The 72,089-nt window shown below is 38.8% G+C and overlaps 2 protein-coding genes across 2 annotated transcripts; one reads left to right on the forward strand and one right to left on the reverse strand.

Annotated features, from left to right (window-relative positions):
- Nucleotides 1–13,676: 13,676 nt before the first annotated feature.
- Nucleotides 13,677–15,270, reverse strand: LOC148017050 (uncharacterized). The gene is made up of 3 exons (XM_087662719.1): nucleotides 15,238–15,270; nucleotides 14,947–15,146; nucleotides 13,677–14,859 (listed from the first exon to the last, which is right to left on the reverse strand). Exons 1-3 carry the CDS (start codon nucleotides 15,268–15,270, stop codon nucleotides 13,677–13,679), a joined length of 1,416 nt encoding a protein of 471 aa, XP_087518845.1.
- Nucleotides 15,271–18,635: 3,365 nt separating this feature from the next.
- Nucleotides 18,636–21,220, forward strand: LOC148017051 (putative cullin-like protein 2). The gene is made up of 8 exons (XM_087663342.1): nucleotides 18,636–19,044; nucleotides 19,244–19,358; nucleotides 19,686–19,904; nucleotides 20,006–20,053; nucleotides 20,155–20,343; nucleotides 20,484–20,561; nucleotides 20,813–20,959; nucleotides 21,067–21,220. Exons 1-8 carry the CDS (start codon nucleotides 18,737–18,739, stop codon nucleotides 21,112–21,114), a joined length of 1,152 nt encoding a protein of 383 aa, XP_087519468.1. The 5' UTR covers nucleotides 18,636–18,736; the 3' UTR covers nucleotides 21,115–21,220.
- Nucleotides 21,221–72,089: the final 50,869 nt, after the last annotated feature.

The following is a 72,089-nucleotide window of genomic DNA, read 5'->3' on the forward strand; positions in this document are numbered from 1 at the left end:
TCTAAATGGAATACATGAAGACAAAGTTAGAGGTATCATGGACAAAATGGTAGGTCGTGGATAAGAAACATGCCATTTTGGAGATAAAATGGTAAAAGAAGGGAAAAATAGAGTTAATCTAGGTTAATAGTTCAATTACTTTTTAGGACAAGCTCTCTCTCTCTCCTATTTCCTTCAAGCTTTTGGTTGAAGCTTTCATGGTGGATAGTAAGAATTAGTAATCACTCTATCTTCTTCTCTAACCATGGATTAAAGACTCCAAACTTCCTGAGCAATAAGTAGAGTACCAGTTTGAAGGTATTGATTAGGTGAAAGACTCCAAGAGTAGGCTGATGATTTTTGGCGTAAAATGTGTTGCCTACACTAAGCTCCATAACAGTCATTAGCTATTGCCCATTTTTTTCCAACCTCTTTAGGCTTTAAGCAAGCAAATAACCTTTTTCTCCAAGTGATATTTAACCTCCTCCTTCATTCCTTTGATTAGAGATTTTTGAAACCCTAAAAAACCAGTAGGGTAGCCATATCCATAGATTTGAAGCTTTAATTTCTTCAATATTTGGCTCTTTTTTAATTCTAAAGCTTCTCCATTACTATTATCAAGCAAGGCAGACATGGGAGGATTTCATCATATTAAGCTTCTTGGAGTGCATAATGGAGCTACATTTTAAGGCTTTTGGTAAGGGAGATTAAGTATTTGGTATTCAAGTGTTCAGGAGGACTCAAGGCATTGATTCTTCAAGGATTTAATGTTCTTCAAGCATGTATGGGCTGAATTGAATGGATTTAAGCATGAAGCTCTTGGATTGATTTGGGCCAGTCTCTTGAATTAAAGGACCGAGGTTTGATTCTAAGTGAATGAATCATCTTCTTCAAGCTAAATAGATATATTTTACTTGCTTAATCTCTAAAAATATCTCTATATATTCTTTTTCAAGCTTTTTTACTTGTTGATGGGAGATTCTGGGTCAAATAAGTCTCTAAATTAATCAATAGATCATAGATTAATACTCCTTTTCATTTATTAGAGCCTATCATTGAATTTCACCATTTATTTTAGTATTATCCCATCATCATGATTACCATTTACAATATCTTAATGCTTAATCTTGATTTGATTTTGTGATTCTCTTGTACCCAAGAAAGAAATATTATAAAGAGTAAGTGCTTGCAATCAGTGAGTCATTAATTTGTAGTGATAAGACCTCAACCAACCTTCATTTCTTAATTCTATTTTCATCTATAAAATCTTTGTATATCATTGAAGGCCGAGAGAATTTTTTAGTTATGTAAAAATTACATGACGCAACAAATAGAATTGGAGTAAGAGATAAAGAGAGTACACGCATCAAATAAGAGGAGAACAAAAAATTTATTTAACTCCAAACAAGCAGATACGAGGATGACTTTGTCTACCCGTGTGCTTCCAATGTGAAGCTTAGATGGTGATCTAGATAAAAGATAGGTGAAGAGCTTAAGGCTAGCTCAAATAACCCTGATTAGGTGAAAGGATAGATCATGAAAGCTATGAAGCGGTCTACCTTTTATAGCTTGTGAAGGGGGTCATGATGGATGACATTCCATATGCACCTGTGTCTGTTGACCTTTCATGTGCACATGTGTGTATGGAGCTTTCAAATGCATGTATATGTTGACCTTCCATGTGCACCTCCACTAGTTGGCTAGGGAATAGTTGGCCAATGAATATTCTCTACCCCTAATCAAGTACTACCTCTGTGGCCCTTGGATCCAAAATAGGGGTCCTTGATAACTTCCTTACCCCGCAACTTGATGCGGTATGCCTTGAGTTGGTACCAGCTTTAACGACTGTGCCTAACTCAAAGGTAGACCCACAATAGTCACCTTTTGGCCATCCGATCACATAGACCTCATCTGACATACAAGTCACCAATGTCCATGCTCACACATGGCTCCTCCTCATAATGGGGCCCTTACAAATTTGATCATCATGGATCATTGGTGGCACCTTACGAGGGTAGGCATTGAGTATATCTAACACCCCCCCTTTCAATATCCACCTATAGCAAGTGAACTAACTCCTTGGCCCAATGTTGAGTCTTTGAAGATGAGCTTGAAGCAAATCCTTTGAGAGTGCTTTAGTGAAGACATCTGCTCTATTCTCCTCTATTGGATAGCAAACTAGCTCCATTATTCCATCCTCGATTAAATCATGCACATAGCGATATTAGATCTCTATATGTTTTGTGTGTGCATGAAACATTGGATTCTTGGCAATGGCGATGCAATTGTGATTGTCACACCTTAGCACAATTGGATCTTCATCCTACACTCCCATATGCCATAAGATCCTCTTTAACCGTACTATTTCACATGTAGCAAAACAAGTTGCCTTGTACTTTGCCAGTAGAAGACAATGCCATTGTTGGTTGCTTCTTACTAATGATCCAAGAGAAAATTCCTTAACCCAAAGAAAAACAATAACCGGAAGTTGAATTTATGGAATCACTATCTTGTGCCCAATCTGAGTCATAGTACCCACAAGACAAGTACTGAAACTATATATGATACCATTCCATTCAAGTATCTGAGCACTCACATCCCAATCTTCCAGTGATTCTCATGGGGTTTGTTTGAGAATGTGCTCAAAATTCCAATAACAAAACTAATATCTAGCCTAGTGTTGCACAAGTAGATCAACAACCTCCTATGCCTCTCAATGTTTGCCAGTGCCGATGTATCCTCAACACATAACTTTGCATTGGCCTCCATATGTGTAGCTATCTCCTTGCACTCAATCATACCAAATGATTTCAAGATCTCCCATGTATACTTCTTCTGAGAGATGAAGATGTTTCCTGGCTCTTGCCAGACTTCAATCCCCAAACAATAGTGTAATAAGCCCAAGTTTGTCATTTCAAACTTGGAGCTCAATGACTTTCAAGTTTGCTTGATCATATCTTTATAGTCACCTATAATAAGAAGGTCGTCCACATATAGAATAATAACTATAGACTTTTCACCATCCTTATAAACATCTAAGTTAACCTTTGAGGTATATTTTTTGAAGTTTAAGCTTAAAAAGAACTTATTTATCTGTTGTTAGTGCCATGCTCTAGGGGCTTGTTTCAGCCCATACAATGCCTTCTTCAGCTTACACACTTTGTTCTCAGAATGGGGGGCCTCAAACCCTATGGCTAAACCATGTACACCTCCTCCTTTTGCTGTCACCATTTAATAATGCTGATTTAACATCCATTTGGTAAACTAGTCATGTATTATGGATGGCCATTGCAAGTACTAATAGTAGTCATTTTGATAGTTGGAGAAAATGAAACTTGAAAATCAAACCCTTCAACATGTGAAAATCCCTATGCAACCAGTATGGCTTTGTACTTTTCTAAGGTTCCATCAGCCTTGTACTTGACTTTTCAAACCCACTTAGTGCCAATAATCTTTCTCTTTGGTGGCTGATCCACCAACTCCCAAGTGTCATTCTTCATTTTGGTATCATACTCGGCTTGCATACTGCCTTCCATGGTGGATCTACAAGTGCTTCTTCCAAGTTAGCTAGCTCCTTTACTTCTCTCATAATCTTAGCCATCAAGGCCATATTAACTATGTGAGCAAAAGTCCTTCTTTGCTCCGCTATTCTTTGAGACATCCTTCATCCATCTACTTCTTCCTCAACAGATGTGGGGATAGGATTATTTTGGTCATAGAGCCACTTTACCCATCATGGAAATGGATTTTCAATTGGTGTGATGTCAGATTAGTAAGCTTTCTCTTCATCATCTGAAGATGATTCTTCCTCCTTCTTAAGGATAGGGGTAGCTCTTAGGATAGGTTTATAATGGACTACTTCTTTGCTTGATGATAAAGTCGAAGAACTTGCCTTCTCCTCCTCCATTGTATGTAGCTGTTCCTTAAACACTACATCACAGCTCATTATGATCTTCTTTGCTTCTTGATCATACAATTTGTAAGTCTTTTGCTCATCACTATAATCCAAGAAGATATATTTTTCACTTTTTGATTTTAACTTATTTTTTTCTCATCGGAAACATGTGCATAGCATTCACATCCAAAAGTTTTGAAATGTAAGACGGATGCTTTCTTACTAGTGTAAGCCTCATGATGTGTTTTTTCCTTGAGAGCCTTCAATTGAGAATGTAGACTATAGTATTTACAACTTCAATCCAAAAATGATTTGGTAATCCCTTTCCTTTTAGCATGCACCTTGCCATCTCCATAATGGAGTGTCTTTCTCCTTTGCCAACAACTTTGCTAGCACTGTCAAGAATTTCTACACTTGTCTTGTTGAATCTCAACTTCATGACCAAGATCAATTATGACAGTAATATATTTCTCCTAATTTCTAGAATATATAGCACATTTGAAAGCTTTTTGACTTCCATTTGCAACAACAAAGGAAATAGTACCTATGCTCGTAGTAGGGCATTTTGTGTTGTTTCCAACCGTCACAGTGATGGATTCTTATAGAGGCTAGATAAAACTATATAAACCTTTCTTGTTGGTCATGTGGTGGGATGCACCACTATCCAACACCCATGAATAAGTGGTAGATTCTTCTTGTGCTTCCAAGAAACATATTTTCTCAATGGTTGCCATGAATAATTCTAGCTCTATTTCAGTCGTATTGGATGTCTCCTTTCCCTTACTTTAAAGGGTACCATTCTTTTCATCTACCTTCTTGTCATGACAATTTGCAATTGCATATCCTTTCTTCTTGTAGTAGAAACACTCTCCTTGAAATTTCTTCTTATCACCCTTTTTCTTTTTGTGACTGTCATTTTTGATGGAGGAGCCACCTTTGCCTTTGCCTTTTGCATTGGTGGAGAATGCAGCATCTCCACTATTGCTTCCTTCTCGGGCTTTCAACCTCAACTCATCCTCCATTAATAATGCACAAAACTCCTCAAAAATTAAAGCTTGAGGTCTCACTTGAATAGTAAGGGCAGTTACCAATCCTATTCAAACTTGACACCTCCGAGCTAGCTCTTCGCTAGTCTTTTGTATCCCAGTGCCAACCAATTGGTCCCATAAATTCTTAATCCGAGTGATGAATGCTTTAGTCGTCTCTCCTTTAGAAAACTTCTCTACTGCTAGTTGATTCTCGAGGTTTTGAATCCTTGTTTGATTTCGTGTTTCATAATGACTTCTCAGTACAATCCATGCTTTTGATACCTTGGTTGTATGCTGAATCAAAGTCAAAACACTATCAAAACAACTTGTAACTAAGGCACACATTGCATCTACGTTCCTTTGTTTTAAAGCTCATTGAAGATCTGCATTTGGAAGAATCATCACACTCAAATTTGACGGGTCGGGAGTCGGTTTCTGATTCTGGGTTAGTCCCAAGTACCGTCTCTAGGAACTCATAAGAATTAAGGATTGTAGTGATTTTAAACTTCTATAAAGTATATTTTATACCATCTAACTTGCATTTGCTGAAGGTTGGTGGATGAATCCTCAATGTTTGAATAGCCAATACAACAACATCGTCTCCAAAACTACTTCTTGATGTGCCAAACTGCTTGTGAAGGTCAATATTGCTCCTCCTTGCTATTGAAGCCTTTGCCTCTCGCATACTCTTCAATCCCTAGAGCACCCTAGGCTCTGATACCATATAAAAATTACATGGTGCAATGAATAGAATTTGAGAAAGAGATAGAGAAAGAGAGTATACATTAGATAAGAGGTGAATAAAGACTTTCTATAACTCTAAACAAGAGCTAATATAAAGATGGCTATGTCCACTCATGCACTTCTAATGTGAAGGTTAGATGGCAATCTAGACAGAAGATAGGTGAAGAGCTTAGGGCTAGCTGAAATAACTCTCATTGGATGAAAGGATAGATCATGAAAGCTTTGAAGGGGTCTACCTTTTATAGCTTGTGAAGAGGGTCATGATGGATGACCTTTCATATACACCAGTGTCTGTTGACCTTCCATGTGCACATATGTTCGTGGAACTTCCATATGTACATATGTTTGTTGACCTTCCATGTGCACATGTGTCTGTTAACCTTCCATGTGCATCTCCATTAGTTGGCCAAAAAATATTCTAAGTAATATTCCCTACCCCTAGTAAAGGGCTACTTTTGCAGCCCTTGGACCCAAAATAGAGGTCCTTTATAACTTCCTTACCCCGCAACTCAATGCAATATGTCTTGAGTTGCTACCTACTTTAATTACTTTGTCTAACCCAAAGGCTAGATCCACAATGGTCACCTTTTGGCCATCCGGTCACACAAACCTCATCTAATATACAAGTCAGGATCAAGGGGCCTTACAGCATTGAGCACCATGGATCAAGGGCGGAACCTTACGAGGATAGGGCATTGAGCATATCTAACAAGTTATGCATATCATCCTTGTTTGCTTAAATAGAATGCTCTTGCCATATTGATATTTCCACCGATGAAAAAGATGGATGCTGGGAGAGATAGTGGGACAATACAAAGGTGATCCTCCCCCATTAATTGAAGTTCCTGAAGGGGTGTAACCAATTGACCCATGGGAAACTCTGCCCACCTCTCAATGATTCAAAGCTCATGTAGGGATCTTGTCATGCCGTTGTGTCCCTCACCATAGGTACCACAAGTGGAGACATTGAAGACTCAAAGATTTCAACTAAGAAGCATTGATCAGGGCCTCATTGATTAGTTATAGGGATTATACAGGTCTAATGCAAGTGGATTATAGGATATTTCAATCAATTTATCCCTCATTAACAAGGTATAGGTTTATAAAGGAGAAACAAGGCACTTGGGTAGTAATTGGAACTAATATTTAGTCATTTGCAGGTGTTGTAGGATATTCCAAGCTGATTACAAGTATTTTAGTCAAACAATGAATTGGGGATCCATTTTGTGATCATTTACTTTTGGTTACACGTGTTGCAAAGTAATTCAAAAAAATTTCACGACCTATATAGGGTATTGCAAGTCATATTAAGTCTCTACAAGTCATATACAAGGTACCACAAGATTTGGAGACCTTAGTTTGGACCTTAGGGTGATGGATAGACCAAAAGAATGCTTTTGCAGACTGTAGAACTATTTTATATAGTAGAAAAAATATTCCATTTTAATTTTAAAGTGGAGTGCTCATCTTGAAGAGTTATTTGTTAGCTCATTTTTAATCAAAAAGTTCTTGATTGCATGGATTAGAAGGAGACGTGACCAAAAGCAGACTAGGTTGATTCCTTAGATTCGAAAGAGACGTGACTTAAGGTATGCTAGGTTATTTCCACCTTCTTTTTGAAGGTTACATGGGAAAGAATTTAGAAAATCCTCCTTATTTGAGAGTGATTGTGCTCATCAGTTGTAACTCCTGAAGCGCATTCTTTTGTAATCAATATCAATCTATCATATATAAAAAGCAAAGGTAATCATTCAATTAGATTGCATGTACATAAAACAATACATGAAGTAAAAAGAAATCACGATAACTCACCTCAATTAAGTAAGGATCTATACCTCCATCTATAGATCTTGCTCTTAGCACAGCCAATATTGACTATTTTGAAGCTATTTGCTCTCTCAACATGTCTCACATCATGGAACCCTCAAATTGTAGCGACTCCAATTGAGCTTTAGTATCCTCCATCTAAGTCTTCATTAGATCTATGGTTGCACTAAATTTTTTATGGTCGCCACTTTTGCATTTTCCAGTTTCTATTGATAGCCTTTCAAAGTTTGATTTGCCACCTATAGTTTCTTGTTAGCATCATCTATCAATAGTTTGATTTTTGCTATCTCGACTTGATTTGCACATGGTCCACATGTGCTAACTCCATTATGATATTGCTAGTCAAAGGTTCTCATGAATAAGGGTGGCCACATTATGCTCATGTATGCCTTTATCTTTCATGCCTCCCTCCAGAATTCCATTATTAACCTTCCACTTCATGAGGTAGCCATTGAAAATAGACACCTTTCTTGATGTCATTGTTATTGTCCTCTGCAAATATAGACCATGCAAATATTTCCTGCTCATTGCCTTTGGCTTGCCATGCTATATTAGAAACATGTTTTCTCTCTGGAATGGTGCCACCCATAAGCTTCAGTCCCATGTTCGAATACTAGTGGAGGAGTCATTGTAGTTGGGACTCACTGTTACCTAAGTTGTCGATGATGAAGTCTAAACCCCACTTTGTGTGACATCATGCCCTCATTAATAATTCACCTTTGATACCCCATTATGGAAGTGTAACAACAATTGATAGTACCTTATTAAAAAAGTACATTTCAAAATTTCAGAATATACCCAAAAAACCAACCATCTTTATACTACTTAATCCATGCTTTTGAAATCTACAAGTAAGTAAAGTAAATATATAAGGTTAACTTGCTTACATTCCTATGTCTTCTTTAAGTTAACCCTAGATCTAGAGACCTTAGGAAACAAGTATTGTAGGTCTATTGAAAACTCTTACAATGAATTGTTAATGTGCCTACATTGGGTTAGTGTTATCATGAGTAAACTTTTGGGTGGCTTCGATTCCATGCCTAGTGAAGGCAAAGCTTAGATCACACTAGAAGCAACCTTCTTATCAATAGCTCACAACAGAGGTTTAGTCAAAATCGCAAAGAGAAGAGGTGCAATAGGACATCCTTGGCTTTCTAATCTCCTTAAAAGGAAACCTTTAGACTTATCAAAAATTTGAGCAAGCACAACAAACTCCAAAGTTTTAGGATCGAGTTCATAACTACTCTCTCATCTACCTTATCAAAGTCCATATTGGTTACGATATACCTATTTCCTTTCATTAAGTAAAACCAATCTTAGGCAGGGTTTTAGGATGGCGTCTTGAATGCCCTCCCATCATGGACGATTAATCCATAGTCCATAGAGGTAGTATGTGAATCTTCTTACTAGAAAAAGTTAAGCAAGTTACGTAAGGTAGTACCATATGTCTCTAAAAAGGTCTCATAGAACTCCACATGCAAGTCATTGGGACTCCACAGTTTTCCTCTCTTCATCCTTTTAGCCACATGTTCAATTCCCTCTAGAGCAAAGGCTCCACTTTTATTTTGTATAACTCATTGTGAAAATTTGGTTTAAGAAAATATAAAGGCCCATGCTTTCATTAGTTACGTTCCTACCAATTTGGTAGGGGCACAGCCATACCCTTTCATGAGTTTCACAATGGCTCATATTGCTCTTGGTATACAACTAGAGAAGGAATGCATATGCAGCTATCCAACGTAGAGTTAGAGCTTGCTAGCTTCTCTCGGTATTGATCTTAATGATCAACACATTGTGAGGCTCCTTCAAACATTTTAAGATTACCTTAAGATGGAAGAAGGGAGGCAAGTTGCAGATTTATAGATTCAACTAAAGGGAGCAAGATTTATTGAAAGAGATGCCCCAACATCAATGTTCTACAAGTCCTTACAACAAAAATAGAAAAGAGAACATATTGCAATGATTGAAGATGAGGAGGGAAGAGCACACACAAATAATGTCTCAATAGACAAGGTATTTATGAAGCATATGGCAAGCATACTAGGAGATGAGCCAACACAAGAAGCAGATTGTGCAGACAAAATCCATCAATTCCTAAGGCCGATGGGGACAATGGTCATAAAGGAGACACCAACACTACTAGCCACCATGGCTTTCTCAACTAAGGAACTATTGCATGTGGTGAGAAGGATGAAAAGGGAAAAGTCCCCACGCCTGAATGGAGTCCTAGTCGAAGTCTTCCAAGAGATTTGGACAACATGTGGGAAAGACAAAATAGAATTTTCCAATGCATGCATGAGAAGGGGAACTATACCATAGGAGGTAAATCAAGGGAGAGTTAAACTCCTTCAAAAAGGAATAATCAAAAATACACCATCATAATGGAGGCCACTATCAATATTGAATATAACATATAAGATAACCTCTAAGGTCATAGCTATGCGGTTGAAGTATCTATTGGGAGAGATCCTCCACAAAGCACAATATGGGTTTGTCTATAGGCGGAAGATCTAGGATGCCATCTTGAACATACTTGTGGCAATAGAACATGCAGTGGAGAAAGGAGAAAACTTTGTTCTAATAAATATAGACCTAGATAAAGCTTATGATACACTAAGGTGGGGCTTCCTATTAGAAGTAATGGGCAAGCTAGGAGATGGCCTTTGCAAAATGATAGACTCTTTTTGTCAATGCATCAACAAGAATAGTGAGATAGGGTGTGCCACTAGTGCCACTACTATTTGCCATAGCCACGGACTCATCGCGGACCCTTGCTAAAAGCATTGTGGTACAAGGTGGAAAGAGGAAATACCATAGGTTTCCCATTGCCGAATGGTAAGCAAATGTGTGCACAACTATGTGCAGACAATAACTCAACCATCATGCAAGCAAAAGAAGGTATGTGGCCTATTATCAATACTCCCAAGTTTCAAGAGTAGTCATATAACCAAACCCAAGACAAACAACTTATTTTTGGGACTGTAAAATTAGCCAATTTGGTTGCAAAAGCTAGGGTGTAAATTGGTCAAGGTGGGGGGGGGGGGGGAGGGGGGGGAGGGGGGGGGCGGCTCCTAAGGTACCTTGGGGTGCCAATAGGTCTAGAAGTTTTGGGGAAGAGGAAGATGGATTGGTTGCTTACCAAGATGGAGCAAAAGGTCAAGAAGTACACCAACACTCTACTCACTATGGCAGGGAGGCTCATAGCAAAGGATAAGATATCAATGTTGGCAACCATGTTTGTCTCAGCTATTACCCCTTTCTTGGACATGTGGGGAGCATGAGAGATGGCACTCAATAGACTGGGGCATAGTAATAGAATCCTAGACACATGGAGGAGGGTTGGAGAAGGTCATGGAGAGGGGCAAATGACTAGCTTTCAAAACATTACTTAGAGTATAGAAAGAAGACCCATGGCTATAATCACTAGGGTAGTGATGAGTGTAGCCAAAGTGGGAGGAGGAAAAATGGGAATGTCTAACATGGGAGGATAAACTTTTGGCCACAAAATCCCAACTAAGCCTAAAAGGATACAAAACGATCAAATGTCTAGAATAGGCATGGAAGAAAGTCATTAGAAGATTAAATTGGGGAGAAGGAAACCCAAGATTAGGGGACTGTACACTATTGTACTATGTGTGGACCTTCCCACAAGCATACAAGGACAATAAGCCACCAATCAATTGAGATGTCAAGTTGGCAATCAAGCTAGTAAACAAAGTAATTATAAGATGGATTGATATGTGGGATGAGACTAAGGCAGAGTTGTTGAACATGGACACTATTAGAGCCAAGTTCAATTTGGAGAATGGAGAGGTCGTATGACTACAAGAAGTAATGCAAAGAAAGGCATGCTCGTGGCCACCCTCGATGAAAATTGGCCCCACAAAGGTGATGTGATCACTTTGCAATCATAAGGGGAAACCCTTGATGAAAATTGGCCCAACAAGGTAATGAGATCACTTTGCAATCATAAGGGGAAACCAGCATGCAAAATGTAATACAAGAGAGACTTTCAGGGGAGGAGAAGGGAGGCCTCAGAGAAGACGCACGCAAAGTGGAGAAGTGCCTTTCCCCACACCTCAAAGGGAGTATGGGAGAGGAGATTGAGCAAGACTTGGAAAGCTACACCAAGTCACCAACTGAACATGATGTTGTGGAGATAATAGCCCTAAAGCTCCCTACAAAGGACTAGGTGGGGAAAATATTGAGAGTTGATGCGAATAGTGCCCTGTGTGCATCAAGAGAGAAATAATGAAGCACCTATTCTAGGTGTGCAAAGATACCATGCTAATTTGGAAGAAATTGAAAGATTGGCTCACGAAAGCTAGACGGGGATAATATTGAGAGTCGATACGAATTGTGCCCTGTGTGCATCAAAAGAGAAACAGTGAAGCACCTATTCTAGATGTGCAGAGATACCATGCTAATTTGGAAGAAATTGAAAGATTGGCTCAGGAAAGCTGGACTAAGTGAGGAGATAAAGGCAAAAACATCCCTTTTTGGGAACCAAGCAAGATTAGATGAAGAAACCCTCAAGCTATGGAACATATTGAGGGAGTTCGTGGCTAAGCCTATTTGGAACAACAGAAATAGAGTGGTGATAAGGAAGGAAAACAAAGCGACAATGCAAGAGATCTTCCAAGCTGTAAGGAGGGATAGCTTAACAATTTTTAAGTCTCTTAGAAAGAAGGCCCATATTTTCAAAGTTGCATGTAAGAAAATGGAGTAGAAAAGGATAAAGCTTTAAGCCAGTTGTATGTTTCATCTACTTTGATTAATATATGTGTATATATCCATATGAGTTTAACCTTCCATATGTGAGGACGTGCCTCTTTTGTTTTGTGTAAAAGCTCATACAAAACCATAAAAGTAGGGCATGTATTTGTATATTGTTCAATGTTAACCCTTTCTCTCTCTCTGTCCCTCCCTCTCTCACATGGCGGAGGATATTTGTACTTATGGGCCCCACCAAAGGCGATAGGTTCATCCCGTTCTCGGTGATCAGGTAACTTGAGAATATAAAAACCCCTATAATGGAGCGGTTTGGGCTCACGTTAATTATCGGCCTCCTTGCCTGCGTGGCAAGGAGGCCCACCATCTTTTCTCTCTCTGAAGGGCCCGAGTGTTTCACCCTCTCCCGGTACTCTCACCACCGTTTTACCTCCTCGAGACGGAATGATGCTGGTCCCACCCCGCCTCATTCCTGCTCCGTTCGAGTATTCCCTTAGCAACATTGAATGCACCCCCTCCTCTCTCTCTCTCATCTGCCACATTTCCAAATAGTTTCTTTCGAGTCTTCCAAATAGTATATTCGGATGCAATTTGTAGTAGAAGGGTTTTAAAAAATATAGCACATCTAGTCTCTCTCTCCTCCAATCTCTCCAATACTTGCACCTCTCGTACAATAGCCTCTTGGGCACCTTCCCGACCTTTCTCGCTAATTCTTCTATCTTTCCCGCAAAATCTTGTTCCCGCAAAGACACATGTACTTTTAAACATGGAAATAGATGCATTGTAATACGGGAATTTTGGTCTAAGGTCTCAAAGTAAATGATTATCCGTACCTTCTAAAGTTTTATACACTACCTATAGGACATAACGAGATATGATTATGGGTGACTTAATCAATACACTAACATATTTTACAAGAAGTTTTAAGTATCAAGAACTAAACTTTGTGGTTAAGTTAGGAGTAGAACTTGTTAAGTCTGTTTTGCAACTGACATGATGTGTGACTTTGGGGGGAAGTAACTTATGGAACTTAGGCAAAGGGGGTAAATAAGGGAAAACCCAAGCACGGCATTTTTCGCAAACATTTTTGAGAGAGAGCGAAAGAGAGCGAGAGAGATCACGTCGCAAGCTCAATGAAAATGCTAGCATCAAATATTACTTTCATTCAATATTACTTTGTCTTACTCTCATTCACTCATTCTCTCACACTCAAAATTTCCTCCCCCTCTCTCACTCAATATTACTTTTTCTTACTCTCATTCACTCATTCTCTCACACTCAAAATCCCCCCCCCTCTCTCTCTCTCTCTTTTTAAGCTTACTTCACGCACACACACACGCACGCATGCACAACTATAATTCATTAAAACTTGATAGGGCTAATACACATGCTTAAAGGCATAGAGAATAAAAGCTCAAATATTTCACAATTTAATAAGAGTACCATAAGAATATAACAATGTAGCATTCCTCCTATCTAGAGGCATGGGCTTCTTCATCTTCTTTATCGGCTCTAGCATCAAGCTTCTCTTGCATTGAGGGCCGTTTGGTTTTGGGTGGAGCCATGAATAATGATGTTGTGGGTGATTCTACCAATCTAGAAACTCTTCTTTTAGTTAGCCATTTTTCAATGAAAGGCTTAGCTCGTTGTATGGTATTTCCAAATCCATCATTGGTGGGCACAAAAGCTTGTGTATTGCACATATCTTCTCTACGAGCTTTCAGAGCTCGAAGTTGGCTCAACATCTTCTTCATAGAAGAACACGCCTCAGAAATAAGCTCCATGTCACCCCCCACCAAATCCAATACATCGTGGCATAGATGTTGCAATGCTGTGGATGGGTGGGTGTCTTCATGGGAGATATTAATCATAGTTGTATCCATGTCTTGGAGATTATCCACATCCAACAGTGTGGTTGGCGTGTAAGGATCATGTGCAACCTCATCCTGTATCACATGAGAGTTACTTATAAGTCCTTTATATTTTCCTCTTGCTTCCACGCCTTTATATAAGTCCATACATTGTGCCACCACTGTAGTATTCGGTACCCCTAAAAGAAGTAGCACCTTGATTTGATGCTTACATATGTTCCCCAACTCTGCCCACTTGCATGTACAACATGCCCATTGACAATCCGCATTATAAACTATGTATTCAATAGTGTCTTTGGACATGCTTCTTACATACGCACATGAAGCCCTTGCACCATTCATTTCGAATCTAACATACTCGACTGGAATCTTCAAAGCCCTCTCATATGAGTTGGCCACTATCTTTTCAATGTTATTGTTTCTCACAAATCCACTTTCTTTCATAGCTTGCACATACCAATAATATGGAAGAGTTGAACTTGTCAATTTATGAAGGAGCCAATCCACTCGTCTGCCAGTCAATCTCTTTGAGCTACCTAAGAATTTGTACTTTAAAGTGCCATGGTATGCCTCTATAGCACCATTGGTGTCTTGACCGGAATGTGGAAGTGTACGTGTTGCACGTATCCACATACCTTGCAACACACACATAATACAACTATTTAAAATATGTATAAAAATCGCAGCTCTTTTTGGCCATTGTGGGACTTTTTTAATAAGATGCTTTAACCAACAACGACGGACATGCCATACGCACAAATAAATAGGCAAATTAAAGACAACCCTACACACAATACATTCGTAAAAAATGTAATGCTTTTAGTCCATGAATTAAATGTTTTCCAAAAGGACGCATGCATGTGAAATGTACCTTAAAGCATCTATCTCTCTTTCAGCATCATCCACCAAAAAAGCTGTTGGCTCCCATGATTTGTGAAAATCTAGCATGTGATCCCTAAACTTTGTGAGCCAAAATTTGTTTACCTCAAATGTTGCACTTGAGGTTAACACCCAAGCAATTGGGACACCATTTCGATGGGAGTCAAATACAAGGATTGTGTATAAATTGAACTGTCAAATGCAAGTTTCAAATATAAGCAAAAAGCATAAAATTTTGAGAAGTAAAAACTATAAGTACGCAAGAATAATATTAATAAATTACCTTATACTTGTTTGTACCAAATGTTGAATCCATTGCTAATAAGTTGCCATTTCCATATCTGTCACACATATCTCGTTGCCATGGTGTTTGAATCCCCAATATGAAATCCTTATTAGTAGAAAGATTTTGTTCCTGATACACAAATGTCATTTCCTTGTTTTCAATGCACCATCTCTTTGTGCTTTCAGCATCATTGTCATGTAATTGATATTGGTCAATGGCAAGCTTCCTAGATATATTCATAATATCTTGGATGGAGAGAAAGTCATCCCATAGGATGATTTGGATTGTTGCTTTGGCGCTGATGCACATATTGAATGTGACACTCCAATACTTGTTGCGGTGAAAAACCTTTGTATAACATACTGGACACCCATATTTTTTTCTCTAGTGATATCCATGGGGAAAATAAGGAATGTGAATAGACATTTAAATCCTCCATTGCAATGCCATGACAAATCATATATGCATCATCAGTATGATATGGATCGATAAATGAGATAAATGCCAAACTAGTGTCATGGGATAGGCGAGTCACTATAAAATGACACAAACAACCCTTGTTAAGTTGTCCCATTGTTTTGCGTGGTCGGCATTTTCTTGGTTGTCCTTGACTGGTCAAGATGTCATTGGGACATAAAACCTCCACATTTCGAGTGTCCTTAGGACCATAAGCACACCAAAATCTGTTTTTTTAGGAAATGAATGTTGTAGCTATAAGTGTGGACAAATAATAAGGAAATCAATATAAGTAGCAAAACAATTATATACACTTACGTGATCTTCTCTATCCATGTGTTGTCTAATGGTTTTTTCAATTCATTTGGTTGTCGTCGATGGTGAGAGTACTTTTTGAAAGTTGTAGGAAAATCATTATTTTTTCCTTCCCCTTGTGCAAAATCATTTACTCGACACCATGGAATAATTGCCCTTCTCAAAACCTTATATTTTGATTTCTCGTCATAAATGAGCTGCCATTGTAAATGCTTTGCGCTAAATATGCCGATAGGCAATGTCAGGGATTGTGGGCTTGCCATATTTAGCAGAAGAGAGTGAGAATATGGGCTATGTATCTACACAAAAGCAAAGTTATCCCATCAATATATTTTATTATATAGACTAAATCTTACTTTCCTCTAAAGTTGTTTGTTCTGTAAAGTATGATTAGTTTACATATTATTGTAATGTAAAAAAGGAATACATTAGTGCAAGCTCGACTCTCTCTCTCTCTCTCTCTCTCTCTCTCTCTCTCTCTCTCTCTCTCTCTCTCTCTCTCTCTCTCTCTCTCTCTCTCTCTCTCTCTCTCTCTCTCTCTCTCTCTCTCTCTCTCTCTCTCTCTCTCTCTCTCTCTCTCTCTCTCTTGTGTCATACATTAATAACTTTGAACTTCATGTTGTGCATCACTAATGATTTTGTGGTTACCTAATATAATACTTATAAAATACACATTCTTATATGAGCAAATACGAAATGTAATAGAGGAACTTTATTTCTTGTAGCATATACATTGATGTAGTTTAGCTACATATAGTGATGTATCTATTGCTCATAGTACATGATTTCATGCTTTGCATCATTAATAGTTATGTGCATACCTTTCACCATAGTAGCTTAAAATCAATGCAATCGAGTAGCATAAATTCCTATAGTACAAACATTTTTAATTGCATCCATTATGTGTTAGAGTAATGTTGATTCTTGTAATACATAGATTGATGTAGTTTAGCTACATATAGTGGTGTATCTATTGGTCATAGCTGATGACATGAAGTTAAAACTCGGTACACTTTATGCTATATATCTTTAATAGTTAAAACTTGGTACACTTTATGCTATATATCTTTAATAGTTTTGTGAGTACCTTATATGCATTCATTGCATACACTCTTATAGCTCACAATACATACACTTTTAAAGCTTATATTCAATGCAATTTATAGACTACAATACGTGCATTCTCAAGACACATAACAAATGTAATAGAGTAGGATAGAACTTACATTCTTATTTTTTGATTGCTCATAACAAATGTAATGGAGGAGCACAAACATACATTCTTATAGCTCAAAATCAATGTAAAAGACGGGAATAATGTTCTTGTAGTACGTACATTCTTATAGGTGATAATCGATCTACATAGCTAGAATAATCAATGGTACATCAATAGTGCAAAACATTATTTGCACTATAGTTGCATATAGCCCTAAATCTGATTTAATGGTGCCATATATTCAATATTCAAGGCGTTTTGGACTGAATAGTCATCTCCTTTATGCATCATAATCTGCCATATATTCTGCATATTCAATCGTAGGAAGTTATAGGGAATCAACACAATTGCTTACAGCAAAAGAAAACACGGCCTGATCTAGACTATAAGTACATTGACAAGAAAATTGACCAAGGGAACCTATACAAGCAGTCCTAGTAGCACGCTGACCTATACAGCCAACGTCCTTTGCTCTGTGGTGGTGGGCAGATGGACTCGAATGCAGCTCCAAACCTCTCGGTCATTTGTGAAAGGAAGAGGGGGACTGGGCTGGGAGACGCACATAAAAGATGGAGGCATAGGGATTGCGAGAGAATAGAGAGGGAGGGAAATCCAAACCTCTCGGTTGTTTGTGAGAGGAAGAGGGGGACTGGGCTGGGAGGCCCACATAAAAGATGGAGGCGTAGGGACTGCGAGAGAATAGAGAGGGAGGGAAATGCAACAGATGAAAGGGAGGGAGGGAGAGAGATGGAATATGGAGATTGTGGAATAAGTAGAGGGAAATGTGGCAGATGAGAGAGAGAGGAGGGAGGTGCATTCAATGTTGCTAACGGAATACTCAGACGGAGCAGGAGGTAAAACGCATGTTGCTAACGGAATACTCAGACGGAGTAAGAGGTAAAACGCAGGTGAGAGGGTGAAACACCTAGGCCCTTCCGGGTGGGCCTCCTTGCCACGTAGGCAAGGAGGCCGATTCTTAACGTGAGCCAGCGTTTTGCAGCTGCCATGCCTGATCTCTCTGGGTATCTATCCTACAACCTAATGTAGCACACTTAGCTATGCTTCCACTGTGCCCACATATGTCGTTGATGCAAGGATGTTTGTCTATAACTTTTTATTGCATGAAATGAAGAAAAAGCTACTGGCGCTTCTGATTGGAAAGACCTACACGTAAAGGGGCATGGCGGTGGGCCCCTTATGTATTATCTATCCTCAATTCCTCAGCCTTCTCACATTTGGAAATCTAAGAGCCACCTGCAAAATCCAATAAATCCGGAAGGCCAATCAACATCAATCTGACAAAGAAAAGAAGCGCTTCATAATTAACAACTCTCTTTGTCTTCGACCCCGTCAGACATTATAATTATTGATGCGCCCATCCAGCTATAAATTGGAGGTAATCACTCCAAAGCAGCCATTTCTGCGAACATTAAGACTGCTGTCATATCAGAATTGTTCGAAGGCTGGTTATACTTGATCGGTTATTACGATTTGATCAACTTCCATAAAATGGCGACGCAAGTGCATGATTTTTGTGGAAACACATCAGCGGCTCCTCTTTTTCACGACTACGATGAGGAGTGTGGAATTGATGCAGAAGAAGAAGGAGGAGGAAGTGTCGATTCAACGGAGGAGGAGGAAGAAGAAGAAGAAGAATGTATGACGGTGAGGTCGTTAATGAAGGAGATGCGGACATGGTCTGCCCTGGAGAGCACCCTCGATCACTTACTCTCACCGGACAATTATCACAGCGCCAGCAGTCCCCAGCTTCACAAGAAGCTCAAGCTGTCTTGTGACGACTACATGCAAGCTTACACGTTAAGTATCCCTTCATCAGCGTTTGCGACTTGGACCGTCATCTTTGTTGGCGGAATGCATTTATCTAGCTAACTAGCTAGCTGTTCCTGTTTCATGTTGTTCATAATAATATTTGTTTCATGATGATGACGACGACGACGACGACTTAAGAGGTCTATAGCCGTTTTCACAACATTAGTTTTGTTGGATTTTGCTCAGAGATGTCTACAGCCTTTTGTCTTCAACCGTCGATGCGGAGGTAGCATATGAGGAAGGGAAGAGACTCTACCAAAAGTACACAAAGTTGGTACAAGATTGTGTGGACTCTCTTGGGGTAACGATACAACGCTTCTTTCTTTCACTTCGTCCTCTCTCATTTCAAAGTTCAAACCATTAGCTAGCTAGACTAGAACGGATTTCCTGTTGTTTGTCATTAAGAGGCAATGTTGTTATGTGGCTAGAGATACATAATGAGATGGGTGATGATTGATGGACGTGAAACTTCTCTAGTTTAGCTCTATCTTGCTAGAAAACAAAGCGTGAAGAGTATTTATATTTAAAAAGCTACATTGTAGGTGGCAAGAAGTATTATATATCATCAAAAATGTAACTTGTGCGTAGAAGAGGAAATTAATGAATCGGGTGGGGTGGCGGCTTCCAGCGGAGTTACAAGAGTGCAGGGGCCGGTAGTTCCCTGGTGGTGGCGGAATTTGTGGAGCGTTGGGCGGCCACGGATGCTAAAGTGCAGATGGCATCTCGAATTGTCGACCATGTCAAGCGCTACCTCACTACCGGTGGCCTGATCGCTGATCGCCATCATCATCATCACTCTGCACCCCCAATCGGTGACCTTACCACATCCGATCATTTCAATAAGCGGGTATACTGCCCATATCACATCACATGGTGTGTCTTATTTATTTTGCCCTTTGCTGTGATTACAACACAATTGCTTCTCTTATAATGAATTCTTACTGATAGGTTTTCGAGAAAGTGAGGGGCGAGCTAAGGTTGGAGTTTATCGCCTTGGTATGTATTTTGCTACCCTCATTACTTCGTTCAAAGAAGCATCGTGCATGTCCTTTCTAACCACATTCTTGCTTCCTTCGCTGTGTGTCTTTGGCCCTTAGGCTAAGCGTCGACGTGAGGGAAAGCCCGTGAATGATGCTATGCTCAAGCACATAGTGACAATATTCGTAAACAATTCAAATGACATGGAGGCTTATGAAGACCTCGAAGCATTTCTAATGAAAGACGTTTCTCATTATTACTTCAAGCAAGCCACTGAATCATGGCAACAAGACCAATTTGCAATGAAGGTAAGTTGCCATTTAGTTGTTGGAAACCTTTCCTTTATATCTTATTCTATGATATGTACCATGCATGTTCATCATTTCTTAGTTGTGATGCGATTTCATTATCTTTTATGTGGTTTAATGAACATATATGTCATTGTTAGGCTAGTGAAGCCTTAAAATATGAGAAAGCATTCGCTCAAAAGTTGCTACCGACAAGAAGTGTGATGAAATTTGAGAAGGTGATTTCCTTTTTCTTTTTCACCCAAACAGTTATTACAAGAAATAATTAAAAAGTTGCAATTAGAATTTGTACTTTGGTTGAAATAGCAAATGATTGATAAACTATTTTCGCTCAAAAGCCGTGTAATACTACCTTACTACTAGCATGACGAGATAATCCTTCTGTTTACTATTTTCACTAAAAAACTATGTACTCCTACTTACTAGCATTGTTAGATAATCCTTGTTTTCTTGTGTTTCTTACAATTAGGTAGTAGATAAAACATTAGAGGAAGCTATTGAGAGTCGACTGGATAACAAGATGGATATTATTGCTACATTTGAAAACATGAAGGATCTTACATCCAACAAAATAGCTAAGCTACCCAAGAACTGTCTTACTCAACAAAAGTTGCTGGTAATGAGACTACACTTAGAGCCAATTCATCTTTGCATTGTACAAGAACTTCAAAAAACCCTTTTAACATTAGTTGATTGCTAAAGGCATCTTTGCCATGTTTACAGGATGGATCTTCAACTATGAATTTTTTTCATGTTGCAGACACAAATTGAAAGAATTCGTCAATGTGTACGTGCATATCCAAGTGATCTTTCCTATAACAGAAGGATGTCCCATCTTGTTCAGACAATTTTTATGTTGGATTTTGCAATAATTAAGTAGTCCCAATCCTTTGAGTTAATGTGAGATTGTCTTTTAACTTGACTATTCTTGATTTTTCTTTTAGTACTTTTAAAAACAACTTCTAGACTTAGTTCATGCAACCATAGGTTCTAGTATATGTAAAACAAATGTTTGAACTAGTTATGATGTGGGTTAAAGCATTTATGTAAATCATAATTCATGATAAAGTTGATGCTCAAGTGAGTGAGTTCATTAAGAGGTTGCACTTGTAAGGGTTACATTAATGAACACAAGCATGCTCTTATCTCTTATTATGCTTGGCATGTGTTTCTATGGTCAAAATTTTGTAGAATTTATCCTTGCTTGTTGTTATGCTTGCCATGTGTTTATTTGCTCAAAATTTCGTAGAATTTTATCATAGCACATCATACTTTGTTGTGAAAAATATGAAATTTTAGTGCAAGTTTTCATCATATCAATGCATAGCTCTTTAAAAAAGCATAGTTACGTGTTGAATATTTTTTTGTAGTTAATATTTCTAAAAAGGGATTGTATCAAAATCAAGATTGTTTTGTGTTGTGCATGCAAGCTAGTAGCCCTTTTAAGCTATAATGAGAAATCTTAGGAAGCTCTCATTAATGAACTTGCTTATGTATATTTATATGCTCGAGTATTTTTTAAGCTTATTTTATTAAATATGGGAAATACTTGTTTATGATCCTTTGTAAAGGGGGATATGTTTATCTGTATAAGTGTTCTCTAGTTGGTCTAGTCCACTAACCTCTCTTTGTGTGGTTGGAGTCATTACAAAGCTCACGAGGCTACGCCTCACCTGCTTCACATATTTGTGACTATAAGGAAGCAATTGTGCAATATAACATCCTCCATGCATAACAAACAATGCCTTTTATATAATGATATATTTTTCAAAACTAATTAGAGCTATGTTCTTGGATTGTGAATGCAAGACTTATGTGAGCCAAATAATTGATACTTTATATATTTATTTTTGTAAAAATTTGAAAAAATATATTCAGCATCACTTCATTGGCACCTCAAGTTTGGTAGAAATGTATCATTGCAAAGATCACGATGTCTTAGTAGCTTCACATTTTTAGGTAGTACCCATTATTCCCTTTGTTGGCAAAACATGAAGGGGGTGCACCTCATGTCGTGCTTCACTTATGTACAAGATTTAACAACTTGAGTTAAGATTTAGTTTCTTTATTGATAGACTTGTGCGTATACAGAGATATAGGCGCAATTGTTGTAAAGGGTTATGCACATAGTTTTGCTACAAATTTATATGTGTGTGGTATCCAAAATTTGTGTTTACAAAGGCGATGGCAAATGGTTGCTATGAATTCATAAATGGTAATTTAAAAATATCTTTTATTAAAGGTAACGACACTCTTGGGCTCATAACCATTCCACTTTTGTTTTGTTATAGTTCTATCTAGTATCTCAAAAGCATAACAATGCATTATCATTGCATCATCCCAAAGCATAAGACATGCTTCCCTTCGTGCTAGTAAGTAATTGTATGAATATACTTTCCCTAACCTAGTTGGACTATCCAAAAATAATACAATAGTATATGATGAGTTCATAACATCAAGCAAATCCAAATATGCCCTCCTTTAATAGTGATTCAAACTAGACTCCATTGAACATGTGGTATTATGTTGACATTTGACATCAACTTTCAACTCCTAGTTACAAATCAAAGGACTATCAAAAGTTGAAATCAACAATCAGTCTATGTTTTGTGTTCCCTCAAACCGATCCAAACTACATCCATGCTACCATAAGGTATTTTCCAATGCAATTGATGATACAAACTCATGTGTGCATACACACACACACACTTATAGCAATAAAGAATTATCAAAGCTCAAAACTTTTTAAAAGTTAAGGCCTTTGAAGAGACCTAAAGGAGACAAAGAAAGTCTCTCTCTTTCTATTTTTCTCTTCTCTCTTTATATGCCAACTTACTAGTGTAGACAAAAATACAAATATACATGTAACTTCTTATAAGATGTGTGTTGTATGCACTTCTTGTAAGATGTACAAATATTTTCGATATGCACTTCTTGCAAGCTATACTTCAAAGATGTGCTATATGAGTGTTAAAGGTGACCATGTGCTAGCTATAAGTAACTTGCCTCTATGTGTTCATGGAAATTGTAATATGTATATCTTGTGAGAACTTGTATGGATATCCTGTGAGACTTATTTCAAAATTGTGAGAGAATTAGTAATATAATCTTTATCCCTCTATTTCATGTGTTATTCTCTCTTGATATAGAAACCTAATGGCTTGTGTAGCAGTGAATAATAGTCCTATTAAGATGACTTTCTAACCTTATATGTTAACTACCTTGCACAAGTACCTTACATTATATTTTCATTCGTATGGATTAAACATGCTAGTGTAACAAAAACTATTTAAGCCTTGCCTATGAGTACATGAAGCTCACAGAAAGTCTAAGTTTATCTTTCTCAAATACTATTCATGCTTTATGTTCTTAACTACACACTAATTAAATATCACCACCTACATAATTGCGCCAAGTATACTAATCATAGAAGACACCTAGAGAGAGAGAGTGTGTGTGTGCGTGCGTGCGTGCGTGCGTGCGTGCGTGCGTGCGTGCGTGTGTGTGTGTGTGTGTGTGTGTGTGTGTGTGTGCGTGTGTGCGTGCATGCATGCGGTCACGTGAACAATCAATATATGCACAAGATATATATACATATATGCTAACACACTAATATAGCAAGGGATCAAACACAAATATAGAAATGGCTTAAATACATGGAAATGAGCACAAAGAAATAGAGGCTAAACTAAAAGAACTTTCATTATGATAGAAAAGAAAGAGGAATCATACTTTTCTTGACTCTCACGGACTCACTATCCTCTAAGTCAATTACAATGATGTCTCTTTTATAGGTTGATACAACTTACTCGCATACATCATGATGACCTCTTACATCAACTGCATAAGCAATGAGGTCACTAGCTAGATTCTCTTATCGTGCTCCTAGAGGCTATTTGCATAAGCCAATTGTCAAGACATATTTTAACAAACCCTCCTTGGGTCAAAACTAGCTAATGAAATAGATAATAAGATAAGATAGGTTGGAACTCTCTCTTCAAAATAGACATTTGTATAGAGTTTCATGTTTTATCTACCATCCGATAATAGGTGAGTCTCATTATTTCACCAATTTCTAAGGTTACGAACAAAACATAATGACTTTTAGAGTTTTGCTCCAAGATTCCAAAAAATAGAGGAGATACTATAATAAAATTATGCCATACAAAAGAAGCTCAAAATGCATAGTCAAATGCTTAAACATATGCTACTGTCTCCACTTTTTCCTCATTGGATTGCAAGGATTCTTCATGTAGCAAGATTCTATCTTATTATTAGTCTTCTTCCAATGCTCCAACTTCCTCATTTTGATTGCATAGGCTACACCTCAATACATTATAAGTGCCATGATTTTTTCTTCTTCTAGGAGAGAATTTATGGCATTCGCTCGGCTTGATACTAGCTCCTTTTCTTTGAGAATTTTGATTCTTTGGTCAAAATTAGGTGGCATAATTTTTAAAATTAAGGCAACTACATTTGAATCTTTTACTAGTTCTCCAACATTGTATAATTGGGTCTTCAAGCTCTTCATCTTGTTAACTACAATTGCTACACATACTCCAATTTCCATATTTAGTCCATAGAGATCAATCTTTGAACTTGTAATAGAGTGTTTACAATTGGTTCCAAATGTATGTAGCCTCTAGTGTATTCCCACCTTCATATTCTCTCTTTGCTCCAAATGTAGTTTCTAGTGTGTGCATGCCTTCATATTCACTCTTTGCTCCATCCACATGGTGAACAAGTTCATCTAGAAGATTGGTCACAATGATCCCAAGTACTTGCTCATCTCTCTCCTTTTGCTCAAGGGTTTGTTGTGCTACTTGTGCTTAAGTTATTGATCATATGGTTACTCTAGAAGATCTTTTTGAAGCTTAAGTTATTGATCTTGTGGTTACTCTAGAAGAACTTTTTGAAGCTTGTTGTAGTTGATTTTGAACTAAAGAAATGACATGTCATGGCTTCTTCCCCATGAGATAGCCCATCATCTTGGCTTACTAAGCAAAGAAGGAAATTCCATCAAATTTATTGATTTTGGAGTCCATTGTGAAACTTCAATAAACAAAATAAGATCATGAAGGGGATTAGGAAATATTCAAAAATGAATGTCAGTAAATCATGGCTAATTACGAAGTGATAAATAAAGAAAAGAAAGCTTTGGCTAATTTTGTCTATGGCTAATTGCAAGGATATTCTACTTGCAAAGGTCCTAGAGGACAATAGTAGTGGAATTTCTCCACAAATCTCAAGGTTTGAAGTGTTGGAGCATAATGTGAGGAATATGCCTACAAAAGGATATAAGAAATGGTGAAGAGAACCTAGAAATTTTAGTCCTCCAATGCAAGTGGATAGAGAGGGCTAAAGATAAAGAAGAGAAAGTAAGAGTGTAAAGGTAGAGAAGATGCTTGTTTTTTACTTTGCTCGAAAAAGGGAGTCTCCTAGACTTGATGAGGATGCAAATGGGGGTACTAAAATGCATGACCTAGCCTAGTGCTCTAATACCATGTTGGCAAATTGGGGTGCACTAAACTCATGCTAGCAACTATTGCTCAAGGTGGATCAAACACAAATATAGACATGACTAAATACATGAAAATGAGCACATAAAAATAGAGACTAAATTGAAGAACTTTCATTATGATTGAAAAGAAAGAGGACTCATACTCTTCTTGACTCTCATACATCTCTCACTCTCTTGGGCTGATGCAACTTGTTTGCATACATCATGAGTGACCTCATATGTCAATATATGAGTAGTGAGGTCACTAGCTAGATTCTCTTATCCTATATCTAGAGGTTATTTCTATGGGCTTCTAGAGGCAAATATTCCAACACTAAGTTAGTAAATTATCAAGATACAATGCTAATTGATTAAAAGAAATTGTTAGAGAGAGAGAGAGTATGTGTATGTAGGCTAGCTAAGATCCATCCTAATAACCCTACCAATATTTGAGTAGCTCAAGGTAAGGGATGGTGCATCAAGAGAGTACTGAAGTAGGGATAGTCTATCCATGCTAAAGCCATGTAACTCAAATCATAATGACACTTATGCATATCAAAACAAAGTATTACCCTCTGTGGCAAGCTATTGAGAGGACTAAATTCTAGCCATGGATATCTATGCCTGGGTAGATCCACATGTTGTGTACATCTATGATTGATTTGGTGAGGGTCTCTACTACAATCAATGTTGCCACTAACTCGCCTTTGATGACATCATGTGGGACCAAGGCCTTACATTAGAGCATCCTAGAAACTATGGATAGAAGTGGTCTCTCCATTGACCTCCATCCATCATACGTGCAACCTAATTGGTTGTGGAGATCAAAATTGGGACCCCCGAACATGTACTCCATAGAGTAATGTGGATATGAGACACGCACACAAATGTTTGTGCTCCAGCTCTCTAGGAGATCTTCACAAATGGCTCTATTAAACATATAAGCTAGGAACCTGCCACCAAGTCCCTCTTGGCCCCATGCACTTAGATGACCTTACCACGCCTTCGATCATCTCACACCACCCTCAACCCACTACTCGACTTTTTCCACATGGCCAATGTGGCCCTTTAGTAACTTAGCCACATCCACATGTCGCCACATCATGCACGACATCCAATTGAGTGGCCAACTTGGTGGAAAACTAGGTAGCCAATTGGACAATGTGGTCTTGGCACATAAGCCACCACTACTCGCCTTCTTCCACATGGCCAATGTGGCCCTTCAGTATCTTAGCCACATCCACATGCTGCCACATCATGCACGACATCCAATTGAGTGGCCAACTTCATGGCAAAGTAGGTAGCCAACTGGACAATGTGGTCTTGGCACACAAGCCACCAAGTCATCCCTTTGGCCATCACAAAAGGCCTCAACTAGCCTCATTGACCATGTCGCATTGGCAAAATTGTATCACATAGCCAACTCCAATTGCTAGTGTATGGTCGGCACAAAAGCTTCAACCCACAGCAAAAGACTATCTCCATTATGTTTATCAACAAGATTAGAAATAAGGAGCTGTACAAAGCATTATCTAGTAATTCAAGCTTGCAAAGAGATGCACTAACCAACGACTTTGAAGAAACCATATGGATCAATGCTTGAAGGAGAGGAGCATTAAAGCTATCAAAGGAGAGTAGGTTTTCCAAGTGTTAATGTGGCTTAGTAATATAGTAATAGCTAGGCTTTAAGTAAACATAGAGCATCAGAAGGTTTAAGCATGAGGGGTGAAAATTTTCTCACTAGACCAACTTCAACATTGATCTCCCTACCATTCAAATAGCTATTGAAACAAAACCATGCACTATGGGAAGCACTAAAGGCATATGGATAGAAGGACTAGTGCAACTAAAAATAGGACACATATACCAAGCCTAGCCCTAAACCCTATGTCAAGAACTCTATAAATCAATGCCTTTTGGGAAGGAATAGAAATCCTTATAGCCCTTCCAAGTGCAACATTAGGTGACACAACTAGGAAAGGAATAGTTGGCATTGGGGTAGTAGTTAATGTCCTTGGCCACATAGTTTTGCAAGCTTGGGATAGAGCCCACCTATTGAGATTGCTCACTTTAATGTCACATTAGCTAATGGAACAAATGTTAAGCCTTTCAGGATGCTAAAGGACTGGAAAATTAAGATGGTGGACATCCTTAGTAAAATTTATTATCATCAAGGAGGTTGATTACAATATCTTGTTGGGTAGGCCATGGATGAGGAATGCATGTATAATCAAGGAGTGGGGCAATGGCTTGGTGCTCTTTGGTAATCATATGGAGAAATTTTGAATTGATGGGGTTATGTGGAAGACTTCACCCTACTCACCTAGATGCAATCTTAGCCATGCTGAAATGTGATACTAAAACTTCACCCACTTATGGTCCACTCACAGAGTATATTTCTTGTCCCAATAATGAGTGAGAGTGAATATACATCCTTGCCACCATTGATTTTTCCCTTCTCTTAAATGATGAGGATGACTACAAATGAGAAGCTAATAGAGTGAGCAACTAAGGAAATAAAAACAAGGTGATGGATGCCTTGAGCAATGCCCTCCCCTTGATCCCAATTTGTATGTTGGCAAAAAGTACAAATATAACTCCTCACTTGAGCTATTAGGTGCCTGCCAATGAACTAGAATTGATGAAAATCCTAGAGTTTTTGAAGAGAGAATTACAAAAACAATCCTGATATAGACTTCAAACCTCTCAAAGGACTCTTGGATGCTCGAAGGTGGAAGTGGACCAAGGTGCATGAACTAAACCTTATTTATAATTGGTCCTTCTAGACAAGAGCAATACTCTAGACCATAATATGCCATTTTACAATGAATCTCTTAATAAAGGAGACATAGAAACTGTTTACATTGATTGCAAATTTGAGGAAAAAGCCTCAAGTAGTAAACTCGAAACAATTGACTATGATACTAATGGGCATATAGTGGAGGAGATCATCATTGACTCTAAACCTACAAAAGCACCTATGTTGCTTGTTTAGCATCTCAAAATGACTGGGACAAGAAGCTTGTAGTAACCTTATGGGCATATCAAATGACCTATAAGATGACAATTGGCCAAACCCCATTTAAAGAGAGGAAAGCTTGGTTTAACAAGTATGTCAAATAGCAAGACTTCGAGAATGGAAACCTTATGTCTCTCTACTCCATTAAGGGTCACAAATAGAAGATGAAACCTTACAAGCACAATGGAAAAGTGTCATCTATCAAATAATGACCAATATTGAACAACATTGCACTATCAAAAGTCACGAATACAACCCAACCTACATTACTCCTACCTCGATTTGGATACTTACCTTGACTTGTAATAGACCATTAGAGGAGAACATTATGCTGCATCCATAAACTGGATTCTTAGTGAGGAAGATTTTAATGTTGCAAGTTTCTATGATTTTTGAATAACTCATGTTATGGCCTACATAATGCATGTTGGCATATGCCCACATGATATGGATCATTATGCAACATTCAATGTAGCCCTCTTTTGTTTAAATTGGTTGTTGTAGTAGTAACTATGTATCATTTTGCTATGTACATAAATAAGTGCATATACACCTTGTAACAAAAAAAACCCACAACTTAAAATCATTCATCCACAAATCACCCCTCGTAACCCTAGGAATTATCACATTAAATTAAGAAGGGGGGAGGGACTTTAGACTCAAAACAAAAACCAAAAATCAAGTAACTCATCAAATCTGAAACCTAGTATTTAGTAGGAATCAAAAGCTAATTTTTTGTGTACATATTACTTTTTTAAATATTAATAGAGAATTTTCTTATCATTAAATATCATCTCACCATCATCTATTATATTAGGTTCTTAGAAGTGTTAGGAAAAGGAGAAAATTTTATGCAATAGAAATTTAGCAAACCCTAGCTACCATTCACAAAAGAAGACTAGGCAAAATACAACTTAAAATGAAAATTAGGTAGTGTCACCACTTCAATATTGTAAGATTCAAAACCTTGTCAAAGTAGTAGCCAAAGTTCTAGAAGCAAAGAGACTATGGAAAGATGCAAATTGAAGGAATACATGGAAAATTTTGAAGGGGAGGTGGACTACAACAATCGCACAAATTGAAGGAATACATGGAAAAGTTTGAAGGAGAGGTGCACTACAACAATCGCACAATTTGCCGATATTAGGTTGAGATACCACTATGGTCGAATGTGGTACATATGGCCTTGAACTTACCAGTGAAATAATAAAAGATACCAAGAAGTAAGATAGATATTTACACTAGTTTGGGATAAGTGGAGGGTAATGATGGTGTAAGCATAGTGGACATCCTGAACCCAGTTGTGAGGATCCATACAAAGCTTATACATGCACTAGTGAGAATGCTAGAAAGCTTCACAATAGAAAACATGTATAAGTGAAACTTCAATGCTTATGTCAGGGAAACCATCCATGTAATAGCCAACATCTAAGTGAACACTGGGTCTTAAAGAATCTAGTGGAGTCACACCAACAATAAGTAAAAGTTCAACAACAAAAGCTACATTCATGGGATTTGGGGGTATCTTGATGGTAATTATAGAGGAGGCTATCAAAAACTCGCAGGAAAGAATGGCACCATCATCACAAAGTCCTCCTAGTGTATTAATGCATGAAGTATCAACCATGTTAGAAGAAACATCAAGGAAAAAGTCTATAGAAAATCTAAGGGAGGAGAATGTGAGGAAATTACAGAAGGAGGTAGAAGAGGCTACAACAAGGCTCATAGAAACTCAACAAAATCTTAAAGCATGACAAGAGGCTACCAAGAAAACATAAAACCAGGCTTTTAAATGAATCCCAACTAGGAAAGATGAAGTGAACAATATGTAAAGCAACATAAACCTTGGAATTATAAGAACAAATATGCCTACTGGAGGAGACAAGGAAAAATGGCATCAAGCTCGAGATCAATGTGATGTTGGCATATTGTAGGGTCAATCTCTTTTAGGTCTTTGTACGACCCTCAAACACATCTAAGTTCTCCTTTAGTAAGTCTCGTAGGACCACTAGTTCTTCTTCTGCAAAATTGAGACCCACTTTTAGGTGACGTTCAGTACCGTCAATATCCAAGAACGTCACTTGACTTTCACCTTCCACTTCCGGATAAATGTCCCACGGATTGCTTCTAGATAGAGGTCTAACTCTTTCAAGGGAGTGGTGCCTTCGTCTGATGTTCCACTAGAACCAGTGTCCTCCTTCTGAACAAATGACTCATTTGTCTGTTGAGATTGCTGAAAGGGTATCAAAGCTTTATTTGCTTCTATGTGAGTGGTGATTTCTTTTAGACTTAGGGATTCATCTTCAGAGGATGCATCCAAGAATGTCACATAGCACGGACCTTCTAAAAGCCATGGCTCTGATGGCTCTAGCTTCTATTGACAAGGGGCATTATCATCATCTTTTCTCCAGAATGACTGGTCAGGGTGACAAGAGCCACTGGTAAACTTAATTTTTATTCCTTTGATCCATTGCTTATGTAGATTCTGCATACTTTGTGATCCATTAGTCAACCCAAATGGAACCATGGTCATTCCATCCAACACCCCGAGATCTTCAGCCTCTGAGATCTTTGTAGGGACATCAACAAGATCGTCCACTATCAGAGGAACTTCTTCATCTACACTTTCATAACCTGCTTCGTTTTCTTTCTCATCATTTTCATCCTCTTCTTCTAGAGGCTCTATTTCTGCTTCTGTAGAGGCTCTATAGGAGAAGAATAGGTCCTCCCCCTCTGTGTCTACTTCCGCTTCTGGCTCTGTCTATGCTTCTGCCATGTAACAAGGAGAACAGTACATCCATGCTTCTATTTCGCTGTCAGAGGTGATTTCAGAAGTCAATTTGGGTTGAGACAGGAGGTATTCTCCCATGGACAAAGACTTTGCTTCCTTCGGTAGTTGGCTTACAGTACCCACTGTTAGGGAATGTGCCTCTTTTTCTTGGGAAAGATCTGTTTAACAGCCTCTTCATCTCTTGATGTACCATCTGTTACTTCATTGGAGGAGTTGGTTATGACTTTGATGGATGTGGAACCATTGCCTTTTTGCGATCCATACAATTTCAACACCAGTTTATGGGGTCCCCTGCCTAGGGTTAGGGTTCCTTTGAACCAATCCCTCTTGGCTCTTACTTCAAAAAGCCAAGGTCTTTCCAACAGTAGAGGGTATGAGGTCCCATAAGAATTTGGTTTGACCACCAAATACGTTAGCCAATAGTCTCTTCCTACGAGGGTTGTTTTCATGTATGGGAGGATGCCCAACGGTTTAATTCTACTTTGGTCTGCCAATCTGATAAGCCACTGTGTAGGTTGAATTCCTTGCAAAGCTAAGTCCTTCATTGTCATCCGTCATTATGTTTATTGATGAGCCTCCATCAATCAATGCATTTGAAATAAAGTATCCTTCTATCCATACACATCTTTGGGGTTCCAGGATCTAGAAAGGTGTTAGCCACATCTACTTCTTTCACAGGTTCTGAGGCTCTGTTGGACTTTGTTGTTGTTGGGGAAGCAATCCTTAGTCCACGTCTTCTTGTCAAGATGATTTTGAATCTTTTCCGGCAACTGGGAGATAGCATCAGCAACTGTCGGAATGTTAAGTTTGGTTTAAAAGTATCTAGGTCTTTTACCAAGTCATATTCTTTGATAGGATCCATGGGCTTCTCCAGCCTGCTGGGGAATGGGGCTACACCAATTTTCATCTTTCCTTTTTCTTCTAGCAATGTTTCTGGAGGTTCTTCTGTATCGTCTATCTCCTGGATCTCTGGTTCTGTTTCTGGGACTGTCTCTGTGACTCTCTGTGGCATTGCAATGCTCTGTACTGCACTGTTGTGTCCTGTACTGCTATGTCCCTCTGTTGGCAGGTTGAGCTTCACAGTCTTGGCAGGGGAGTTGTTCTCTTTCTGGACAACTGGTTCCTTATTCTTGGCACGCGTGATAGTGGCAACTTCCAACTCTACCAAATTGGAGGTAGGCTCTTGTGCCTTCTACTAGCTATCAGTGGCATTGTCCTTGACAGGGACTAGACTTTTGCAGTGTGGCCTTCTCCTTTGCATCGGCTTCATAAGGGCTTATAATCCACAAATCTTCTAAGGTTTGGACAATTTCGTGAGATATGAGCCTTTTCTCCACATCTGTAACATTCCACCTCTAATCTCTGACCACTGCGAGATTGTCGTCCTCTGTAACTTTGAGAGGGAAACCTCCTTGGACCAAAATTAAGACCAAACTCTCTAGGCTTAGGTCCAATGTCCTGCGTTGTCATTTTGGATTCTAGCAAGTTGAATCTTGCATTTTCATCTTCTGTCTTTGTTCATGCATCTCTTTTAGAGAGTAGATATCCTCTGTATGGTTTTTCCTCAAACAGTATGAATAGAAGGCTCCAGGAATGGTTGGTCTTTGGGTACATTCAGTGGCTAAATGTCTCGCTTGATGGAACTTTTCGCACCATGTATTAGAATGTATCACATCTCTCCTAGCTTCCATAGGAGTGGATATATTGGCAGTATTCACCTTCAATGTCTGTAGTTGCTCTGTAATCACATCCATAAGCTCTTTCTTGATACTTGCAACTGAGTTGGTAGTCCTTCAAATTTTCACCTCCTGAAGTACTTGTAGTAGGATTTTGGGAAGCTTCTATAATTACTGCATATACAGGCTGGGTTGATCCAGAGGATCCTCTGTTCTGATTTTGATTCAGAGCTCCTGTTGAGACTTGGGGTTGTTGATTCCAATTGGTAGGGTTCCACTGTTGTTGAGTCACTATTGGAGGAACTATTTGAGGCCACTGTTGTTGTGGTTGAACCATCATTTAAGGCACTATCGTTTGCGATGACCACTACGGATTAGGTGCACTGTATTGTAGCACTGTTTGCATCTAGGAATAGGGGTAGGGAACTATCCCTGGGATTGCATTTGGTGGGTATACCATTCCTAGCATGGAAGGAGGTAAGACTCCTCTTCCTGGAGTCATTGACAGCCTTGCTTCAACTTCGTCATACAATCTTGCCTGCGTATTGACTGGTCTTCTCAATTCCATGAACTTGCAAACTTCTAGTTGTAGGCCTCTGAGGAAACTCCTTTCTGAATAGCTTTGTCCAAATGATGGTTAGTCCATCTCTTCAGGATGGATTCCATTCACGAGACATAAGCTTCTACTTTTTCTCCAGAGGACTGACTTAGGTTCATGAACTCCTCTTGCATCCGCTCTTCAAAACCTTTACGCTTGAATTTAGTGAGAAAGGCCAACTTCAGGTCATCCCATGTGCCAAAAGTTCATGCTGCTTGTCTTTATACCATTGAAATGCCGCGCCTTTGAAAGTGGCGGAGAATATTGCTAACCAATGCTTGGGGGTTCTGGCATTGTTAGCCACACATGCTACCATAAACTTGTTACATGAAGATCGGGGTCTTCATTGTACTCTCCCTTAGAAATTGGAAATGGGACTACATTTGCTGGCTTGTCATCAATATTTTCAAGACAAATCTAACTAGGAAGGGGACCTTGAGTTGCCATGGAGACTTCTGTAAAGAGTGCTTTTAGGGCGTCAAAGGAGGCTTCTACTGCAAGCTCGTTCTCAGCCTTGATTCTTGCCTTCTCTCTTCTCATGTACCTCTGGACTCGTTCTAACACTTGCCTCTTGATTGCGTTATTCATCAGGGGGTTGGCTCCAAACAGTTGGTCTCAACAGAATAGAATCAGAGAGGAACTTCAGTCTCTGGAGGATTCTCTTGCTAACATTTCTTCTACTTCCTTCTTTTCAACATCTCTGAATTCGACTTTCAAACCACTACAGAGGGGGAGATGTTCCACTGTGAAAGTATCAAAACTCATTCTTCTTAGGATAATTGTTATGCCATCATTATAATAATGCCAGCTTCTAAGGGTTTCAACAGTGTATGTTGTGAAAAACACTCTATCTACCAACTTCCAGTGGGTTGTTAATTGAATAAACAGGAGGTTGTCAGGTCACCAAGCATCCCATGTATCTTGCTGTTGAGCATCCATGAACAAATTCCAACTCTTTTCTTTCTTATTTTTATAAACCTCCACTGACCATGACTCCTCAAGCTTCTTCATGATCTTCCACTTAATGATATCTAGAAACTTCTCAATGAATGCTAAATCTTCCATGGATGGTCATTCTTTCTATTTCTGATCTTCAAACAATTTGCCACCAAGATGCAAGTTTCTACTGCTTCAAGACGAAGAGGAAATAGTCCTCCACATAGAGCAGCTTGCATCATGATAGTAATATGTTTCCGCCATTGTGGGATGAACTTTTTGTAGAAAGTGGCTTTGGCAATAAGAATCTTCAACTCTTCAGTGGAAGAAGGAACTTTGCGAGCATCCATTGAATTCTTCTCTTCTTGGGTAATGCCATTTCCTTCATTTTCAACCTCTTCTGATGCTTGTTGATGGCAAGTTTCCTCAGCTACGCACCAAAAACATGGAGCCTCAAGAGAAACACCAAGGGAAAGGGGTTTCTACTGCAATAAAATCTATCTTGCAACATCAACAAGTCTTTGTTTCATTCTTTTGATGACCACAACAAGGAAAACAACAAATCTTCACGCAACAACATAGTAGATATCTCCCACGGATTTGATAGAATCAACCATAATCTTCAATATCTTCATAGAATCCACCAATAGAATAAGGAACACAAAAGAATACACCATTTTTGAATGGAAATAAATCACATAGTATTCATCTTCAATGTCTTCATAGTTTTCTCTCTCAATCTCTCATAAACAAACACATTGGTTTTGATAGAATTGACTCTCTCTCTCTCTCTCTCTCTCTCTCTCTCTCTCTCTCTCTCTCTCTCTCTCTCTCTCTCTCTCTCTCTCTCTCTCTCTCTCTCTCTCTCAATAGTACATCATCTCCTTACTACAATGCTCAAGAATGGCACTTGATAATCCTTATTAGGTCATGGATGCACATCCCAAGAGGTATGGGAGGTATGAAAGGGCACCAGAGCCACTACAGTGTCTCTTCATAGCTCACTACTGTCACTGTCACTTCAGTCTTCACTTCAGTCTTCAGTAGCTACTTCTTTCATTTATTTTAGCTCTTTTGAACTTAGAATCATCATTTCCAAAAGTTAGAAAACTTTCCCAAAGTCACACATACATTCTACAAAACACTTACAGAAGATCTACAGAACAGAACAGAACAGGAACAGAGCAGAGACAGAGGCTCTATAGAAGGTCATCACAGAACATCAAATCCTCATAACTCATACTAAAACCATTCCAAACTATCAAAAACTATTCAATAAGCTTTCAAAAGACCTCAATCTTCATCAATCATTAATCCATGCTTCATAGAGAAGAAAATCAGAACAAAATAGAAGGTATTAGAACCAATCAAAATCTCAATAGAACCTATCAAAACATCACAGAGCTTCATATTTCCACTAAGAATTATCATGAGCTTCCAAAACATAATCAATATCATCCAAAACACTCTCAAACACTTCCAAAATAACCAAACATCACTCAAAATCTATCAAAAATCAACCATTCAGACCTCAAAAACAACAAAAATAAATCAAAAATTCAATTTTTTTCCACTCTCAACATAGAGAGAGTGGTTTCAATGGCTTTTTTGTGCAAGCTCTACTCATCATGTAACTTTTTAGGGCTTGCTGCTAGTGGTGTTGTTGGGAGGAAGAAATGGCAACAATTTGTAAACCTCACATTCATATGCTAGCAACTTGAGCTAGTAGCATTGTTACCCAAGGGAGTAGCCTTGCTATGGTATATTGACCAATTATTGCATTTAAGTCAAAAAAGAGTGTGTGCAAGTCCCCTCTGTTGCTCTCCTTTGGTTTAAAAATGTGAGGAGAAGTTATAAAAGTAGTTGCATGTACTAAAATAAATGCTAGAACAAGGCAATCTTAAATACTTGGCACAAGCCGCTTGAATGAGGGCACCAAATGTTTTTCTCAAACTTGAGGCTATCATCTTCCCTCTGGGCATTGCATTAAAGATAAGGGGAAAGTCACATTGCCCACATTTTTCAAGATCGTAATTGACCCCGTATCTTCATGGGTAGGGCATGTAGATAGGATCTCCTTATTCAAGGGTTAATGTGCTATAAAAAAGCTATCTAGGCCTCCATGCTAACATCCATAAGGTTTCTTCTCCATTTTGGTTCAGACTCATAGCCTCATTCATACTATCTTGGGCACTTTGAACATATTATCATGCCAATAATCAATTAGCTCCCACTATTATAACCCAAGTTCTTGGATCTTATACTCCAACCACCTTTTTCCTAACCATACACCTACTCTAATTATTTCTTGCACATCCCCAAGAGAGAATACTTTCAGGAGTTCCTTTGGAAAATATAAGGTAAATTACATAAGCAAATCCTAGGACTCCCACTAGCTCAACATGGAGATCTCACCATTTTAATTGATAGGGTTGGCTTGCCACCTTTGTGAAAAAGGCACATCTGGCACTTGTTGGAATCATGCAGTGAACTTTCTCTTAATTCTTTCCATTCTTTTCTACTTGGCTTATGTTATTGCTTCCAAGGAGGCGGGTTCTTTTATGTGTTAAGATCTTGTGGCATTAACACTATAGCATCCATTGTGTCCTATTCTTCTACCTCAAGTAATGGAGGAGGGTAGGGGTTCCCTCGTGGGCTAGAATTGGTAGGATGCCAATCATCCTCATGTCCTCTATGGAGAGCCCCACATCGCTTAACCATAGCACATAATCCTCCTTTGTCATTATGTACTCCAATAGGGTTATACTTGTTGTTAAGCTTTGTTTGAGTGCTCTTTTAGTGAGCTACAATTTTTTTCTAAGATTATTAACTATATCCCCTTCACTTTATTTTGTCACTTCTTCTAACATGGTTTTGGCAGCACTTTGCTATTAAATTTGCATAATCTCTTCCATTACTTGAGCTCTTTCTTTTCCCAAGTCTCACTCACACTTTGATTGTGCCGATTTCATGGCTAGGTCAAGCATGGAGGCCACATCAGTGAGACAGAGACAGAGGCGTATGAATCCCAATTATTCAGCTCTTGTAAAGGCTGAATTATTGAAGCTTCTTGAAGCAGAGTTCATTTATCACGTGGCTAACAGTGAATGGGTTTCGCCCATTGTGGTTGTACCCAAGAAGAACGGGAAACTTCGAATATGTGTGGACTTTCATAAGTTGAACTCGAAGACGAAGAAGGATCATTTCCCTATCCCTTTCACATACCAACTGTTGGACACAATGGTAGGCCATGAGCTCTATTCCCTCTTGGATGGATTCAACGGATATAACCAATTCCAAATTGCAGAAGAGGACCAATCCAAAACAACCTTCACCACAGAATGGGGGACCTATGCCTACAGAGTAAAGTCGTTACAGAGTAAAGTCATTTTGGGCTCTGTAATGCTCCTACCACCTTCCAACGAGTAATAATGGCTGCCTTTCAGAATCATCTGCATGATTTCATTGACGTATATCTCGATGACTTTTGTGTCTATAGCTTAATCCGTGAGCATTGGGGACACCTAAAGCAATGCTTTGACAGATGCCAAGAGTATGGGATTTCTCTCAACCCCGACAAATGTGTCTTTGGCATCTCATTAGAGTTCTTTTGGGTCATATTGTCTCTGCACAAGGGATTGCAATAGACCCAGCGAAGATTGAAAAGATTGATGCCTTGACAGCACCAAGAAACCTCAAGCAACTGAGAGGATTTCTTGGCCATGTGGGCTACTACAGAAGATTTATTGCACATTTTGCAACCAAGGCAGCCCCTCTACACAAGCTCCTAAGCAAAGATGCAAATTTCCTTTGGATTGATGATTGCGAAGAAGCCTTTAATACCCTAAAACAGTGCCTCATCCAAGCACCTATCTTGCAGCCTCCTGATTGGATGAAGGAGTTTCATGTGCACACAGATGCATCAGTTGAAGGGCTAGGTACTATCCTATGTCAAAAGGGCCCCTCTAAATTAGATCAACCAATATATTATGCAAGGTGAAAGGTCACTAATAGAGAACGGAACTACACAGTGACAGAGCTTGAGTGCTTAGCAATAGTGTTTGCGCTGGAGATGTTTCGACACTATCTATTATCAATGCATTTCAAGTTCTACATGGATCATGAAGCCCTGTCATTCCTTATGAACAAAGTAGATATTAAAGGACAACTGATGAGATGGTTGCTCCTGTTCCAAGAGTTCGATTTTGAAGTGGTCACTAAGCATGGTCGGTCCCATGTCCTAGCCGATCATCTGTCACAGATCCCTCAAACTGCACAAGAGAAACAGGATGATCCAGACCTTCCTGATGCTTTCTTGTTTCTAGTCGAAATAGTTACTCCATGGTATGTAGACATAGCCAACCTCCTGGCAACTCAGCAGTATCCTCCTGGCATCTCAATCTGTGAGAAGAAGAAGCTTTTATTAGAATCAGCCCCCTACACCTTGTTAGGCAGTGCACTATATAAGAGAGGCAAAGATGAAGTATTGCGAAGATGTGTTACAGTAGACGAACCATGTGGTGGACACTTCGCAGGAGAAGCAACAGCTAGGAAGGCTCTCTTAGCGGGATACTGATGGCCGACCCTCCACAAAGATGCATATGACTACTGCAAGAGATGCGATGCTTGTCACAGTGAATGGAGAAACCCACCAAAACAAGTGCCATGCCACTGCAACCTATTCTTCCCCTAAAGTCGTTCGAGAAGTGGGGGATTGATTTTGTGGGTCCCATTGATCTGCCTACCAAATGGAAGCAGAACAAATACATCCTGGTATGTATGGATTATGTCACAAAGTGGTGTGAAGCTAAAGCTTTGAAGCGAGACGATGGTAACAGCATAGCCCTGTTCATGTACGAGAATATTATCACCCGTTTTGGCAGTCCCCTCGAGCTGGTAAGTGACAGAGGTACTCATTTCCTTAACAAAATCATGGAAGAGCTGACAAATTTGTATAAGATCCGCCATCGCAAGTCCACTACTTACTATCCCAGAGCCAATGGCCAAGTTGAAGTCACCAACTACATCCTCTGCTCAATCTTGACAAGAACGATTGCCACACATCATCGCGACTGGGACGATCGACTTATAGAGGCCCTCTGGGCGTACAGAATCTCCCATAAGGTAGCTACAGGATAGACCCCTTTCCAGCTAGTGTATGGTACCAGAGTCATCTTCCCTGTTGAACTAGAATCGCCTCTTTGCGAGTGGCAGTTAAAGAATGCTTGAGATATGATGAGTCTCTGCAACTCCACCTCCTGCACTTAGAATGTTTGGATGAGATTCGATGGATGGCCCTACAGTGCACAGAAACCACTCAAGCACAATGCAAGGCCTATCATGACAGCTTCATCAAGCACAAGGAGTTCAAAGAAGGTGATCTCGTCCTGGTTTATGATTCCCAATTTGGCAAGTTTTCAGGCAAGCTTCAACAACATTGGATGGGTCCCTACAAGCTACTTGCTATCAACCCAAATGGCTCTGTCCAAGTGCAAGATGTCGACGCTTTTGAGGATCCCTTTTTGATAAATGGCTATTGTCTGAAGAAGTACTTCCCTCCTTGGGGATCCTAACAATCACAGTCGATGCACCCTTTTTCTTGTGGGCGTCGCACTGTCCTTCTCCTTGTGCTTCTGATAGCCCTTATGATCTTCCTCATGAGGTGGTCTTGTTCTGCTAACCCCTCCCAAATACCTCCCATCCTTACTCTGTTCTCCTCTCGTCTGATCCAGTAGTGGTAATGTGGATGGTTCTGCTACATGGTATTTCTACCATTCTCTTTATTAAAAGAAAAGAAAGAAAGAAAGAAAGAAAAATAACAAAACAAACAAATTGTTATGGGAGAAAATGAAGAAATTCCTTGTCATAGCAGGCCTCGTTCCAAGAAAAGGTGGAAACACCCTTGGGTAGAAAGGTGACTGTGGAAAAGATGGTAACACCCCGCAATTCAGGATAGTTGATTTATCGACAGAATCTTTTCAGAAGCGATTTGAAGCCACCTCCCTTGGTGCACTATCTTTGCAATATTAGTCAGTCTACCCTCCTTAACAAATGATCTTTCATATAAGTTATTGAAGTACAAGACGTGTCAACTACCTTCCTAGGTATGCATCATCTTCAATACTCTGGTGACAACAACAACCAATGTGATCTTCATCACCAACCCCTTGAGTGATGCGAGCTTTCATCCTAACCGGATGGGGACGTGAGTATGGGCTGCCCTCTATATATATCAAAAGAGTGTGAGACAGAGAGTGGGGTGAGTGACCAGTCTTTCCCTTCAAATCAAATGAGAGGCGACATGTGTGAATGGAGTGTTGCACGCATGGGTTGGGCCTCTCAATGGACAACACACAATCTGTTCTAGTGCATTGCACCATAAGGCTCCCTAGCCTTCCTTCTTACACTGTTTGCCAACACAAGACGGGATGCATTGTCGCACCATTAAATGCGCACAAGGCATACAATCTTTGCACAAGTGAATGTGAGGATTACATCAATGGGTTTCAGGAACGGGCTGGCCTCTGTATCTTTCAACAGAGTGTGAGACAAAGGGTGGGCTGAGTGTGATTGGTGTTTCTCCTCAATCAATTCCAAGAGGTGAGATTGAGGGACGTTACGACAATTGGAGTCAGGTATGTTTTTGTTTCCCTATGCTCACACGGGACGGGTCTCTGCCATTGGCACAACGCATGTCACCCTGTTCTATACACTGCACTACAAGGCTTCCTAGCCTTCCTCCTTGCACCTATGCCAGGTGGATGGAACACACGGATGTACCTTCAATTGTGCACACCAGTATACTCCCTCCCAATCACTTTTTCCTTGTTTAATTCTAAACTGGTCGTGAGTTATGGGGTTTCATGCTTATTCATTGAGCGATGTGCATCATGGGGTGAGCGACTGTTCTATCATCCTCTTCAGTGCCCATGAGCTTAGAGTTCTATTTTTCGTCATCGACACTTGACTCGACGGAATTTATCGACAAAGCTACCTCCCTGGGTGCTGTTGCATGGTCCCTGCCATGCTGGATGTGTTCTGTGGCGCGCCCTGATTCCTCCTGCCGCCCGACAATGACTTCAATCTTTCTGCATTAACAATGACGATTCTCTTCAACCATCTACGAAATGGGCCAAGTGATCCTAACCCTACTTTTCTAATTGCAAGTGTATGTTATCTTAAGTGTGGGGACACTAGCGTCCAATCGAAAGTTGTGGCCATGTCGATCAATCTACTCTAACCAGTAAGGTCTTAAGTGTAAGGACACGTCCCTATGCATCTAATGTGCATACCCCCTCCCCTACATATGTCATTATCCAATCATGCATGTCTACCCCGTACTACTTCTATTCTGATGGGGTCCCTTCCTCCCCCACCCACCCTTGTACCCCTGTCATCGAGGCCGTTTCCTTTGTGGTTGCTTTTATTGCCCAATTTTTTCATTTTCTACGTAAACATCCCCTACATTCACCAAACTCCCAATCCAACCTTATAGCCCAGTTTGTCCCTTCAAATGACACACTATTCCTTCTTACATCCCTTGTTCCAGTTTATAGTTTTTGCATTATTCTTTTTTGAAGTTTTTCTCCCACAATTGGATGTCTTTCCATGAGAATGCATCGTTATCGCTTCGGAACAATGATCTAACATACCAACCATGTCCTTTGCTTTCCCTTTGATATTTTTTCTTTTAATCACCTATCATTTTGACATACGGTTTGTCCGTAATTAATTTTTGTGTGGTTTCATGCATTTTTTGCATACTTTTTTACCTTTTTTCATGTGAACCTACCCTATTCTCCTCAAAATTAAATTCTGACTGGATAGCCTTGTCCGGCCACCCTTCTTGCCCAATTATCCTTATTCCTCCACCCTATTTTGTCCTCTCAATTTTTTGTTATTAATTTTTACTCGTGTTTTTTAGCTTAATTTTTTGGTTTTTTCCATGTGAACGCCTTCTAACCCCCTTTGAAATGCAATTTGATTTGACAAACCTGAAGATTCTATATGTTTTGATTTTTTTTTCTTTTTTTCGCCCTCCCTTTCGGTGCACGAATCATTCCGTATTAATTTTCGAATTCCATTTCGGATACGATTTTAAGATTTTCTTCATGCAAATGGGGTTTCTTTTGCTCGGCACTATGTTTTGATGTAATAAGATTGTTGGGCACACTTTTTTGCATATTTTTCCTTCTTCCCTCACTTTGTTCCGACTAATGGATTTTTTGATATTAATTCCCGTATGCGTTTTTGGGGTCAATTTTCACCTTTTTCTCATGCAAACCCCTCCTAATTCCCTCGGAATTGTGTATTGATGTGCTAGCCTTGTGAATCCCCTTCCTACGGACATTTTTTCTTTTTACTGCCCTTCGTTTTGATGACCATATCTTTTTCTATTAATTTTTATATCTCGTATCGGGGTCCATTTTTGGGCTTTTTCCATGTGAATGGGTCTTATCTTTGTTGGAACTGTGTCCTGACATGATAGGCCTGTCCAATATAACTTTTCTCACAATTTTCATTTTTCTCGTGTTTCATTTTGGCGAATGGATTCTTTGATATTAATTGTCGTATGGATTTTCGGGCCTATTTTTTACCTTTTTCCCATGGAAACGCCTTCGTTTGATCCCGAACATCCCGTTGTACTTTTCTATAGTCATCCCCTCACCTTCACGCCTAGTTTCCCTTTTTACCGCATTGTGTTCCGATGAACGGTTTGCAAGTTCTTAATTTTTTTTTGTTTTGTCGTGTCCTTGTGTGCCTCGCCCTGTGCGTAAACGCACATGTTTTTGTTTTTTTACGCATCTTGAGACGTCTCCGTGGCATCCCCAACTCCCCCGTCGCTGTCCTGGCCCGTCTGCTCCCACTGACACAAATTTTTTTACTCTCGCCTCACACCTATACGCAGGACGAGCGGGGTTCTCTTCTTTTTCTTTTTCTTTTTCTTATTTCTCTTTATTTTTTTATTTAACAACAAAAAAACACCATTTTGTTTGTTTTTTTTTTTACCATTTTAAAAAAACATGAAATTACCCCTCCCCGACGTTTCTCTCCTTCCCTCTCTCCTTTCTCCCTCTTCTTTCTCTCTATCTCTTCTTCTCTCTCCCCGCCTTCTTCCCCTTCTTCTTCTTCTTCTTCCTCCTCTTCTTCCTCCCTCTCCTCCTCCCCCCTTCTCCTCCCCTTCTTCTTTCCTCCCTTCCTTCTCCTCCCTCCCCTTCTTCTTCCTCCCTCTCCTACTCCTCCCCTTCTTCTTCCTCCTTCTCCTCCTCCTCCCCTTCTTCTTTCCTCCCCTCCTCCTCCTTCTCCCCTTCTTCTTCCTCCCTTCCCAATCGCCGTCGCCGCCACGTCTCTGTTGCCCGCGCCACCACCCGCACCCTGCACCACCCTCCTCCTCTTTACCCCCTCTCCTTCCCACCTTCCTCTTCTCCACCTCCTCCTCCTCCACCCTTCTTCTCCACCCCTCTCCTCCTTTGCAAACCCCCCCCCCCCCCAATTTGGCATTCCCACCAAATCTAACCCCCCCTAAAATTGGCACCCCCCATTTAACTCATGTTCCCATGCCCTTCCTAAGCCCCCCCCCCATCTTCCCTTTTCCGCCGCGGCCTCATAACCCCTATTTCCCCCGTCGGCTACATTCATGCAATCTCCACACGACATGCGGACTCGTCACATGGGGATGTCGAGGCGTGATCGCGTATTCGTGAGCTGCTAGCGAGTGTTCATGCGCGAGGATGCGCGTCTGGGCTTGTCTGTGCGGTGGTGTGTGCTCAGCCATTTCCACACAACTGTTCACATGTAGCCTCGGGTACCTATTTTTAGTTTCAAAATCCGATTAAAAACACGAGAAAACACCTAGAATCCTAAAAATTTCTTTTAAAAATATTTAAAAATCTATTTAGAAAAACAAAAAATAGCTGAAAAATCCTTTATCAAATTAGAAATTTTTTTGGTTTATTTTCCTAGTTAAAATGCAAAAAATAATTTGCAAAAAAATTACAAATATTAAACATCCTTTAAAATCCATTGAAAATTGAACAAAATTCATTTAAAAATCAATCAAAATCAGAAATAATTTCCAAAAAAAAATCAAAAAATTTACACCAACTCATCAGAATATCTTTAGAATGTTTCATATACTGAAAATGCTTTGCCAAATGGTCCAACTATTATTTTAAGGAAAAATTTCTAAATTCAATATCTAAATTGATGAAAATTTTATTTTCAATTCCAAAAATAAGCTGAAAAATATTGGATAAATCCAGAAACATTGTTGAAACTTGATGGTCTAGCTTTTACTCATGGTGGACTGCTGAAACCTCACCATAAAAATTTATAATATATTCATATGTCTCATTTATCTCATTTTAATCTTTTTATTTTAACAAACCAACAAACATTGGATATCACCTTTAAATTATATTTTTTTAAATTTAAAAAAACTAAAAATAAAAAAATAATAACCTAACAATACAATCAATAAAAACAAAAACAAAACAAATCGCGCACACCAAACAAATATACCTCCACTTAACGTGTCACATCATTTTCAGTTCGTGGTTTTTTTCCTTTTTGGAGTGTTGATTTGCATCTTGGGATTGAGCTGTGTGCATTCCATTTCATTGCATACACACATACCCACTTCCAAGTATTTTTCCTTTTTTCTTCCTATTTTTTATTTTTCACTACCCCAAAATTCACAATTAATTCTTAAAATGAATCCTAAACACCACCATGACATGCGGGCTCGTGCCAAACACACATTTTCTAATAAATTAAAATAAACCCGCTGTTCAATTTTCACACATTACGTATGCTTCAGAGGCACCTTAATTTTAAATAAAAAAGAACCAACCGTCACAAAAATGCACGCGCTGAAAAAGAAGAGCGCTTCAGACACATCAAATTTTAATCAATGAATATGCATTTAAAGAGCTGAGCCTGGGTATCGAAGTCCGGGATTCGTTAAAAGCATCGTTTCACATTAATAAATTGTAACTAACAATTTAAAAATAAACCGTAATTTTCTCATTAAGGTTTACAATCTAATAAAATTTCAACCATTGTTAATAATTTATTAAAACGAACCCTTCACTAAAATCATTCCCCTCACTGCACTTTTTCTCCTTTTCAATAAATATATTTCGTGGGATGGGCACGTGCATTCTTTTGAGTTGTCATTGCTTATAGAAGTTCCGGTTATGTCATGAGAATGTTATTGAGGTATTATGGTTTAATTGTATGATACGATTACGAGTGCGGTCTGTAGTTTTCTTTTCTGCCTGATACAGGATCTCGGGTGCATGTTTGTTGTATAGCATGAAGCTTTCGGTCGCATATGTACAGAGGTCATGTCGAATTTTTTCTAGGATGTGGATTGTTTGGGGTGGTCAGTCGGTTAGTCATGTTTGTACATGTACTTATTCTCATCGGTTTCTTTTTTTATAGATATTATGTCGTTTTGCAAGCATTCATTGTGATTGTCTATGTGTGTGGTGTGTGTGTATATTCCATCTAAATGGCTCCTCAAGCTCCTCTTCCTATTCAGTATGTCCCATTAATCAGTAGGGATTATTCTTCCCTACTGACTTTTGAGCATATTGCAAAAGTTGACCTTGCATCTTTTGTGGTTGCTTCACTCCTTTTGATTCCCGACGATCCAGCCCTTTGTGATGAGTTTCTCATGTCATACAGTAAGAAATCGAGCTTGGTTCGTGGTACTTCCATGGTCCTTGCACCTAGAGGATTAGGGAAGGCTTTGTCTCTTCCCTACAAAGGAGAACCCTTTGTCACAGCTAGACAGTTATGCTCAAATGAAGAGATCGTCAAGCTGTTACAGAAGCAAACTAAAGAGGTCCTCGATGTCAAGAAGGTGATTAACACTTTAGGAGTGTCTTTCTCAATGATCACTGATCCTTTTTGGAAGCTAGTCTGCCATTTTCTCCAGGACAGGTTCATGCTTGCCAAGACACCAACTTACTATTTATCCAAGGAGCTCTTCACAGCTTCCAGGATGGTTTTAAAAGGGGTTGCCATTGATTGAAGTACTTACCTCCTTACGAAGATTGACCAATATTTTTTCAAAGTGACTAGAGGGAATGTTACCAATGTAATCTATGGTTCATATTTATATGCTTTCCTGACATATTCAGGCCTTAAGAAGGGTGTTTTATCTCCTCCTCCATCTGATCCAATCCCTCCCCCTCCACCTTTAGAAGATTCTGAACCCATTAACATAGAGGATATTGACTCCCCTTCTCCGTTGGTCATTCAACGGAAGTCTTGAAGCGTGTAGCATAGACAATTCCACCAGTCATTCCTTCAGTGCCATTTCCTGCTACCTCTAGAAGTGACCTCCCTGCCTACCTCACATGCAACAACTTATTCAGGGCACATCGAGAGGGTTCTTTGGATATATCAGTTCCTTCACTAAATAGCTTAGTGACAAGGGATTCCATTCCTTTCCTTTGTAATGATATTCAAAGTTCTATTGAACTCTTAGTGATAGCTTCTGTTCAATAGTTATATGCTTCTTTCAATGAAGAATTGATGCAATCCAAAGACTAGATGCATAAGGCAACCACAGAGCTAGCCTCTGCTAAAGACACTCTTTCCGATCTGTTTAAGCAGATGGGGCAGCAGACACAAATGATTGAGACCCAGAGAGAAGAAATATCTTATTTGAAAACTCAGTTAGCAGAAGTTCAATCAAAGGTCACTAGAGTTTCGGAAGAGAAAGAGAAAATGTCTAAAGAAGCTCAAGAGTTTAAGACTCTTTTGGATACGAAATTGTCAGCTTTGCAGAGTGCTCACAATACAGTGGAATCCCAAGCTTCCCAGATTAAACAGTTGAAGGACCAATTGGCGCAATCATGATCCATCCCTCCAAGTCCCAGTGCCCCCATGATTCCTTCTATATATCAGCAGGACTTGGCAGTTCTCCAGAGACAAGCCACATTATGTCTGTTGTTTCAAGCTAAAGTGGAAAGATTGCAGTCCAGGATGGATTTATTATGGTCTACATTTGAGCAATTTCAAGAGTATGTTCCTCCTGACCATTCCTTTTTTATCCACTATCAGCTATGCAGAAGTTGGCCTTCTATATTAAGCAAACAACAATGGATCTCCCTCTTCCAGAGAATAGTTGGAGTGGAGCCTGGTCTTCTAATTTGCTGATGGAAGTTGTCCGTATGGTCTTTGAAGATTCTGTGACGATGAATACCATGTTGCTGTCTTATATGTATCTGCGAGGTGATCTATTAATTCTAGATCATGTAGGTCTAGCTTGGTATGTAGGGGATGTGGTCTTACAAGCCACCTTATATGTCAACCATTTGGAGTTGAGGATAGGTGAAATATTCTAGTGCTATTCTTCTAAAGTGAATGCTTGCCCTGACACTTTATGGCATTCCATGATTGATTCTATAGTCCTGAACCAACAACAGAATACAACCTCCACTCATGTGCAGAACACTAACCAACTGAGGGTGGATCTTTTAGCTTATCTTTCCAAGAACCATCAATTTGATTCATCATTCTTTGATACCTACTATCGATGATCTATTTTAGGTCCCTCTGTTCCTAGCTTATTGTATTATCAACAAATGGCCCATCGCTATGATGCTTATTTTTCCCTTTATCAAGCCAGATTAGTAGCCATCTTACCTCTCCTTTTCCAACCTCAGGGTTTTCCTCAAATTCCAATCTTTACCTATTGTTCTTTCATTGAAGATGGAGTCTTTTTCCCTCCTTTGCCTTGTCCTTCCCCATCTATCCATATACCTTCTACTTTTCCTACTTATCAATTAACACCTTTCATAACTGATTCACCTAAATTTTCAGCTAATCCTTCTGTAGCTTATTCCTTCTTTTACTCATTCCTCTTCTATCTCCTACCACTTCTATTTCTCAACCCCCTCAATTGGTTAGTGGGTATGAAGAATTTGATCAAAAGATTCCAAGAAGAAAAGGATGGAGCTCAATTGATTCTCTCATGCAAATTAATTGGCCATTAATTCTAGGAGACTGGACAACTACTAGTTAAGCATACCAAAATGATCTCCATTTTTTCCAACAACATTCACAATCTCTTGATTCTTTAGTGAGATTGACAGCCCATTTTGCTCGGTACCTAGCATATATGCATAGGCATTCCCATAACGATCAAAAGGCCATTCCCAAGCTTTGTATGAATGTCAATGTGAACATTGATTCTCAACAATTGGATGTCCTCTATTTTCATGCCCTTTGTTTACCTAGCAGATACCTTGTTTTGCTAGAATGGATGTGTTGCCTTCAATTCTTTCAAAACCCTCCAAAATCTTTTGTAGATGAGTCTTTATCCATGGATCGCTTTCGTAATCATCAAGCTTTCAAGAGGGATCATCTTCACTGATACCCCTGAATGTATCTTCTATGCTTCTTAATTATATATTTTTTGAAGGTGCCATTCAGATGGTTGTTTTGTGTTTGTGATGTATTAATTTGTATGTGATGAGTTCGTGCTTGTCGAATAATTTGTTCGAGAGCTCTTTTTTCAACTATTGATGCTGATGGTGATGGTGGATGGCAAGCCTACAATGCAAAGCTAAGGAACCTCTTATATCCTTTACGAATTTGTTATGGCTTTCTATTATTTATAAGATGTGTTAATTAATAACGATGTTTTCCTTTAGTTGTATTCTTTCTTACAGGTGATAAGTTGGGGTCGTGTTTGGGTGATTATTGAAGATACTAAAGAAGATTGAATTGAGCTCTTTATTGAACTTACATTCTTCTTTTCCTTAGGTCACGAGGACGCTTCCTTTCTAAGTGTGGGGATATGTTGAGAGTGGAAAAAAACAATTTTTGATTGATTTTTGCTGTTTTTGAGGTCTGAGTGGTTGATTTTTTATGGATTTTGAGTGATGTTTGGTTGTTTTGAAAGTGTTTGAGAGTATTTTGGATTATATTGATTATGTTCTAGAAGCTCATGATGATTCTTAGTGGAAATATGAAGCTCTGTGATGTTTTGATAGGTTCTGTTGAGGTTCTGATTGGTTCTGATACCTTCTGTTTAGCTTCTGTTTTGTTCTGATTTTCGTCTTATGAAGCATGGATTAATGATTGATGAAGGTTGAGGTCTTTTAAAAGATTATTGAATATTTTTTAATAGTTTGGAATTGTTTTAGTATGAGTTATAAGGATTTGTTGTTCTGTGATGACCTTCTGTAGAGCCTTTATCTCTGATGTGTCTCTGCTCTATTCCTGTTCTGTTTTGTTCTGTAGATCTTCTGTAAGTGTTTTGTAGAATGTATGTGTGAATTTGGGAAAGTTTTATAACTTTTGGAAAGGATGATTCTAAGTTCAAAAGAGCTAAAATAAATAGAAGAAGTAGCTGCTGAAGACTGAAGTGACAGTGACAGTAGTGAGCTATGAAGAGACACTATAGTGGCTTTGGTGCCCTTTCATACCTCCCATACCTCTTGGGAGGTGCATCCATGATCTAATAAGGATTATTAAGTGCCATTCTTGAGCATTGTAGTAAGGAGATGATGTACTATTGAGAGAGAGAGAGAGAGAGAGAGAGAGAGAGAGAGAGAGAGAGAGAGAGAGTCAGAGATAGTCAATTCTATCAAAACCAATGTGTTTATTTATGAGAGATTGAGAGAGAAAACTATGAAGACATTGAAGACAAATACTATGTTATTTATTTCCATTCAAAAATTGTATATTTTTTTGTGTTCCTTGATCTATTGATGGATTCTATAAAAATATTGAAGATTATGGTTAATTCTATCAAATCCATGGAGATATCTACTATGTTGCTGCGTGAAGATTTGTTGTTTTCCTTGTTTTGGTCATCAAAATAATGAAATAAAGGCTTGCTGATGTTACAAGATAGATTTTCTTGCAGTAGAAACCCATTTCCCTTGGTGTTCCTCTTGGGGCTCCACTCTAACAAAATAAGAGAGGGAAAAAGAAAAATTGAGAAAAGAAAAAGAAAAAACAAAAAAGAATAAAATAGAGTAAAGCTAGATGTAAAACAAATGCTCTCATGATCACATCACTCAAAGGCCTTAAAGTTGGGCATATCTTATGGCTTTGATTGTCAAGCTCCAGTCCTAACCCCCTAGCCCTTCTCCCACCACATTGTCTTAGGGCTCATCAATACAAAACACCCTAGAAACACACTACATCTTTCTTTGTACCAACAAGTGGTCCTCAAGTGTGAGGTAGCACTCTAAGCTTTTATTTGGAGTTCAACCCATCTTCCAATTACACTCACACTTGCACAAACATCACAACACAATAAGGCAAACACACCCCCTTAGGTTTTCCAATTACAAGTTCATGGCATGGTGCCGATAAGAAAACCCCCAATGACATCAATGCCCTCTCAGAACTCTACTTCCTTTCCTTCCATGAGCTAATGAGATTTGCCACCAAGAAGACCAATTCTCATTCCTTTTGCAAGAATGATAAGCCAAAATGCAACATTAGCCCCCTTTAATGCTCCTCTCCATACTCTACTATGATTGACTCGAGCACAACATTCCAACCAGGTTACGGAGTGCCATGGGACCGGCACTCATCAAAGAGGATGTTAATGCTAATCTCTTTTTAGAAACATGGACAAGAATACAAAAATTCTAGAAGTTAGAGAAACAAAGATACAAGCACTAGAATAAGGATATATTAATTGTTGAGCTATGCCAAAATTATTTTTGAGGTCAAGAATTGCAATATGTTTATTTTTTAGGTCAATAATTGCAATATGTTTATTTTTTAGTACTCATAATTTTTCAAATAACGTTATATTGTAATTATATTTTCAAAGAGAGCTGAACTCGCTCTCATGCAAATCATGAAATATTTTTTTAAAATAAGGACAACTGATTGTAATAGGCATGAGGTGTTGCAGCCATGGAGTTTCAATTCTCTTTAGATCGAGGAAGATTGATTAAACCAAGAGGTATGTACAAATCAAATGAGGCCTAATTTTAAAGCAAAAAGAGGTGTGGGTGTACAATCTACCCTTATGTATAAAATTCAGAAAATGAATGAATAAGTTCTCTTTATGGTGTGCAATCTTAAGAGAACTCTCCTTTTGCTTCTTGCTTCTTCTACCTTCTTGCTTCTGTGGAGAGAGTGAATAAGTGAGAGAAGGAGGCAAAGGGAGGGAGACGGAGGGACCAACATGTGAAGCTCTTCACCTCTTCTTTATTTTTCTTTTTCTTCCTCTTCATATAACAAGCTTGGAGAAATCAAAGCTTTAGAGATGGAGCACACGTGAGAGAATCACTTGATATCCTTTGCTGGTGTGTGATCTGAATCGCTCCTCCATTCACTCCCAAGGAAATGTAATATAAGTAGTACCAATAGATCCACTTTGCATATTCCATTCTATTAGGTTTTTCCATCACGCCTCCGCCGGCTAGAGATGCCTATGTGAGGGGTAGCCAATAGCTGCATTTCTCAAAGTACTTGAGAAAATAAGTTGTAGAATGCATCTATCTCTTGTTGATGGTCATCTTAAGTCATTTGAACAAACTATAAAGGCTATTTTACTTGGAGCTTTAGTTCTCTTGATTGAAGTTGAATACATAAGACGACAGTGACAAATCCTTCATCTTCATCATTTTACCTTCAAGTTTTGCTCTACTCTTGAGTATGGTCTCTAATCATTGTCAAGAGCCATATCAACCTTTATTTCTTGAAATTCAAGGCTTTATCTTCCTTATTCCACCATATTCAAGCTTTCTTGAACTAGTTCAAAATAGGGGAGCCATATTTTATTGGTTAAATCTTCAAGTCTTTTGGTCTTTTGAAGGGGCTTTTACTTCATAAAGCTTCAAGGAGTGTATCTACAGCCTTGCCAACCATTATTGGGCAAAGATTAAAGCAATCTTTCAAGGATGGGAACATTATTTCTCTCTTAAACTCCATGACATCATAGTAATATCAAAATCTCTCTTATTCTTGTGAAATTAATGGAGGTTTTAGCGTTTTTATGCTCCTAGGAGTGTGACCAAGGCCCAAAAGCACTTAGTTCACTAATGTTGGTTCATGTCATCAAGATTTGGAGCTTCCTTTTATTATGGATAACAATGGACATCACATAGCGTTCAAGAGTATTCAAAGAATCGGATATTTGATCAAAATAGAGGACAATCTTGGGAAGAGAGTATCACTACAACAAGCATTAAAGACTTGGATTCTTTGGAGAAGGAGAATTGATTGATTGGTTCTCCATCAACACTCTCCACTACTCATTAAGAGGTACATTTGAGTCTATTCTCTTAATCTCTATTTCCATCCATTTGTTTGGCCTATTCGAGTTGCTAAAATGAGGGATTAACTAGCATCCATCATCAAATTTCACATTGGATAGCATATAAGGCCTTTTCTAGGACTAATTTTGGTTATGCTTGCATTCCCCTATCTTGCTCTTTAATTTTAGTACTCTATTGATGCTCTAATTGTTTCATTGGCATCAATTTTATACCTAACATTGGTCTTTCTTAGTTTCTTTGATTTATTGATCACTAAGATTGAAAATAATTATGATGGTAAGTGGAAAATGTTGTAAATACTAAATCACTACTAAAGGATAATTCCCTATCCCCTTTTAATTCTATTTCAGCCCTTTCGCACCTATCAATCTTTGCATATTATTGAAGATAAAAAAGACTCTTTTAAGGCCTGCATTTCATACATGTTTGCTTAGACTTAGCAAGTATTTACAATGTATATTACTACGAGGAAAAGTGAATGCCAAGCAAGTCAATAAGCCAAAAGGGAGTTGACCCTTTCTTACTAATTATGACCTTGAATGAGCATGCCATCCTAGCCTAAGAAGAACTTTGCAAACCCTTAGTGATCCGTGAAAGGTAGAGCTCGAGTGGAAGCACACAAGTAGAAGCAAGAGCAAAGCAAGAGCTATGGTGGATGAAGCAAGAGAGTAAGAGAGACATCGTATTGTGGAAACTCCAACTGATGCCAAGAGGCATATTTCACAACGGATTCCGTGACCACGATGGATTCCGTAAAACTATTTATTTACCGAGGCTCATACACTAGGTGCACGTGGGTGATTCCATAGCGGGTGATTCCATAAAATACATATTAAATTAATGGATGTTTATGAGTTTAACTCGAATTAAATTAAGGTTAGGATAGAGTTCCAACCTATTTAATTATTTGGTAGGAGAAGTCTGCTAGGTATTCCCTTTGGTTGGGTTTTATTTAATTATTTTCTAACAATTGTGAATGCTTCAGTTGATGTGTAGAGCAGGCAGTGGTGGCATTGGATAGTAGCGAGTGATGGCATGAATCTAAATGCTTAGAAGAATTACTATTTTTGATGGGTGTGTGCCTTATCACTAAAGACGTGGCGCCAATATTTATTTAAGTGTGCTTATTTATTAAAGTGCTTGACAAAACTTTTATTATCTTGTATGCGCATATGTGTCGATTAAATATTTTATTATTATTTGATATTTGTATTATATACAGCCCGACTTTTGGACACCCAAACACCTTACTTTATATTTGGGCAAACGCAAACACAAAAGCAAAAGCATGCTATTTGTAAAGTGGGCTATTTTTTAGCTTGAAGATAAATAAATCTATAAATACATGCCTTGTGAAATGCTCACGCAAAGGCATGGGGGGAGATCGCACCCAATTTGTCTCTTTTGTCTTATGTCGGGCAAATTTACTTTTGCTTTGTACTTGAAATTATGAAGGTTTGTAGAGTTCTTTGTTCTTGGGGACCTTCCGGCATTCACTACGCATGCGTCTAGCATCCAATCTGCGCACCAGTGGTATCAGACTAGAGCTGAGATCAAAAGCTTCCAATCGCTTGCCATCTCATGCGAAGACAAAGCTCATGGAACGAACATGCTCTACATGCTCTGTCTCGTAGCGAATTAACAACGCAGGCGTGTTCCTGGCGGTGAAGAACCCCATGTTGTACCCTCTAATCACAAATGACCTCTCGCAATAGGAGAAGGACCACTCAAGAAGTCTCTTTTTCAAGTCATTTTTTTTCAGAGAGGAGATAGAGAAAGCAATGTATGTTAATGGCAATGCTAAGCTTTATGTTTAAGCTTAGAGAGCTTAAGCTCTAACTCAATACATAGTTCTTCGGCATGTACTCTCACTGACGTCGACTCCAACAAATGCATGCCGTCGACTTGCGCTAATTCAGATGAATTACTTAAGATTTTTTTTAAAAGCTTAAGCTATTAAGCCTAACTTGAGTTTAAAGCTTAATTACTAACACTTTACATTGTGGTACTCCCGAATCGGTTCTACAGTTTCGGTAAGCCCCTTTTCCCACCTGCAACTTGGTTGAACGAATTCACAATAAGTAGGCTATCACGCATAGTCTATGCAGAAGACTATTTTGCTTAGAAGAATACCGTTTTCAATTGCGATACCCAAGAAAAGCAAGATCATAAAAGCAAAATCATATTAATAAATAAAGCAAGTTTGTGGTGGTCTTATTCACATGTGACTAGAGAATGAGTGACAGATCTTCAATCAAATCCAGGATGTCGGATCATAACATGGATGATTTTATGGGCAAAGGCAATTTGCCAAAGCCGACTATGGAACAAAAATTAGATCTAACCATGATGTAGCTTCAAGAAGAGCGAAGGGAACATCAAAACTTGCAAGCACAATTGATTGCACTTCAACAATCTGATGTCGAGCAAGACGGAGCGCAACCTAAAGATGTCATTCAACATACTATTGATGCGACGCTTGATGCATAGGCTCTTAGGAAAGAGGCCAAGATAAGTAAAAGAAATTTTAAATTTCACACTTTTAATGGGCAACATGATGGCAAAATTATTATTGCTTTCATTAGTCAGTTTGATGACTATTTTTATGAAGAGCAAGATGCTGAAAAATATAAACTCAAATGCGTCACTAACCATTTAGCAGACAAAGCATCATTATGGTGAATTGTTGTCTGCAAGAGTGTTGATTGTCCCTCTACTTGGGAAGTCTTTCAAAAGAAATTTTTGCAGAATTTCCTTCCGCCTCAATTCCATGAGAAAGCCATCAAATAGTGGGATCTCCTATAACAAAGAGATCATGAATCCATCCCGCAATACACTGAGTGTTTCTGAAGTGCCTTACTTCAACTTCGAATACTTGAAGATGTTCATGAAGGCGACCCACAAACATAAGTACATGTCTAGTTTTCTTGGTCACTTCTGTGTGAAAGTGAATATGTTCAAGCCAAAGACATTGGAGGATGCGATTTCTTTAGCGCATGATGCGGAGGATAAAATTCGTGGATGAGAAAAGTGACTGCAACAATTTTCGTTATATGGTAACTTTTGCACAAAGCAATTCAATTCTAATTTCTGAAAATTCAATCAAAATTTCTTTACTCCTTCTTTCTGTAAACCTTGGACTCGACCTCTTGCTTTACCATCAACTGCTAATTCAAACCCTAAGCCTTTCGTCCAGTCAAATCCCATTATACCCAAACTTCCAGCCCTTACCAGTAATGTCTCCAAAGCAAAGCTTATCATTTGCTACAAGGGTCATAACCCTAGACACTTAGCAGCTAAATGTCAGTCCTAGAAGCAAGCTATTCAAATCAATCACTTGGGAGCAACTGATGATGAGGACCATGAAGATATGCCAGACTTCACTAAAGATGATGATGACATCATGGATGCTTCAGATACTTTACTAGGTATACCAATTCCTCATTCGGTATTAACAATGAAATGTTTTATGCATGGTCAAGAAAAGATTGTTTTGCATGATGATGGAATCACACATGATTTTATTTCCGTGAAGTTGGTAAAATAATTGAATTTATCTATGGTTCCAACTCATTATTGAATAAATTTTGCATTCTTAGGCACTAGATACAATGGTACACAAGAAGTGCATGATTTAAGATTAAAATTGGTGATTATGTTAAGCACAAAAATTTCTTGGTTGTGCCCTTGCAAGCTAGTGATATTACTTTAGGAATGCCTTGACATCACAAATATAACCCTGACATAGACTATTCCACACATTCTATGAAAATTCATTTTAACAAAAACCAAATCACATTGCATGGATTGCACACCCTTGATAAATTTCCACTGCTTAGTCACACGCAAGCTAAACATGCATTGAGAAAATGTAGTAAATTATATTCACTATGGATGAATGAAATTGAAGCAAAGGAAAATAAGATGCATCCTAGGCATGCACAATTTTTTTCACAATTTAAAGATTGTTTTGCTGATGATTTACCACCTGGTTTACCACCTACACGTCCTGAAGACCATAAAATAGATTTAATCCCATGTTCTCAACCACCATGTAAAGCACCTTATAGACACAATCTAATTGCACAAAAAGAAATCCAAACACAAGTTGAGGAACTGTTTAATCGAGGACTCATTACGCCCAATAGTTCTCCTTTTGGTGCACATGTCCTATTAGTTATAAAGAAAATTAATACCTATAGGATGTGCATTGACTATCGTGCCCTAAACAAAATCACTGTTAAGAATAGATATCTGATCCCTAGGGTAGACGAACTCATGGATAAACTACAAGGGGCCACTATTTTTAGCAAGATAGATCTCAAGTCTGGATATCATCAAGTACGCATGGATACACTTGACATTTTTAAGACTGCATTTAGAACTCAGTTTAGTCATTATGAATTTCTTGTTATGCCTTTCGGTTTGACCAATGCACCAACTACATTCAATCGTATGATGAATCATATATTTTTGAAGTATCAAAATTGTGTGATTGTTTTCTTTGATGATGTTTTGGTTTTCAGTAAGAATGAGAATGAGCATTATGAACATCTATCTTTAGTTTTCAATTTGTTGAAATAGAATCAATTGTATGCTAACCCTGACAAGAGTGAATTTTTCCAAACTCAGATTGAATACTTAGGTCACATTGTTTCTTCTTATGGTATTTGCATTGATCTTAAAAAGATAGAGGCAATTTTGAATTGGCCAATCCCAAAAAATGTGCATGAGTTACATTCTTTCTTAGGCCTTGCCAATTTTTATAGAAAATTTGTAAGAAATTTTTCATTGCTTGCATTGCCTTTGACAAATTTGTTAAAGAAAAGTGTTGTATATTGTTGGTTTGACAACCAACAAAAGTCTTTTGATTTACTGAAACATGCTTTAACACATGCACCTGTCTTGCAATTACCTTGATTTTAGTTGACCATTCTTCCTAGTAGTCACTGATGCTAGTGAATCAGGAATAGGAGCTGTCCTCAAGCAAGATTCACATCCCATAGCCTATTCTAGTTGCAAACTTAAACCTTCTAAGTTGAAGTATTCCACCTATGATAAAGAATTGTTAGCTATAGTTTAAGCCTTACGTCAATGGAAACACTATCTGATGGGATCTGAATTTATGATAAAAACTTACCAGCAAAGTATCAAATATCTCCTTAGTTAGCCACAAATTTCTGACCGCCATATTAAATGGGTTGCTTTCATTCAAAGTTTTCATCCACTTATCCAAAATCAACTAAGAATAGAAAATGTTGTTGCCAATGCATTGAGTAGGAGACCAAGTATCCATAATATTTCCGTTCTATCCTTTGATTCCCTTACTCCTATGAAGGATACCTATGACCATGACCCCAGTTTTCAAGCTGATTGGAACAAATTAGTTGCTAATAATTGGATTCCAGTTAATTCTTTGTCTTACTCTGATGGATTTATGTTTTATGAGAAAAGATTGTGTGTCGTTGTTCAATTTAGATTATTTGTGTTGCACGAAATTCATTGTCCTCCATATCAAGGTCATAGAGGTATTATTTTCACTTTAAGAACATTAGTTGAAGATTTTTATTGGTCGCAAATGGAATCTGATGTTTCTAACTTTATTTCTGAGTGTTTCATTTGCCTAAGAGTGAACCGATACCATGGTAAGCAATATTGTTTGTTAATGTCTTTACTAATTCCTAACCGTCCATGAGAACATATTTCAATGGATTTTATAACTGGTTTGCCTAATGCGCAAGCTAATCATGATATGATTTGGACTATAGTAGATTGATTTAGTAAACAAGCATATTTTCTACCATGCAAGAAACCATTAACTGCATCTCAAGATGCACAATTATTTTTTAAGACTATTTCATTTCTCATGGTTTGCCAAAAGTTATTATTTCTAATCGTGATTCTAGATTTTCTAATAATTTTTGGACTAGTTTGTTTGCTAATTTGGGTACTAGGATTGATTTCTCATCTGCATTCCATCATGAAACCAATGGGCAAACAGAAGCTACTAATAATGCAATTCTAAATCTTTTGCGTGCATACACAGTTTCAAAACCACAAACATGGGACATATACTTGCATCTACTTCAATTCGCATACAATAATACACCACACACAACTACTCATAAAGCACCTTTTGAAATCATCTATGTACATAGATTGCCTACACCTATCACATCATTGTCGAATAAAGGTAAAGCTGCTGATGATATTGCCAATACGCATGCTACTATTTGTGCTCAAGTTAAAGATATGATTGCGAAAGCCCAACAATCATACACTAAACAAGCTAATAAGAAAAGACAAGCCATGAGTTTCAATGTTGGTGACTATGTTTGGTTACACATATTGGGTAGCAGTGAGCGATGGTGTGAATGCAAATGCCTAGAATAATTACTATTTTTGATGGGTGCGCATCTTATCACTAAAGACATGCGCCAATATTTATTTAAGCACGCTTGACAAAACTTTTATTATCTTGTATGTGCATAGACGCTCATTTAAATATTTTATTATTTGATATTTGTATTTGGGCACAACCCGACTTTTGGACGTCCAAATGCATTACTTTATATTTGGGCAAACGCAAACGCAAAAGCAAAAGCATACTATTTGTAAAGTGGGCTATTTTTTAGCTTGAAGATAAATAAATCTATAAATACATGCGTTGTGAAGCACTCACTCAAGGCATGGGGGGAGATTGCACCCAATTTGTCTCTTTTGTCTCATGTCAAGCAATTTTGCTTTTGCTTTGTACTTGAAATTATAAAGGTTTGTAAAGTTCTTTGTTCTTGGGGACCTTCCAACATTCATTACTCACGTGTCCAGTATCCAATCTGCGAACCACCAACAATCATAATGTGCGACCTGCCTTCCCTTATTCAATAGTCATTGAAAAAATAAAGAATAAAGTGACAGTGATAGGCGCTTGCCGCATGTAGTATACATGTGTAAGATCATGGTGTAGTAAATACAAGGCAGCATAGGCACATGTGCCTTTTACCCCCAACAACCACTCACTTAAAGGTGAATGTGCCTCTAGTGAGAGAAGAAAAAGTGATAAAATACAAATGTACATTAAGTATTACAATATGAGAAAAAACATCATCTCATCGTACACACATTATCTTTCCAAGGAAGGTAAAACAGAATCATTGAGAGACATTTAGTGAGCAAATTTGTAGGATTCTTCATCAGTCAAGATCTTAACAATATTAGCATACTTGTCCTCTACCACCTTCCTAATGAATTAATAGTGCACTTCAATATGATCTGTCTTTGCTTATAAGACCTGATTCTTGGCCAACTGAATAGCACTCATAGAATTCGAATGCAATATAGGAGTAATATTAATACCAAGGTCTACTATCACTAGACGGCCTAACCATAGAGCCTCCTTGCAAGCCTTAGTATAGCTGTAACATAGTTTGCCTCAATAGTAGATAATACTGTGCATTTCTGCATCCCGGACATCCAAGAAATAACACCTCTAACAAAAATGAAGACATACCCAGAGGTGAACTTCTTACTATCTATATGTCTTACATAGTTGGAGTCAATGTAACCCACATTGTAGTATTATCCTAACCACCATAGCAAATGCTTATATTTATTGTGTCTTTCAAGTACCTCATGATACCCTTCATAGTGTTCCAATGTTGTTACCCAGGTGTAGCCATATAGCCTACTACAACTCCCACTATAAATGCTATATCAAGTTGAGTGCCTATCATGGCAATCCACTTGGATGTATAAGAAATCTTAGCCATCTTGCTCATCTGACTAAGGACAATTCACTTGATTGACCTTGACATGAAAAGATAAAGGACAACTAATAGGGTTAACATCATGCTTATGAAAGCACTCAAGGACCTTCTGTATGTGCTCCTTCTATGACAAAGAAAGGAGCCCTTGAGAGCAATCGCACATGATACACATCCCAAGAATATTATGTGAGATCTATCCCATGTCCTTCATCTCAAAACTCTTCTTGAGCCAAGTATGGAGCTCATTATGAGCTCTCGCAAAAATGAACATATCATCCACATAAAGTACCAAGCTAATGAGGCTACCATCACAAGCCTTCTTCGTGTAGAGACACAGATCCATATCACTACATGAGTAGATTGTGACTACATAAATGCATCAAGCTTATGATATCATTCTCTAGGTGCTTACTTAAGATCATAAAGGCTCTTTCTCAACTTGCACACTAGGTGTTTTATGTCCTTGTCTTAAAAGCCCTTAGGTTGTTATATATAAATCTCATCATGCAAGTCCCCATGTAAGAAAGTTGTCTTACATCCATTTGATAAAGATCCAGATCTAATTGCACAACCAAGGCCAAAACCAATTGTTGGATAGTTATCTTGACTTTAGAGAAAAGACTTCATGAAAGTTGACTCCGTGCTCCTACTTCAAATCCTTAGCAACCGATCTAGCCTTCTATGCTAACTTGGGACATCTAGGGTACCCTTCAACTTGTACATCCACTTACATAGCAATGCATGTTTTTTACTAAGAAAAAGAATCAAATCCCATGTATGGTTTTTCTATAGTGAATCAAACTCATATTACATGGCCCTCTTCCAAGAGTGACTATCATCTCTATTCACGGCCTCCTCAAAAGTAAGGGACCCATCCAAATCTGTAATCGTAACATATAGTCCCTAGAGAAAGCAAATTGATCAGGATGATGTTTATCTCTAGTAGACTATCTCAAAATAGGCTGTGGGGTTTGTACATCCTATCTAATATCATGATCATAGGCCACTAGAACATCCGTTGTAGGCTGTCTAGCTAGCAATATGGTAACAAGAGGCTCCTCTTAAAAAATCACTTTCCATACCTTAACTACCTGCTTAGGCTATTTATACATCATCTCCTTGTGGAAATCAACATCACAGTTGTGCAGATAACCTTCTGAGCTTGTGGATCCCATAGGTATTAGCCCATCTCACATGTATCCCCATAACCAAGAAATATGCATTTCACTAACTTAAGATCAATCTTATTATATTTGTCCTTGAATACATCACAAAAAGCCTCATATCCAAAGACTCTAAGATGTGCATATGAGGGAGGTATTCCAAACCATATCTCCTTTGCAACTTGATAATCAATAATAGTGTATGGGTATCTATTGATCAAATGTATGGTAGTGGTAACTATCTCAACCTAAAAATGATGCAATAAACCTACTTGACTAATTATATGTAGACTCTTTTCTGATTGGTCATGTTCATGCACTTTGCAATACCATTCTAGGGTGGGGCATATGGGGTAGTCAACTGATGCTTAATGCTCCTCTCATCACAAAACTACTCAAATGCTTTACAAACTACTCACTCCCATTGTCAAACCTTAGGTATTTCAACTTGAACCTAAACTGGTTCTCAACAAGAGCAAGTCAATGCTGACAGGTATATAAGACATCTGATTTTTGCTTAACAATATATACCTAGACCTTATATGAATAATCATTAATGAATGTAACAAAGTACTTTGCACCACCCAATGATTGATAGAGCATGAAACCATATACATCGGAATGCAAAAGAGCCTTAGGCTCACTTATGCGTGTAATGCCAAACTTCTTATGAGAGTTGTGGGCTTGCTTGCCATAAAGACAATGGTCATAAAAATCAAAATATTTATAAAAATCAAGAGATAGAAGATATTGCAATGAGTAAGCATTTTCATTCCCTTTTAATACGTGCCCAAGGTGATGATGCCATAAAGATATATGTGATATTTTAACCACAAGCAAAATATAGTCAAGAGATCTAGATACAAATAAAGAATAGATACTACTAGCCTTGCCACCTTGAGCAAAGATAAGATTCCCACAATTAATCTTTCATATAGAATCACCAAAAGTTACATAATATTCTACGTTATCCAACTATTCAAGACTTTTGGTGTTAAGGATGGAACATTGCATACATCATGCAAAAAAAAAGTGTTGCTTGAAGTAAACTATAATCTAACATCACTAATGCTAATAATACAAAATGCCAAGTCATTTTCTAGTCTCACAGAACTTGTCATGCTGCAATAGGAATGAAACCAATCCCTATGTAGGATAACATGGAAAGAAGCCCTCAAATCAAGCAACCAATACTAAGAAAAACTGGATAAGGCATTAGCCAATTGACTAGCATCAAGAGAAGAAGTTGCCAAGATATAATCATTATCAAACTCAAGGTCCAAGACATTTATCTCCTTATTTTTCATGCTAGACCTAGTAAGAACAATACTATGATCATTAGACTTATCCTGCACTTTGCCCCTTGCCTTTCTCCTTACACTTATTATTGTATATCTTATGGCATTATTTCCTAATATGATCGTGCCTCCCATAGTAATGACATGTAAGAGAGGCCTTATGATCACAAGACTTACTACAAGACTACCCACAAGATTGAGACATTTGTGAGTCTCTACTATTATGACGATTATACTACCCTTACCATCATGTTTGCTCCCAACATTCAATGCATGAGAAGTATGGCATTTATTTCCTCAAATTTCCCACTAGACTTACTATGAACAATGCTATATCCTACACTTTGTCGTTGCCTTTCTCATTGCACTTATTATCGTGCATCTTATGGTACTATGGCCTAATACGATCCTAGTTCCTATAGTAATGACATGTAAGAGAGGCCTTATGACCATAGGACTTACTACAAGACTTTCCACAAGATTGAGACCTCTATGAATCTCTACCATCATGGTCATTACTGCTCTTACTATCATGTCTGCCCCTAATAGTCAATACATGAGTAGTACGGGTTGCATCCACATTCTTTTTGTTTATCTCCTCTGTGAGTAATGAACCCTCAATATCCTACAATTTCAAACCATCCTCATGCATATTAGCACACATGGCAGTATAAAAAGTATCCCATGACTCAAGAAGTGTCACAAGTAAGAAAAGAGGAGATTATCTTTAAACTCAATGCCCTCTAAAGTCGATTGGCTTAAAATAGAATGAAAATCTTTCAAATGCATGGACACACTAGTCCCTTCCTTCATGATGCAGAGGTCCATGAGTTGTTTCAGCTAATACATCTATGAAGCAAAAATTTACTTGTCATAAATATTACATTTTTCCCATAATTACCAAGCATTATCCTCAGGTGCCACAAAATTGAATTACTTGTTTAAACAATGATAGTATAAGGGTGAATTTGCATAGCTCATCATCGCACTCATCCTAAGTATTCTGATCCATGCCTTTAGGCTTTACAATCTTGGTTTCCAAAGACCTAACTTGCTTCTTTTGAACCAGTACTTACTATATCTACATCTTTCAATAGGTGAAATTTGTGCCATCAAACTTTTCAATATTGAAAATAGCACTATCATTCAAAGAACTAGCTATAATGACAATATACCAATGCAAAATTTAAGAGAATGGGACAAATAGCCAAGAAAGTAAGCTCCCACTGCTATGGATATTCGAGTAGCAACTAAGGTACAAAGAATGCAACTAGCAATGACTAAGCATAAACAATCGGTACCAAGGACTATCATGAACTCAAAGTGTCAATAAAATGTGTATCCCATAAGCATATACATCACTGACAAACTATTGATAAAGGTAAGTGCCAATGTCCAAAATATATGGAATCAAATCAGTTCGCAAGCAGAGGTAAACTGCTTCTTTTGAATTAGTACCTACCATATCTAGATCTTTCGATAGGTGAAATTTGTGCCATCAAGCTTTTCAATATTAAAAATAGTACTCTCATTTGAAGAATTAGCCATAATGATAGTATATCAATGCAAAATCCAAGAGAATGGGCCGCTGTAAATGACTGCAAATTAGCCCCCAAAACTCAACCAAAATAAGGGCAAAACATGAGAAAATATTCAATTATAGAGGCTTAAAGCACAATCCTTTGGTGCACATATCCTTCAATTTGTCATTTGTTACAGGCTTTCCTTGTGCATTGTTGGGCTAAAGGTTTTCCACCATAGTATGCCTTTTTAATAACTAATTTTATTTTAGCATTAGGCCTAGAGTTCATTCCATGCTTTGCTCCATAAACTATAAGATAAGTTGGGACTTTGTTGTAAACGTTTTGAAACCTTTATTATTACCTAATAGCCCTCTTTGTTGGCTGTAATTCTATCCCAGCAATGAATAGTAAATTGAAAAATTTTCACATAGTTTTAGGCTAAAAAGAAGACATGTCTCTGTAGTACTTTTGGATGTACCTTTTAGCAATGAATTGTGGCATGTATAGTCTTGGGTTACATGGCACCAACCTCCAAAAGAAAGATGAAGATCAAATCCATAAATGTATTGATTCAAATTTACCAAATTTGTAATCCCTTTCACATATATTTATAGATTGAAAAACACGTTAGAATACTCTCTAACATACATTCGTCCTTGTTTCAAATCATGCCACCTTCTTTTTGCAACTTCTCGTTTTCCATGGGAGATACAAATACATCAAGCATTGCTCTCTTGAAGTCTTTCCAAGTGACAAACCTTTTCCCCAATCTTTTGCATGTGCCTCCATTGAGTGGGTATAGCTTTCAAGGTGAAGGACTACCTAATAGATATTTTCTTCATAGCTCTTAGGGTCTAGCGTAATGTGCACATTCAACTTATTGATCCACTCCTACCATTCCATAGGTGAAGAATTGTCTCCTTTAAAATTTGGATTGCTGATTTTCTCTTTATACTCCTAGTCATTGTAAGATGGTAGTGGATTTATATTGGGATGTCCATAAGATTGTTGCCTCTGAGACTCTTTATTCCATGAATTTTCTCTATAGGAGGGTTGCCCATTTTGGTTGTTACAAAAATCATGAGGAGGGGATTGACCAATTCCATGATTAGAGGGTCAAAAGTGATTAGTGCTCTCTAGGTACTTGATCACAGATAGGGCTTCTTCCATCATGCCTTTCTTCAAGATTTACTTCCACTCTCCTTGGCAACGTAGTGGGCTAAGGGTAGAAAGAGTTGTAAAATGGATTACACCCATGATAGTCATCTTCAACTCTAGTGTTCTCTTCTTGCCTAGAATCATTTCTTTGGTTGTCTAGCCTTGTTCTTTGGTTGAAAAGTGTCCTTAATTTTAGATGGTTCTCTCTTCTCAAAGATAAGCGCATTAAGTTGCAGAGTTAGAAATGGATCATGTGGGGGTGGAATAGAATTAGCAAACTAAGATTCATGCATCTTACTATCCAAACATTTAATGACAGCAATCAACTCATCAAACCTATTGTCCATCTTTGCTATGGATTCATTAAGCAAATGTATGCCCCTAAGAATCCCCACATTCATGTGATTTAACTCCTTGAACAGTTGTTGGTAGTCATTTGCCCTAAGACATATTCAATGCCTCATCTTCTTGGCCTTGTTTTTAATGAAGGATCCCTCTAAATGAGAGTGAGCTGCTAAATACTAATGAGTAATTGAATTAGTCCCAATTTAACCCTACTTATTAGGTGGTGCTAAGTACTTGGTGATGTTCATTGATGATTATTTGCATAAACTTTGGGGTTATCCTATTAAGTAAAAATCAGAGGTGCTAGCTATAGTTCAATGCTTTCTTAGTATGGTTGATAACTAGTCTTGCCATAGGCTAAAATGCCTACAATTTGAAAATAGCGATGAATATGCATTTAAGGCATTTGAGCAATTTTGTGATAAAAGGGATATCAAGCATTTGTTGACCAATCCGTATATCCCTTCCCAGAATGGTACAACAAAGTGCATGAATAGGACTATTAAGGAAAGAGTATGTAGTATGCTTAATCAAGTAGGCTTACCACAATACTTTTGGATTGAGGGAGTACGAGGGATGTGGGCCGCTCAAGCCCTTCCCTCACCCATGGTGACGAGTTGTGTTGGAATGCATGTTGATAGCACCAACCTCTTGCTCGTGAAACATGTCCCTCGTGCCTTTGGCGCCTTGTAAAAAGCTTACGTGCCTTCGTGCAATACAACTTTGGGCGCCATGCCGAGTCTAGCATCCCAAAAGGCGAATGTGCCCCCTCTAACTCAAAAAGAGGTGACCACATCAACCTCGACTTCCCCCCATTGCACTCAGCCGGGTTTGAGCTCAAGTGGCAATTTGTTCAACGACTATACAGGGGACTCTATCGAGTCAAGTGATGAAGACGGGCCAAAGTGTTTCAACTTTTTCCAAGAAGGACCCAAGGGCCATGGTCATGCTGAGATGAAGAGAAATGAAGATGTAGGTCTGGCACGGAGCCAAGTTCGAGCTCTCATGATGACCACTTTGCACGCAATGTCACCCTCCCGCCCCAACCTTCTCGACAAGGCCAAGCACGTGGTTATGAGGTCCACGATAAAAATTCTCTTACTCGTGATGTGGAAGGGGAACAAGACTCCTTAAGCCGGGAGGATAAACCAATGGCCGACCCTAAAGTGATTACCCGAGAAGACTCCTTGAGTCTGGAGGATAAATGAATTACCAAATCATGTTACGAGCCTCGTGAAGACTCCTTGAGCCGGGAGAATAAACAAATGGCCCCAACAATTATGGAAACCAAGCAAGCTCCTTGCGTCGAGAGGATAAACAAAAGGCCACCCACCCTGTGCCCCCATCAAAGATCCAAAGGATGAAGAACTCCTTGAGCCAAGAGTCTAAACAAATGGCCACCCCTTAGGTTGCAAGACTTCAGAGTCGCACAACAGAAGACTCTCGAAGCCACAAGACTAAAGAAATGGCCATCCCCCATGCAAATGACGGTGATCAAGCAATCTCCTTGTGCCAAGAGAATAAAGCAATGACCCCTTCAATAGCAGACATGACAAAAGGAGCAAAGCTGAGCTCCAAGAAGCGAAAGAAGATCAAAGCACAGGTGAAACCTGTGAACCTAATGCCTTGTCTTGAGGTGAAGGATGAGACTTCCAACTCGACTCCTAAACCTCAATCTAAGTCTGCAATTAGGAGAAAGCAGGTGACATTTGCTACGCAAGTGACCATCCACTCCTATGAGCATGACGAGGAGATAACTCTCTATACCCAAATGATTGAATATAATGGGACCGAGCCCTCACACAGCAAATCATAGGCAACTGTTGGGGGTGCCTCTTGTGTGGACCAATCATGGTGATTGGGTCTTTGTGAATGGATCCCAAATGGCTAAGTTACACATCGACGCAGATTCAATGCTCACCATGAAGGTGAATTTCAAGCAGATCCCTTTGCCTGAAAGGCCTACTCATGCGTTCAAGGTCTCTAGACCAAAGGTGTGTAATCTTCGTGGTGAGATCATGGTAGTTGGTTGGATCAAACTGAGTTGGTTCCAAGGAGGCTTCACCCTCTAGGTCATTCACACTTGATATAGCTCATCATGGAGCGAGACAGGTTGGAACAAGCTAGGTGTGAAGACTTAGCTCGTGCATGCATCCCAAATATAGATCTGGACATGCCAAGGTCCTAAAGTGATGTGAGTGAACTCGTGTTGGGGCACAATGCCAATCCACTTCCAACCTCCTGTGCCTTCAAGTACAATATGGCCATTGAGGGCCAATTCAGAGTTGTCATGGCGTAGGCTATGGCTCGTGCCATGCAAGCTAGGTGGTTCGATGCCTTGCATTTGACTATTCTACTTGCACCTCATTCCTCAACGCGAGAGTTGACCATCAAAAAGGGCCTTATAATACATGTAGGCATAGCATGGAAAGATCTACCTAAGGACTGCCTACCAAACTCGTGTGCGATAACGATGTATTTGGGAAACAAAGGTCCAATGATTTTGACCGCAAGGGAGATGACCCTTGCATTGCAGGTGCGACAATTTTATGCAACCCATCAAGTCTCCATGCTTTGTCCAAGTGCTCCATCTACCCAGTCCACGCAGGACAAGCTCCCACCTCACCTTTTGGTGTCTAGGTGTGCTTCAACGCAAGGCAGGGTGCTCGATGCAGGAAAAATGGATCTCTCGCGATGCACAAGAGGTGACATGCAGCAGCACCGTATGTTCCTTGGTGCATTCCTGTTCAAGGTGCTCCCGTTCCTCAAAGGTCGAAGCGGATGAAGACGGATGGTGCAGTGTGCTGGGGCGTGCCTTCCATGCAAAGAGACATGCCACCTTCGTGAGACGACGGTATGGTGTCTTCTTCAAGAAAACAACTCCAAGTGCCAACATGAAGATCTAGGCCACCAAGGCCAACTCAAGCAAGCTCGTGCCAAAGTGAAGATCTGGGCAACTAAGGCCCAAATCATTTCAAGGGGGGGTGTGACCTTAAAGCACACCTCTTGGAAGATAATGAGACATGTGGCTACCCCATGATGGTCAAATGCTACCTCATGCAGGTGGAGAGATGATGCCACTCTAGTGTGGTCAAATGCCCTCTCTTACCTTGAATGTGGATTGATAGATGAGGCCAATCGAGGCCATACTTCATAGGGTGCCACCTCCTAGGCCCTTGCCTTCATGATGTGGCATGCTCCCCGTTGAACTTCTTGCCTTGCCTCCAAGTCCACTAGCATGGTTTGTGCACTCATATTGCCAGGACCTCGTGTTAGGGAAAGTGCACACGACTTGCCTTAGCCGAGTTACCATTCACTCTATGCTTGCAAATATGGTCATCGGGTGGATGGATTGAAGTGCACAATAAAAGTCTCTTCCTAGTCAGTGTCCCTAGGCCACTCCACACTTGTAATTGAGTCAATGGGTGGTTTCCTTACTTGTAGTCTAAAAAGACCATGTTCCACACTTGTAATCGAGTCAGTGAGCATGGGACTTAGCATGCAGACCCTGGCCAGCTTGATAGCGAGTCGGTAAAGACCTCCATAATTTTGGAGTTAAAGAGTCTAGCGGGTAGACACTGGCCGCCTTGATAGTGAGGCACCTTAAGACCCCCAAAGTTTTGAACTCGTACTGTCACCCCTTGGGCAACCTATTGGTTTTTGGGGACTTGACGAGGATGTTGAGTTCTTCAAGGGGGGTGTGTATGGGGATATGAGCCACTCAAGCCCTTTCCTCACCCATGGTGTTGAGTTGTGTTGGAATGCATGTTGATAGCACCAACCTCTTGCCCATGAAACATGTCCTCACACCTTTGGCACCTTGTAAAAAGCTTACATGCCTTCATGCCATTGTGCAATACAAGTTCGGGCCCTCAAGAGGGGCCCTTCATTTTTAAGCCCCTTTCACTTGTTGTATTCTCGTGTTGTGTTGTGTTGTGTTATGGTTCCACATGCTTGTGGGCATGCTGGAGTGGTGGGCAATACCCCATGAGAGGCAGACTTCACGGGGTGGGTCTCCCCTACCCTCAAATGGATCCATGGTGGGTTCATCACAGGGAGTTACTATTGCTATTTATTTGATTAATAAATCCCAGTGCACTATTCTTGGTAATAGAGTTGTCGAGGAGGTATGGTTTGGTAAACCTCTCTTGTATGCACAATTGTGTGTCCTTGGATGCGAGGATTTCTGTTATATTTTCGAAGACAAATGAAATAAGCTGGATCTAAAGTCCATTAAATGTATATTTCTTGGGTATAGTGATGCGAGTGAGATGGGCTAGTGCCTTTGGGATCCACAGACTCAAAAGATTATCCACAACCCATGACATTGTATTCCATGACCATATGAGACCACAATAGATAGTTTAGATATACAAGGCAATCTTTTAGGAGGAGCCTCCTATTATAGTCTAGCTAGCCCTAGTTAGACAACTTGCTACAATTGCTGATAATGTAATGGTCTAGGATTCACCTATTGTGTAGGATCATGATGTTAGACGAGGACAGGCCATACAAGCCCCAATGGCGACGAATACTGATAAGCCTCTTACTTATGAGGAGGTTATGTGCAAAGATGATAATCACTCTTGGAAGAGGGCCATACAGTTTGAGTATGATTCACTGTTGAAAAATTGTACATGGGGTTTGGTTCCTTTGCCCAATGGGAAACGTGCACTGCTATGCAAGTGGGTGTATAAGTTAAATAGTATCTCTAATTACCTTAAGCTAGCATATAAGGCATGGTTGGTTGCTAGGAGTTCTAAGCAAGAGAAGGGAGTTGATTTTGATGAGATATTCTCTCATGTGGTCAAGATGACTAGCCTACACTTGGTATTAGCCTTGTTTTTACAAATAGATCTAGAATTGTATCAAATGGATGTGAAAATGACTTTTTTCATGGGGACTTGCATGAGGACATCTATATGTAGTAGCCTAAGGTTTTTGAAGAAAAGGGCAGGGAGCACCTAGTGTGTAAGTTAAGGAAGAGTCTTTATGGACTTAAGTAGGCACTTAGAGAATGGTAATAGTAAATGCATGGAGTTACTGTAAGGTACTTGGTTGTAGAATCAAATAATCATAGAATCTGTTGAAATATTTTGTTGAATGCCTGAATCACTCTTTCTTTTTCCATTATTCTGATTTAAATAAAAATCAAACAGTAAGCTAAATAATTCTCTATCTGGAATTTCTTTCGGTACAACTCCTTCTGGTTGAGACAATATCTGATCTACTATACTCAAATAGAAATCACAAATGTAGTTAAGAGTAGGTTGAGATTCAACCATTTTAAACAATGTTTTTCCTTTCACTCGAGATACCCGGATATCCCCGATTAGAGGTAGTACCTCTAATACGGGCATGGGACAGGCTTCAACGTATTTATCAATAAGATCTCTTTCAGATGTTCGATTTCCAACTTAGAGAATGGTATCAGAAGTTTGATACCTTTATGTATTTGCAAGATTACTCCTGTAATGGTATGGGTCCATATCTTTATATGAAGAAGGCATGTGATGGTAACCTTATCACTTTGGTGCTATATTGATGGCACGTTGATTGCTAGGAGTGTTCATCATGAGCTAGATGCTTTCAAGTCTCTACTCAAGAAGAGCGTTGGGATGAAGGACATAGGGTATGCCTCTAAAGGACTCTACCTATCACATAGATGAGTACATTCACAAAGTCCTTGAATGGTTCCATA

Source organism: Lygodium microphyllum, chromosome 22, assembly GCF_053477565.2.
Source record: "Lygodium microphyllum isolate KBCC chromosome 22, Lygodium_microphyllum_v1.1.10, whole genome shotgun sequence".
NCBI classification, from domain to species: domain Eukaryota; kingdom Viridiplantae; phylum Streptophyta; class Polypodiopsida; order Schizaeales; family Lygodiaceae; genus Lygodium; species Lygodium microphyllum.

What these genes read in the sequence shown, in the direction of transcription:
- LOC148017050 (XM_087662719.1), bottom strand. Translation starts at nt 15,270, where the DNA reads ATGGATTCAACATTTGGTACAAACAAGTATAAG. An exon ending in TTGGTACAAACAAGTATAAG is followed by an intron (nt 15,147 to 15,237) that starts GTAATTTATTAA and finishes TGCATTTGACAG; the next exon opens with TTCAATTTATACACAATCCT. An exon ending in AGAGAGATAGATGCTTTAAG is followed by an intron (nt 14,860 to 14,946) that starts GTACATTTCACA and finishes TATTGTGTGTAG; the next exon opens with GGTTGTCTTTAATTTGCCTA.
- LOC148017051 (XM_087663342.1), top strand. Translation starts at nt 18,737, where the DNA reads ATGGCGACGCAAGTGCATGATTTTTGTGGAAACACATCAGCGGCTCCT. An exon ending in GGTTGGAGTTTATCGCCTTG is followed by an intron (nt 20,054 to 20,154) that starts GTATGTATTTTG and finishes TTTGGCCCTTAG; the next exon opens with GCTAAGCGTCGACGTGAGGG. An exon ending in AAGACCAATTTGCAATGAAG is followed by an intron (nt 20,344 to 20,483) that starts GTAAGTTGCCAT and finishes TGTCATTGTTAG; the next exon opens with GCTAGTGAAGCCTTAAAATA.